This window comes from Diadema antillarum, unplaced genomic scaffold (assembly GCF_040938485.1).
Source record: "Diadema antillarum isolate AM-2024a unplaced genomic scaffold, OU_Dant_1.0 seq00001660_RagTag, whole genome shotgun sequence".
Lineage (NCBI taxonomy): Eukaryota > Metazoa > Echinodermata > Echinoidea > Diadematoida > Diadematidae > Diadema > Diadema antillarum.
The window spans coordinates 316732-384879 of NW_027272360.1; the positions used below are offsets into that span (position 1 = coordinate 316732).

Genomic DNA, 68148 nt, shown 5'->3' on the forward strand with positions numbered 1-68148 from the left:
AAAAAAAAAAGAAGTAAGATGCAAAGATTGATTAAAAACAGAACAAAACAGCACAGAAGGTTTGACAGCCCCCTGAGAGACAGAAAAATAGTTACACACAAAACAACAACAAACAAACTCATGAACATGAAACAAGACTGGGACAGCAACAGGACTACTTGTTGGGATAAATCTGGCTTGGCGACACGAATTCTCTATCATTTTGACTGAATAACATTTTTCAACAACACGCAAGTCAGTATTTAGATATGTTTGGATCCACCTGCGACCTGGGCCCCATTTCATAAAACTTGTTATCAGCGACAAGTTGTCATAGTTGTTAAGCTACTGAAATCCTTGCATCTGATTGGTTAAGAGCAAATTTGTCATAGAAATGTGGCAGTTGTCACTGATAACAATTTTTATGAAACGGGGCCCAGGTCAGCAAACGTTCATGACATTTTCTTACCCCTGTCAGATGCACTTTTTTTCGTTCGAAAATGTATCCCTGCCATATTTAATTAAAAGGAACCGTATACGACTTAAAGGACAAGTTCACCTTCATAAACATAAGGATTGAGAGAATGTAGCAATATTAGCAGAACACATCATTGAAAGTTTGAGGAAAATCAGACAATCCGTTCAAAAGTTATGAATTTTTGAAGGTTTTGTGCAGTACCCGCTGGATGAGAAGACTACTGCAGTGTATGAATAACTTAGATGTCATATGCGTACAACAATATAAGGAAAATATAAAGAGAATTTCACAAAATTCCATCTTTTGAAAAAAGTACACATTCCCCTGACTCGTTACCGACAAATGTTATGGGTAATATTATTCCCCCTGCCTTTAGAAAGAGGCAAGTCAAGTGCTCTTTTATTATGCGAAAAAAGTTGAAATATGTTGAATTTTCTTTTACATTTTCTTTATACTGTTGTACGCATATGACTCACAAGCTGTAGTAGTCTCCTCATCCAGCGGTTCCAACACAAAAATTTGAAAAATTCATAACTTCTGCATCGATTGTCCAATTTTCCTCAAAACTTTCACTGATGTGTTCTACTAATATTGTTGCATTTTCTCAATCCTTATGTTTATGAAGGTGAACTTGTCCTTTAAGTCTGAGAGCTTGGAAACTTCGCGTGGTCGTGGTATACAACAAGAGGTTGCCCAGTAACCACCAAATGTTTTCTTTGGGTAGGCCTAATAGCCATGCAATGAGAAGAGTTCTGCCAGGTGTAACCTTCTTTTATCCACTGTCGATTATTCCTACCTGTAGAATTAAGCCTTACTTGACAATGCTGGGTAATAAAGGAGTGATACCCACGAATCTGTAGGTCATCACCACCATTCAGACATAATAGAGCATAAAGAGATCACGTTTTAATAGTGGTATGACTACGTGTCCGTTGATTGGATCCGGGTTTATTGTGTTTATATTACAATGGGATTCCCTGGGACAGGATTGTGGTCATGTCCCAAACAACTGACAGTTTAAGGAACATTATGAGGTAATTAATCGTGTCTGAAAAAGGGTAATCAGCAGCAATATAAAGCCAGCCATCGTCTATAGAATCTCCCAGGCATCTTATACCTGTATACAATTAAATAGTTTCGTACGTATAACGTGTATTGCAAATTAATCATTAAAGACAAACAAGTGAACTATCAAAGCAACGTTAACATTTTTCGATGTTTGATGTTATAAGTTCCTCCACTTTTCTTGCAAGAATCTGCAAACTACCCTTACAACCACTGGATGCACAGCACATCATTAACATTCACAGACTTTGCACGCTTGATTCCCTTTCTCTGTGTTAATCGTGCATGTGCACAATGTATACTAACCGGTGTTAACGATATTAAAGTCATTTGTATTATTGTAACACGATCTTAGTCCGGGAGAAAACGGATTTTTCAAGAAATTCTCCCGTCGAGATATTTTCATTGCAACTGATTGACAAATTGCCCTATATCGACGTGAATAAGCAAATAAATTTATTTACGTCGATGTAGGACAATTTGTCAATCAGTTGCAATGAAAACATATCGACGGAAGAATTTCATGAATTGAATAATTACGCAGTACCCGCTGCATGCCACAAGGATTAGAACCAACACTATACTGTCGGACGAAAGCTCGGTGGTCTTGTGGAGATAACGCATGTCCGGTGATCAGGTCGTAGGTTCGAATCCTGGTCGAGTATGTACGCCCATGACTTTTCATCATGGCTACTAAAACACTGATCAATTCAGTGCTTATTTACGTCGATGTAGGGCAATTTGTCGATCAGTTGCAAAAAAAAAAACCCCCAAAACAAACACGGATTTTAATGGTCAAAAAGTCATAAGTTCCATTGCTTGATTTTTTTTTTAACGAGATACAAAATGCATCAACATTAGCCACAAGAAAAATCAGTAAAGATTTGTACTCAATCAAAATAAAAGAAAACTTGTCAGTAGAGCATCTTTATAATCATCTGCAACATCTCTACAAGATGATGATGTGGCGGTGGCGAACAATTATGTTTCGTGACATAAAAGATAGAATTGCACAATTTCACGTAAAGTTTCTGATGACTTGTATTTCTTTTAATTATAACTTAACATTTTCTTTTTTGGTAGGTTGATTTCTTTCTTTCTTTCTTTCTTTCTTCTTCTTTTTTTTTTTTGCTATTGAGGCTCAACATTAAAAGTTAATTTATGATGAAGTAAACAGAGTTCAACTTAAATCCAACGCGACAAACAAAAACTCTTGTACATATTCTGGACCAGGCAAGTCTGACGCTGAGTGGTTAACCAACGCAGAGGCTGTCCACGTCAGGCATAATGAATATCATAATCGCAAACGAATGTAGTATCCTATATACTATATCATTAGCGCATAATATACAACCAAATTGATAAAGACAAGATTAATTACATGAGAAAGGCAGGAAACCAAAGCACAGAAGCTCAGAAAAAGAATGAAAAATATGTATACTCATGTCAACAAAATTCAGAGCGTAAAAACATTCAGCCTAAAATTACACTTTCACTATATAAAGGCCCTGATATAGGCCTACATGTATTACATAGTTTTCCTCTATTGACAAGACCTAAATTTTTATATCTTGTCTGCGGCTTAGCTTCTTCTTCTTCTTTTTTTTTTGGGGGGGGGGGGATAGTTCTTAGGAGAAAATTTAATGACTTTTAATGAAATCACAGTTGACGCACTTATCTCTTTTTTATATTTTCTTTCAGCATGTATTGTAAACCTCGGACTTTTATCTTCTTTCTGCACGTTTTTACCAAAAGGAGATCTTAAAATAAAACCATTCCAAAAGGTTCTATTTTCACTTAGATTTTGATTTAGGCTCTTGTGTTCTCTTTTTTGTTTTGATCTTTAAATGGCAGCTGTTAAATTGGTAGTGATCTACAGATTTGTTCTTAAAGAATTAGATAACAGGCATGGTTACTTTAGTTGTTGATTAACTTTGTAATAGATAAGTATAATCATGTGATCCTGTGACACATTATCTAGGGAGCCTACTCCCCCCACCCGAAACATCTTAATGTGATCACATCAGTTCTACAACAAGAATAACAAACAAACCGACAATCTACATCAGACAATGCAAAAGCGTCACCAGCGTTGAACATGTACAAACGCAATCTTCAAAGATAACATTTATCTAGTCTAAATTCCATGCTGATGTATTAAATATTTCATTAAAAAATGATCATGTATAGGATGAGGATCACTGAATCCCAGGATACCATTTCTGCAACGCATATCAAAACCTTATGATGCTACCCGGAGATCACAGCAGGCCCGATTTTTCCGGCTACCTGGATAGATTGACGTCATAGCAATTCATTACCTTACCGAAATACTAGTAGCGGAAAAGACTTGCACAGAGCCTACACACCAAGAATCCCTGACGCGGGGATTTCCCGCACCAAGCGCTAGGCGCATAGCTAGCTGCGAAGGTACCCAAGAAGCGGTAGCAGGGGGATAGTGGGTACAAACCACACGTACACTGGGCCAGCTAGGTTCACCATCCATAACCCACTGTCGTATCTCTCCCCAAATCTGCCGACTCTCCAGCTACACCCGCCGTGAAAATAACGTCGTCGATTGTGTGACTGTGACTAGTGGCACGACATATGATGAACAAGTTGTGAATTACCTGCGTGAGATAGTTCAATTTAGTGCAGTTGCGTTACGTCGCTCAAAAATAGATCGACCATCAATGATCAAAATCAAAAGCCCGCAGAACCAGGCTTGGTGAGTTGACTATAATAATACATGTGGTATTTTACTGTGCCTGTGGGAAGTATGGTTACCAGATCAGCGCATAATCTTGTTTAGTTGTATAGCGCAAGCAATAGCTAGATGCATCCATAGCCTTTAAATACTGAACCCAGGGGTGGGTATGAGTGGGGAGGTGGGGAAAAGACCTCCATACCCTTGTATAGTTGTAAATGATCGAGTGATATGTGTGTCGGGAACAAGCCCAGTAAAGTATTGCAGTAAAACGTAGAGAAGAAAGAGTTTGTTTTGACCAGTTGTGTATTGGTTAGTTATGTATAAAAGCACTGTCAATTCTGAGCAACATTTGCTAGCTGACACACATCATTAGTGACAGTGATTTACAACTGCACTAAATGCAGAACTTGAATGTTACCGAATAACCTAGTGACCTGTATGGAGTTGAGCCATTTTCTTACCTCTGCCAAGGGAGGGGGTTATGTTTTCATCGGCATTGGTTTGTTGGCTGTTTTGTTTTTTTTTTTTGGGGGGGGGCAGGTTTGTTTGTTTCTTTGTTTTTCTGTACATGTGCAAAATAACTCAAAAAAATTGTGAATGGATTTGGATGAAACTTACAGGAAAGGTTAAGAATGACCCAAGGAACAGATAATTGAATTTTGGTAGTGATTCGGAAACTTTTATGGATTTTATGAAGGATTTTCATTATTTTGGCAGGTAGGGTCAATAAACATGGGAGTTCAGGCTGTGCATTTTTTGATTTGAGGTTTGCATAAATGCACACAAAAGTGCATGCTTTGTTTCTGCTATCTGCAAGGCATGCTGTGCAGATGGAAGTTGATGACATAACAAAAGGCTTGCATTGGAAAATCGGGGAGATTTTCAGAGTGCATACATATTTATGAGTGGAAATCACTGATCTCTATGAAACAACAAGATCAGTGGTGGAGATGAGCTGCTTGCCGGAGGTCTGCGCTGTCAGAGTGCTTCTCTAGTTTCTTTTTCTTTTCTTTTCTTTTTTTTTCTTTTCTTCTTCTTTTTCTCCTTTTTCTTATTGTTCTCCTCCTCTCTTCTTCTTTTTTCCTTTATCCTTCCTGTTCTTCCTCGTCTTCTTCTGGAGTACATGCCTGTCACAAGAGAAGAGTACTGTCTTCTTCATCTTCACTACATGTACAGACCACTGTTGGGTGTATTCTAACACCAGGCTGCTCTAACCAGAAACATAATGTGTTGGGGTGGCCGATGCAGTTAGGTGTATTCTTGTACTGTTGTGCTGTGTAGGCGTACGTGCATTGTCTTGGTTTGAAATAAAAATGTGTACAAAGAGCAATGTGTGTCTTTAAAAAAAAAAAAATCATCTGTATCTGAAGGACCTCAATGTAGGCCTACATGGCCAACAGTATATGCAGCTGCAGTAATTAGAGCTGACTGAAGGTGAAGGTAGACAACAAGTACTGGGAAGGTAGCTATGATGGAAAGTGAACATTTGGTATTTTTGCCGAAGTTGTAGGACTGCATCCTCTGCAAGGCTGGCCCTGATGCTGTATATAGCACCAGCCCCAACTATGGATAACTCTAATAAAGAGTAAAGTGAAGCAAAAGATATGCCATGCCATATGAATTCAAATGGATGTATTGGGTCTGCTCTGCATTGTTAAAGCAAAAACAAACAAACAAACAAACAAAAAATAATTCTGTGTTCCCTTTCCAGCCTCTGTGTTGAAATCAATTATCGTAATACTACCCCCCCCCAAAGAAAAAAGTTCATGTTAGTCATAACTGGAGAGATGGAATGAGAAAGAAGTTGATTCATGATGATAAGCATGCTTATTCAATCAATCTGAACAATATTGTTCCTGAATCAAGATGAAAATTTTTAATGCTGAAACATCTTTGACACTCTCTCTTCATGATCGGAGACAAAATGAAAGTAATCTTCCCCTGCCATCAGTGAAACATTTAACTCTCTGTTTCAACCTCTTTGTATGCCAACAATGTGTCAGCCAAAACAGGCTTTACAAATCACACACTTTTTTGTGTAGATCAGGATTTTAGTATGGAGACCAGACACAGGCAGCTTGGCTCTGGCCAGCCCACTGAGGAGTGCTCCCCAGCCCATCATGCAGTTCTTCAGAGGGACATAGAGGCCATCAGAGACCCAGCAGTACGAAGGTATTTCTGCCATTAAGGTTGGATCATGATAACTGATATTAGTGTTTGTTTGTTTTTTCTTCTTGCAAACTTTCTTTCTGAAGTCATCAAAAACAAAACAAAACAAAACAAAACACACAAAAAAAAGTGGTGAAAGCTGTTGTTTCTAGGGAAGGTTATCTAATGCAAATTATCATGTAATTGTGGTTAGGTGTACTATCTGCTGCTTGTAACAATTTACATGGTAATCCTGCAAAGCTCTCAACCCCAGTTTCAATTTCTACTCTGATAGCTGTTACATTATGACCGACATGTTTTTGGTGGGCAAGCTATCGCCTATCAGACTCAGTGGACCTTCAAGAGGTTTTTTCTTGCGTTTTCAAAAAATAAGATACCAATATTACTTAATTTTAGGTATATTTTTGTTTTAAAGTGATAAATTGCTATTTAATATGTTGAGATGGTGATTAATGATTGAAAACAAAGTGAAGGAGGTTGTATGGTGTTTGAATTTGGAAAGAGATCTAATGAGGACTGGTTTCATTTGCAAGATAGTTGTGCTATGCTTCACATGAATGTCAATGTCAAATGTCAATCAGGATGTTACACAGAATTAACTTGCTGGTTCTTTTTTTTAATATTTTTATTTTATTATAATTTTTTATTTTTACAGCAAACCAGTCTATGAAGAAATCTTTAACCCATTGAGGACAGTTTGATTTTGCTATGACACTCATTTCCCATCAGACATCTGCCCAAGTATACTGGTGACTCGTCCTCAACGAGCTCATGTAACGTGTGTCCAGGGTGGTGGTTACTTCTAGACTGATCAAGATTTTTAGACCTGGAATCAAATTAGTAAACTTACACTCTATGTTTGTTGAATCATTTCAGCTATATCAACAGTCAGAACTATTCTGGAGCAAAAACCCCACTGCTGTTGGCCATTGAATGCATCTCGAAGTCAAGGACAGTGAAAAGCAGTGACAAAGATTTCATTCAACATCTTCTCAACTTTGGTGCATCTCCAGACATTGGGGATGGAAATGGAGAAACTGTTTACCATTATGCTGCCCGTATACCAAGATATGGGGACCACATTGCCAAGGTAAAAACATGAATACATAAACGAAAAAAATATTGCGTCGGAACATAATGACTTCATGCAAGTTTCATTGAAAGAACCCCAAAAGGTCAAATGAAATTTGTATACGGGGAGCACAAAGTTTATAGTCATGAGAATATTCATGGGCAACTTGACTTTTGACGAAACTGAATTTGGAGCTTGCATAAAGCATAAGTTAGGAAATCATATCTATGCATCAGTGTGTAATGAAGACTTCTGAACATCCATTGATACTTACTGCTGTAAATCATGGGAAAAGGGCAAGATGATGGCACAGTTCTATGAAATCGCTATGCTTGTCATTTCAATCATTTTGTTCTACTTAGGCATGCTGTATGAGAAATAGACCTGTCTGGACAGTATCAGAAAGTGCGAGGTGAAGTACTGTAAAACCAGAAATGTTTGCATGCGTGTTATCTTTGCGAATTTCAAGAGAGCCAAGATTTGTGAAATGATTATGCATGCAAAAGTTCTTGCCTACATTATATCCATTGAATGCCAGTGGCAATTTGCAAAACTTTCATGTTGAGAAAAAGGCCATCGGCTCCAATTCATTTAAATCTCATGCTGCAAAAATATCGTGCCTTACAGCACATATCATAAAGATGAAAGTCAAGCTCTTTTAGGGTTTACAAAAAAGAAAATGGTGTGACAATTAAAGGCAAATGGCAGACAACAAATGTGTACTACTATCTTAAAAAATGCTACCTTGTGTCCAGCTCTTGCCCCCAGACAGGGCACTGCTGGACAGACCCAACCAGTCTGGACTAACAGCCCTGCTACTGGCCTGTCAGCTGGGGAAGTTTGGCACGGCACTCGTCATGGCCAAAGCAGGAGCTGCGGTGGACGTTACGGATCACATCGGCTATCCTATTCATTACGCCATGAAACACAGTCATATGGAGTGAGTATAGCCATGTGGACATTAGAGTCTGACTGATTGCAGATGCTATCTGGTCTTTGAAAGCATAAATATCTTCATTGATTCAAGATGTTGTGATTGGTGAAGCTGAAAAAACAAAAAACAAAAATGTGATATCAATACTTTTCAGTATATTGATGGGAATGAAATAAAGATGGTTTATGATGTTTGTAAATGCCTATGAAATGGAGGATAAAACAGGGGGTGGGGTGGGGGGGGGGGAACCACTTCACTGGATTTGCACCCTGGCTTTTGCAAGGAATGAAGCACAATGTTTTACGTGCCTTGGTTATGGCACCCCTACACCTGGGACCTTCAATTTTATATCCTACCGGAGGGACAAAATGTTTTGCCTCTTAATAGATGTTGTCATACACTGTGCAGTGTGTAAAAAAACAGATTTTTGGAGTCATATCTTTGATTTGACATCTGAAGTGGGGGGCATTTCAGGCAAGACACGATACAAATATACCTGGTTCAAATTATTAGCAAGAATGTCAGGGTAAACTTCAGTTAGAAATCCTTATCTTATTAGTGTATTATCAACACCTTATGTAGAAAACATACAGATATGCTGAAATGAAGTGTGAAAATGATAACTTTGAAAATAAATGTTGAAAATTAGTTGTCAGTAGATAATGCAGTGGTTTTTTTATGAAGAAAGCATGTGCAGTACAAACTCTGTTTTAATAGTACCTGGATTTTTTTTTTTTTCAGACAACAGACACTAAAATAACCAATTGCCAATTTCCATCTCACAGTTTGGCAACAGTCATCTTTGATCGTCACCGCGAGCACGGCAAGAAGGCATGTTCCAAACATGGCGGTACTCCCTTACACTGGGCCAAGGACTCCAACTTCGTCAAGCTAGTCCTCCGACAGGACTACGACATCAACGCCATGAGCAAAACTGGCGACACCGCCCTCCTTGTCATGATGAAGCGCAACCGACCCATAGAGTGCCTCCGTGACCTTCTGAAAGCAGGGGCCGATCCAAACTTTTCGGACAGAGATGGAAATTCCCCCCTCCACTATGCTGTTAAGGTGAAGCAAGGGTTACACCTGTCTTTCAGTTTCTCCCCCATTACAGATTACTGACCATCTCATCTCATTCATGTGGTATTCACTCTTCATTCCCACACTAACCATAGACAGTAGTGGTTTTAGAATGTAGCCCAGTGGGTAGTGAATTGGGCCAGCAAAATCTCCCCCACGCTTCTGGGTCTATAATCTTCTTCATATAGACATGCAGAGTGTAGATGGTGAATATTAAAACTCTCTCTTCTTTTCGTCTAAAACGTGATTTTTATGATGGTAATGTTTGCTTCTTTTTGTCAGAAAAGGGATCGGGATATCATTCGACTTCTTGTTTCCTGTGATGCTGACGTTAACAGGCTGAATCATGACAAGGAATCCCCTACACACCTTGCTGCCGAGAACGTCGAAAGAGACGGTAATATATGACAGTCAATGGATATGAGGATTTACTGTCAAACCTGTCCTAGAGACCGCTTGTGTATAGTGGCCACCTGTGCCAGCACATTAAGTTTCCTTGGTGAAATATTTCATGTCAAAGACCTGAGCTTGCATGATTTGTCTCCTGCATGGTGTATAGCAAACAAAAACTTGGGGCTGAGACATGTCAATATTCAAGTTTGAAAGTTTGTTTGTTTGTTGTTATTTAAGCTCACTAAGCAAAGGACTTGATCAAGCTATTGCAATCACTTTCAATCTGTGGTCTGTCATTTGTCTTCTGTAAACCTTGTACATACATCCCTCTTAAAACACACAAACAAATTTCTACTGTACTTGTAAGGAATCATTCTTTTTGAGAAGAGGATAATAAAAGTCTTTCAAATGGTTCAAGAGGCCTCCATTGGTACCCTGCAACAGATTTAAAAACCCCTAAATGTGTAAATTCTAGAGATCTGTTTGTGCAGATCTAGTTGCACAACAAAGTGTGATTGCATTTATATGCTCCTAGAGGTAAAATATATTCAGTCATTTATGACAGTGACAATATCCATAGTGTTCTGGTTGGGGACATATACATGTATGTGTATGTATAATATGTACCTTTCTATCTATCTTTCTTTCTTTCTTCTTTATTTTTTTCTTTCTTTGTTTCTTTTTCTTTCTTTCTTTCTTTTTAAATGCCAGTGATTCTGGATCACCCCTCATTGCCATTATGGGAAAAATGCCTATAAATATTAAAGAAGATTGAAATAAAGAATACTGTATATTCAGAATAATTCGCAGTGTTTTTATTTACACAAATTTTGAGAGTCAGGTGCTATTCACATTAAAGACACATGAAAAAGTTGATGTATACATCGTCAGGAAGTCCAGATTCGTGAAAATGTAAACTCGCTAAATATATGGCATATACAAAAGAGCTTCACATTTTAGCAGGAAGTACATGTAACTGTCCCAAAATACTTCCATGAATATATTTTGTTCCATGCCCTGCCCTTAATCCCAGAGCCACCACTGCAACTTAAAATCATTGCATGAACTATTTTTATCACAGATGTGCAGTCTGAGATAATAGAGCTTCTGCATGGCGTTGGTGCCAGTCACTGCAAACCAGGCATGAGGGGATGCCAAGAGGGTGGCAGGCATGATGTCACCGACAGGAAAGATGTTAATCAACAAAACCATGGTGAGCATTAATGTTGAGCTTAATATTTTCCAGTCTTCATTTCATCATTTATCATTTATCCATATCCCTCTATTGTCTATTTACCTCCATGTTTCTATATACATGGCCTCATCTTTGCAGAAGTATTTCTTAAACTGAATCTGTGTATGTTTAACTGCTTAAAGAGGTTTCACCACCTTTCTTCTATTGTTAATATTTTATGCAATATTGAGTGCCACCTGGTTACCAGATTTATGATTTTGCCATGCATGACTGCCTGGCTCAAAACCCACAAAAAGTTGTAGATTAGGATTCTCTGTAATGGACCAGAATATGAAGTATAGAGTGACAATTTTTTTTAAAATTTTATCTAACCTGGGAGAATGATCTTTTTTCTACTTGCTGTCAAATTTTGGTGGCTTAAAACAGAACTGAAATTGAGTTATGAACAGTTTTTCTGGACCATATTATTTCAGGCAGGTGCTGCTTTCACTCTATTGAAATAGAACATGTTCTCATTGATACTGCTGCACAGCATGTCTGAGTGACCATTTTTCTCCCTTTCCTATGGAATGAAAGAATTAAATCTCTCTAATTTTAATCACTTTTTGAATGGGTTAGGATTGTTCAATTCTAACAAGTTATATATATCATTTAAAAGCTTAGAACGTACTCTATTAACCTAAAGAGGTGGAAATTCATTTTGGCCTCTTTTTGTTGGTTTTGGTTTGGCAATATCATATACTGTAAGTGTGCTCAACAGCATAAAATTTAATATTTTGCAGTGTAGTACCGAGGGCTTTGAGGGGCATAGATTCCTAGACTGTCATATTTGACTATAGGAGCATTTTATGTACACAAGACCAATATCAAAGTAATTTACTGGAGGGCAGGTGCCTTCTTGTTATGCAGTGCCTCACCCCTGTCTTATATCTTTGCCCTTTGAAAAAATATTGGTTTAACTTTTTGACCCCTCATTTGCTGATTTCCTCCTTTCAGTTTTAGACAGACTCTGCCGAGTGAACATCAGCAGTCCACTGGGACGTGGTGAGGATGCAGTTGATGGTGTTGCCATAGCAACAAATGAGAGGGGGACACCGCCGAAGCCTCGCTCCAAAGATGCTGTCCTCTGCCTGGATGGGGGAGGGATCAAGGGACTTGTCCTGATAAAGCTCCTGGCCGCCATCGAGAAATCCTCCGGAAGAAGAATCACAGAGCTGTTTGACTGGATCGTCGGCACCAGCACGGGGGGCATTCTGGCCATTGCGCTGTCACAAGGTAGGCCTAATGATGACAGTGTTGGAAGTATGCTAGTTGAAACATGTACATTCCCTCTCTTATATGATGTTACTGTATTTAGAAGATATCAATAATAACAAGCTGTATCTGCAATGATAAATGTTTTGAAAAAATGGTGATTTAAAAATCTTTCTTTACAGAAGTAAGTATGTAAATACGTAAGTAAGTAAGTGAGTAAGTAAGTAGGTAAGTAAGTAAGTACATACGTAAGTAAGTAAGTAAGTAAGTAAGTAAGTAAGTAAGTAAGTAAGTAAGTAAACAAGTAAGTTGTTGCAAATCTTTGGCAGATCCTTTAGCTGAAGTAGACTGCATGTACCTTTGAGGCTGCCCTCAAATTAATGAACCACATTTTGAATTTTGACATTCATACTAAGTTTATTGACCATGGCTAGGAAATTTTCAAGTCCAGTTGTCTATCATTATTTGCTTTATGTTTTATCATTTGAAAGAACCAAATGTGTTGCCCTTGTCAGTGTCCTGGCATCAGTTTGGAAGATAGATAGAAAAGAGGACGGTAATCACGGACTGACATTCTTCCATTTTTATCAGGGTATTCGGTGGAAAAGTGCCGGAAGCTTTACTTGGATCTCAAGGACAAAGTTTTCGATGGCCCAAGACCTTATGATGCAGGCAAACTTGAACAGTGCCTCAAGGATTATCTTGGAGAGGAGACACGTTTGGATCAGATCAAGTATCCAAGGTAAGTGGAAAAATTTAGATGAATAATGATACAATTGCTTACCAGTAAGTAATTCTCTGACTCTGAGCTACTACTGACATTACATTTAGGCAATTTCATTTTCTTTTACAAATTCATAGAAAATCGGAGAAAACTTTAATGAAGTGACAATTTAACAATTATGGATTTCATCATGATCGAAATTTATCTTATGTATTGTTCCTAGTTTTATGTGATCTAGCTGAAAGCTGATAAAAGTTCTCCATCAATATTTTCATCAGTAAAACATTGTATGATTTATGTGTGCAAACTCTCTCTTTACATTTATTTGTTAAATATATGTCTGTATTTTTTGTTCTGTTGATTTATCATTAATAATAAATGTGCACAAATTAAATAGATTGTTGAAAAGTTTTGATATGCTTGTAATGTAATTTTTTTTTTTTCTCTAGGGTGTAAAACAGGCTTGGCCGTTGAGCTAAGAAGACAACACTATTACGCATAATTATGACTGTCTTCAAAGAGCTCATGTGATGTCATGGATTTGTTAGGAACCAATGTCCACCTGGATAATCTCGACCCATCATCCAATAGAACATCAAAAAATTGTATAGCTTGTAGCTACATTAGTTTGCAGACACCAGAAAATTAAGAATATGAATCATATTTTAGTGCAATTCTTATGTCAGTCTGAGAAAAATAATGAAGTTCTGCATTATATGTTTTGTACAAAGCACACAATGTTTCTGGTGAGATTTTGGCGATATACACAACCATGAGAATGCTTTCACCCCCTCCTCAGAATCCTGGTCTCAGGAACTCTGGCTGACAGGAATCCAGCTGCTCTCCACTTCTTCCGCAACTTCGAGGCCCCCGAGACGTCGTCTGCGAGGATAGGGGCCGATCGACCTGGGTTTGATCCCATACAGCCACAGGGCAAGTATCTATGAGTATAACGATGCTTATGCCATGCTATTGTGATCATGTCATCCCATATTTCTGTAAGTTGTGGGCTGTAATTGTAAAATATTTTAATATATGTATTTTTATGCGTTTGGCAGACAAAGAGACAGAGAGAAACACATATATTTAAATTAACGTAAGACAAAGAGACCTTTTGAAATTATCAACACTCCCAATGATGAGAGGTCAGAAGTTGAATTCTTCTCCAACTCCATCATGATCGATTTTTCAGTTAATTAATTAATAATTGATTGTCCTGGACATCACCCAGTGCCCCAATATAATATTTCTCTTGTAAGTAGTGGAAATCATATGTTGCAAATTTGTAATATGTTAGTTAAATTGGCCAACAAAAGAATCATGTTTTGGGGACCCCATCCCTATAAGTAACTAATTTCACAAAATCGAGGCTTCTGCCCCTAGCAATTTGCTGTATAGATGATTTTTCAGGACATGCAGTATGTTGTATTGAAGGGAAAAGTGAATATAATCCTTGAGACACACCCACATCCCATCTGTGTTTTGAATTATCCCCTCTGCCGGGGGCAGACTCCAGGATGGAGTTGCAGGTTCAGTCTGCTCTCTCCTGGTAGGTGCAGTAGGATTAACACAGCACATGTAAAGCGCCATGGTTACAGGTTTTTAGGACATCGTTGACCAAGCTTTAACCATGATGCTTTATGCTATGGAGAGAAATATATTACAAAAAAATGTATCAATTTGCACCATACAACAATTGAATGCAGGCATCTCTCTTCTACTACTTACATTTTCATGGAATTCGATAACCCCCCTCCCCTTCCTTTTCTTTCCTTCAATGATGTACATTGTAGAGGGCTTAGCATGGTATGCGGCCCGCTGCACGGGGGCAGCCCCGACGTTCTTCCCTCCAATGGGTCGCTTCCTGGATGGGGGTCTCATCTGCAACAATCCCACCCTGGATGCCTTGACAGAGATTCATGAGTTCTACAAGTCACAGGTTAATTCATAACCCAGCCCAGTTCGGGTTTAGATTACTCACAGGAGATCTGGTAACAAAAACTACAGGAATAAAACAGTCTTCACACAATTATCTTTGGTGTTAGATTCTTCTGCAAAGATATTAATTTATGTTATCTCACTCTTGACCGTTGTGTCGAGTTGAGTAAAAGATAATGACACCTTGATATGTGACTGAAGGTGTGGCTTAATGTACACAACTGAGTTCACACAATATTATCTACTGTTACTTGAATTTAACACAGCTATTAACAATTGACGTTCACAACTGAGGGTGGTTAACAATATAAACTTCTCTTCGGACGAGTCAGCTCAGTCGACCAGGGTGGAGAGCGTTGCCTTGGCGACGAGACAGAATAGTGGAGACCCACAGTGCTACACTCAAAACCAGTCAGAAATCAGGGGAATGGCTGTTTCGGGAAGATAATACACCAGCTATGAGAGCTATTCACTGTTCAAAAATTAGGGATCTTTGACAGCATGTGAAAAGGCGTCTACACCCACTGGTGTCAGAATGTGCTCTCAGTGAAAGAGAGGAATCTCCTCCCCCCCAAAAAAAACAAGCAAAACCACTGGTATATAGAAACAGCTGCTAGGCTGAGCCTCACCCTCACATTCCAATATTAAGGTTGGAGGTCATTCTTGGTAATGTTGCAACCTACTTGATGAGAGTGGAAAGCTTTATGCTTATATGGATTGGGGGGGGAGGGTACCGTATGCTCCCCCCCCCCCCCCAAAAAAAAAAAAAAATTACAACGGAACCCTCCGCAATGATAACTGTAAAAGTAGTGAATCAATCCAAATACAATTTCAGGGTACAAAACTATAACTCATTGCCCACATTTTACAGAAATCAGAGAATCAGACTCATGACATGCTTTATAACAGTCCACATTTCTCTGTGACTGCTGAACCAAATTGAACTGGGTTCTCTGCAAAATAGAGCTAAGATGTTTTATTTTAAGACCCTGAAGTAGCATGTAGACAATTTAATCATATTGGGTGTGATCAATGTGAAAATCTGATTGTAATTTTTTTTGACATACACGTGCACTCTCGTTATAACGAACATGGTTATAACGAAATTCCGGTTACAAGGAAGTAAAAATTCAGGCCGCAAGATTATCCACTCTATGTATTTTTATTGTTTATTTGTTCGGTTATAACAAAATTTCGATGTAACGAAAGAAAACCGCCGGTCCCAAGGACTTCGTTATAACGGGAGTCCACTGTACTGTATAATTGTTATTTTCATATTTGGGCATGCTTCACTATGTGTGTTTGTTTATATGTGTGAGAGTGAATGTGTGTGTGTAAAATAAAAATGTGTGTGTACCTATGTATGTTGATTAATTCTTTTCATTGCCTTCAATAGCTTTTTGAAATAATTTATTATTATCATTATCAGGGTGAGCCTGTGCGTAAGATTGGTGCTGTCATCTCTCTGGGTACCGGATGGAGACCGCCCTCGCCTGTGGGGAAACTTGAGATCTTCTATCCCACAGAACCAGCTCACTTTTTGCAGAATCTACAAGGAGGTATGAAACTGCTGGATCTCATGATTAAGCAGGTGAGTGCATTCTATTCATGGTATTTCTGATAATCTCCTTACTTTAGAATATACAAATGAGATAATAGGTTTGTGTGTGGGGGGGGGGGGGGGGCAGTTATTGGGGTAGGGGTTTGGAGGACAATTTGGAATGATTTGATGAATACTGCATGATATTGCATGATTAAGAAATATTGATTATCAACTCCAGGAGGTTTGTCCATGATGACCTCATGATACTGCACTCTCTGTTGGGTACATTCAAGAGGTCTGAGGTTGAACAATAATTGTCCCCGCCGAACGAGTTCGAGCAGGGGACTATGAAACGGGCTCCGTACGTGTGTGTGTCTGTGTGTCCGTCCGTCTGTCCGTCTGTGCGTCCGTGTGTGATCAAAATGTTCAATGTGCTACTCCTTCGCCATTTCTAACCCGATTTTGATTCTGTTTGCTTTATATGATAGCACTACATGGGAGCTTTGAAACTTCTACACAGAATTTCAGTTGTGACCTTTGACCTTGACCTTTGACCTATATTGTACATTTTGCTTCAAAATGCTACTCCTTCGCCATTTCTAACCCGATTTTGATTCCGTTTGCTTTATGTGATGGCACTAGGTGAGGGCTTCAAAACTTCTACACAGAATTTTGACCTTTGACTTCTTTGACCTTTGACCTTGATTTTTGACCTATATTGTACATTGGCTACAAAATACTACTCCTTCGCCATTTCTTACCCGATTTTGATTCCGTTTGCTTTATGTGATGGCACTAGGTGAGGGCTTCAAAACGTCTACACAGAATTTTGACCTTTGACTTCTTTGACCTTTGACCTTGATTTTTGACCTATATTGTACATTTTGCTACAAAATGCTACTCCTTCGCCATTTGTAACCCGATTTCAATTCTGTTTGCTCTAAGTGATGGCACTAGGTGAGGGCTTCAAAACTTCTTCACAGAATTTTGACCTTTGACTTCTTTGACCTTTGACCTTGATTTTTGACCTGTATTGTACATTTTGCTACCAAATGCTACTCCTTCGCCATTTCTAACCCGATTTCGATTCCGTTTGCTTTATGTGATGGCACTAGGTGAGGGCTTCAAAACTTCTACACAGAATTTTGACCTTTGACCTTGATCTTTTTACCTATATTGTACATTTTGCTACTGAATGCTACTTTCGGCGGGGACATATATTACGCACCGCGTAATTTCTACTTTTCCTTGTTACCAGTAATTTAGAGAGTAAACATATCACCCCAAACCAATGGGTTGTATGGTTTCCCCAAACTTTTTGTGACCCCCAGCTCAGGAATGTGTATTCCCTCAGTGAGCAGGTCCTGTTTGTCGCCCCCACAGGTGTGCGACTCCGATCTGCGAGCTGTGGACAGGGCAAAAACCTGGTGCCATACAATTGGGGTGCCTTTCTTCCGCCTCAGCCCCGAGCTCAGCAGCCATGTCGCCCTTGATGAGAAGGATGACGCAAAGCTGGAGCAGATGATGTGTGACACCATGAGATACATCACTAAGAAAGCAGATGAGATTGGGACCCTTACCAACAGGATCAACTCTCTCTGAGTTGTCCCCGGCAACTTTCTGTCCATCTCCCTCTTCGATCATTTCACCGCTTTCCAACATAAGAGAAAGATAGCTAGTTGGGGAACATGAGTGGGTGCCTGTGATGCTGTTATCTAACCTTGTTAGTACCACTGGCAACTTTTTGCGTACAGTTACAATGGTATTTTGAAATAGTGGTCCTATGTTGGTGAGTATAGCCAATGTCGGGGGTGGGGGGGGGGATTATCTCCATTGGGTTTGGTTACTTAGGGCCAGGGAGAGTGGTACTCAAAGGAATAATCTATAGAGAACTGACATGCATTTTGGTGCTCCACTCAAATCTAGTCAAGCCTCAATGACAGTGCCCCAAGGTGACCTCTTAGACAGTTATGGTCTCAATTGGCATTTACAGAAGGGCATAGAATGCAGCCATTCAGGAGACGATGAGATCCAGCTCCCCACATTCCTCCATTAGTTCCTTAAATGCCTCTGCACCTGAAGATACACCTTTGCAGCAGACTTCTAACTTCAAGACGAGGTCCCATATCCTGCCACCAGTGTGCCCCACCCGTATCCGGGCAATTACCCCCAGAGGGCAATTGGCCCCCAGCTAAATACTGGTCAGTGGCAAGGTTAGAGTAAAAATTAGGGTGAGGATTTTGGGTTAGGGTTAGGATTACGTTCAGGATTAGGATTGGGGCCAGGGGAAGGGGAAGGGTCCTGGGTAATTGCCCAGGGGATGATTGCCCTAGACCCGCCCCACCACCTCCTGTTGCAAAACTGTAGGAGCAGCTGGTCCCTTCACCTTGAGGAGGTACGTAGGCCTACCTCATGTCCCTCACCCAATCTTTGATTTGGGGGCCTGCTTGTCCCAACCATGAAAATGGGTATATTCTTTTAGTTGGTATGATGCAATACATTAGGTGGTGGTTAGGGAGTGTCCTTTGGAGGTTGGGTTGAACCCAGCCATCTGTAAAGGGGTCATCATGGGTCATCACTGGCGGAACAGGAGTAGATGCTGCCATGGGTGTAAGGGCTCGCCTGTGGAGTTCTGCTTCTCTTGTCAGCAGGTCATTCAGGGTACTAGGTCGTCCATTTTGGATACATCCATTGTTGGGTGCTGTGTTGGTTTGGTCTATAAATCTTCCCTTATATTACTGTACCGAACTTAATGTTGTATTTATCTTTTATACAATAATCAACATTTTATATCCAATCTGTGTGTTGTGCATGTGCTCCTTATTGGACAGTAACCAGCAGTGCTCATATTTGTACTCGGAATCATTATCTGATTAAACAGGTGAATATAGATCAGAGTAGCGGCAACCAGCAACCCAATCCCATACAGTTGGAAACAGATGCAGGCATAATTGCCTCCTTATCTGATTGGTGTAAAATGTTGAACGACTTTTGTACTCCTTCAATATGTGAAGGAGTGGTCAATTGCTTCAATGCTACATATCTTGAGTGAAACCATGCACAGTTGTTTAGATATGTTGTGGGGAAAGTTGGATGTGGAATTTTCCAGACCTATAATTTTGGTCATGCTGACTTTGCTGTTATCTCCCCTTCTCAGTAGTTACTTTAGTTTGTTTTATCTGTCTCTGTTACAGGGATTGCCACATACTTTCATAGTCCCCAATGCAATGAAAAATGCTGTATGGTATGCATTACAAAAAGAGAGATGGCGAGGAGAAGAGAGAAAAGGATACATTGAAATAAACATACAAAAAGGTAAACGACTTAGAAAGTAATGCTAGTGTTCATTTTATAGCCTCGCAAATATGAGACTGGAGGACCTTTTCTTCTCATGGATTTTATGTGTGTTGGCATGGGCAATCCAGAGTGAGAGGTACAAAATGGCTGATGCACAAAACTAACACTTGATACTCCATCCAAATTTGAATGCCAAGGTGCTGCTGCCACCATGTCAAGATGTGCAGTTCTTGTGAGATAAAGGAAATGACTTGGTTTTCAACATCTTGGTTTAGGTAACAAGTTTTAGAGAACTTATCACGGAGCAGATTTGGTGTCTGCCTGAATGTCTAGCAGGGATAATGGACACCTGTACTCCTGTGTCCACAGTGCAGCCAACCTCTACCTGTCCAATCAATACGGTGACAGAGGGGCTCTTTGCAACTAGGAGATTGGTTCTTTCATGCCACCACACCTTTTGTTGGCTTCTTGACGAGCTGGTGAAATGGGTGTACCACAGCTGGTTTCTGTTTTCTTCTTTGGACAGTTTCTGCTGGCATATTCCTTGCAGGAGTAGCAGACTATCTCCTTGGTACATGTCAGTCTCGTATGGCTCTCCTTGTAGAAATCTTGCCTCCCACTGGCAGATTAAACATGTATCAGGTCGTAGACACTTTTTTTTTTTTTTGCCAGATGAGTCATGACCTTCTTCAGATTTGACAGTTCCATATGAAGGTCTTAATGATTTCTCTCCTGTCGGTGAGGAAAAGTCATAATGTCAACTCGCTCAGCCAAAACTTCCCGTACTTCAGGTTTTCAGTCTTGTTCCTCATCTTGGAAATAGTTTGATACCTTCTTTCTCATTACCAGGAACGATTTGCTCCTGAGACTCATATTGATCCTCTCCAATTTTTGAACCCATTTCTCTTGGGCGCCTCATACAAATCTTTCTTTTAGGGAATCATCCTTCAGATGCTCCATTGCCTAGTTATTGTCATCATGTGGGCCTACTGCTGCTCATTCCATTTGAGCATACAGTAGTTCTAGTGTTCTGCTATAATGAGTAAGTTTTTCTGGACATTGCCCAGAATTTTTTTCGCTGTTTACCACTTCAAACAAACCTGAGGGATAACAATTAATGTGTGCTACCCTCAGTGCATATAGGGTATGCACTGGTTAGTGGCAAAAACTGGGGTCATATTTTACAGGCATTAACATTATACATTAATACACGAAAGTCTATCCCCTGACAGTCAGGAATGCAGTGGTAATGATTGCAAACTGAACTTTGTACCAACAAGCAACTGTGAGGTGTTTCATGGAAGTCGTGCTGACATTACAGAATGTGATGATCCCAAGTTCAGATAGTGAATTAATGTGTTTTATTAATGAAAATTCACTTTGTCATCATGTTAGCACAAATATTTTGTAATTGTAAACACATACATAACATCTGTGCATATGTGATGCTAATTTCATAGAATTTGTGGCATTTTTCTGTATGAATAAATGCAATTTTTAATTTTTTTTTTTGCTTCTGAGATATGATAATTTGGTAGTGCTTGGACATGGTAGACCAAGTAAACATATGCAATGGGTGAAGCTGTTGTGATATCGTCAGTTGTGAATGATACTAAACTGATAGTGATCAAGACAACTTAATGCCCTTCTCATTCTCAACAGACGATATGTTGTACATCAGTCTTTCATGATACAAATGTATTTGCAAAAGTTGATTTGATATGTTGAATTCTCTTTATGGTTGCAGCTCAAGCCAAATCAGTAATTTTTACTCATTTCATGCAATACGGAATTCACTTGTGCAAATGCTGACATAATTTATTTGTGTGTGGTGTTCATATTCACTGTAAATGTGACTCTATCACATACTGCCAGATAGATGTACGTGCATATATATTCATGGAGTCCTTGATGGATCTTGAGATGCCCTCATCTTCTAGAGTAATTCACAAATTTTACAAGCTATGCTTTTCTTGTGAATGCCTCGATTCCATGTAGAGTTACAAAATAAAGTTGTATTGCTTACTTGTCTATTTATCTAAAAACTAAGTTGATATTATTATCATTGTGTCCATGGTTTGTTGAAACTTAAGTGATTCAAAGTTCCTTAGAATATTATGTAGTCATGTTAGCGTTATGTATATTGCTTTGTGTTACTTTATGTGGAAATGAAATCACTTGAATTGAATATGAGCAAATAGCTTTATGTAGGCAGATATTACATGCACAGTCAATCTGGCCTAGGTTAACCTTGCACAAATTTGAATCGTTGGCTAAGTTGAAGGAAAATTCTGCATGGGAGGGATATAAGCATTTGTGAATTCTGTTGTGTAAGTCGAAATTTATGGAAGTCAAAGGATATTCCCTTGCATGCAGGAATGATGTATTGCTTGCAGTATCTATTGCACCTTCCTCTTTAATGCTGGATCATGATAACATTTTGAGGATTTATGAATATATCTGTCACATGCAATCATTTTTGAGTTTGTAAGTGCACTTGAATGTGGAACTAGCTCTAGTAGAGAGACATTCATGGTACTGGCCGAACATCTCCTTGAACTCAATACATTATAGGATTAAAGAGTGGTTTATGTATAAAACTTGACTATTTAATATATATAATCATTCACTTTGCCTATTTTATCACAGTACTAAATTTTTGTAGTGAAATTCTCTACTTAATAAAATATTTCCATTTTATTATAACATATCGGTCATGTGCAGAACATGATGAGTAAATCGAGTAAGTTTTAAAGATCACACACACAGACAACTCCTCTATTATAAACAGAGAAGGACATAGAGCTCATAAAGGAAAGGAGGGAAGGGATGGAGAAGAAAAAAGATGAAAATGAAGGAGAAACTGAAGAAGATGATAAAGATGGGAAAAGAAGAAGAAGAAGAAGAAGAAGGTAAAGATAAGGAGAAAAGAGATTGGAGGCCACACCACGATGAGTTTGGTGTGGACAAAACCTTTTGCGGGAATTTTACTTTGGCGAATCTTGGCTCCTCACGAAATTCACGAAAGTTCACACGATAATTTTTGGTTTTACAGAACATTGTAGCAAGCACTTTGACATCTGCATGCTTTGAGACCCGTTTCTGTCGTCTGGGCCTAGACAATGGAATGCTATTGTCTGGTCTGGATTTTTGCTGAAGTATTTTAAGATTTTCTGTCTCTCATGATGTGTATGTAGTAGCTGTAAAGCTCAAGATCATGCTAACAAATTCTCGTAGAACTTTTTATGTCATTGAGTGCGACGAGTGTATATGACACCGAAGTTGGCTCAGAGATGATAGGATGTAGTATGGTATGCAAATCATTGTGTATGATTATCAGGGAAATGGAAACGATGTGTGATAATGGTGACATTGCAATGACAAATTGTCATTCAAGCAAGGGGCTTCAAATACCAATTTAACCCACAAGGAGATCTAGAATCTTTGCCCTCGTAAGCAAAATGTCAATATTTTTTTTTTGGTTAATTTCATGGAGAGATTTAGAAAGGCTGAATAGCTCGAGCGTGCTCGGTATTTTACTGCATGCTTCACATTTGAGAAAGTAATAATTCAATGTGATTAACTTTTTAAATTATTTTCTTCTATTTTCTTATGAGAAAAATAATGCCCAACTCTTTCACTTTTGCAACAGATAATAAATACGATATATAAACTTTTGTTGTTGATTTTGTTTTATTGTGTCCTTGTGTAGTTCTTTTTTTAAAATTTTAATGCACCTGTTGATATGGGTGCTTTTCAGAGGGAGGAAAATGTGTTCTCATAGTGGTATATGTATATCATAGGAGTATATGAATCGTCTGATAAAGGAGGTATAAAGGGTGCCTCCTTGGTTTGATGGTACCTCTTTGATGGTATATACACCTTACTGACAAAACACTATATACGGACCAGTACCAAATGGCATTGTAACTACATGTAGGTAAATGGGGACAGGATTAATGGAGAAATGTAGTGTGTGTGTGTGTGTGTGTGTGTGTGTATGTTTGTGTGTATATGTGTGTGTTTGTGTGTGTCTCTCTCTGTGCCTGTGTCCATGTATAGGTGAGAGGGTGTGTGGGTGTTTGATTTGCAACGGTCAATATTATTATTGATTTAACATTTTAAGGTGGTCAGATATCCTGTATTAAAACGAAAATATGGAACAACAGAAGAGAAATTATGACACCACATAACATCAGGTACTACTTTTTTTCGAAACACACCAAAGCAAAATGTGAAGATGAAGGCACCCGAACGATGATACATTATATCAGTAGCTATGAAAACATTCAACTATTCGAGTGGTGGTGGTGGTAATTTATTTCCGTAAATATAAAAATCAACATTACAAATCATGTGATACAAAAACTCATAAATAATACGGCTGGATAGCCTCGCTCAGCGAAGAGGACCATTATGGTCCCGCTGTTTTACAGGAGGGTCCAGTATAGATTAAAGTAATACAGTTTCTTCAATTAAACAGCAAATCAAATTATATACAATGAGAAGAAAAAAAAACACAAGAAAAAAGGAAAAAGAAAGAAATTGAAAAATATACATTTCCCATTAATTTATGTATTAGTAATCTGTCATGTACTGATTTATATCAAACATAAGAAGAGATGTGCTCTTGCAGTGATCGCTTGAAAATATCTATACTGGTTGCCTTTTTTATTGACAAAGGGAGTGAATTGAACTCCCTACTACCTCTGTATGAAACCATTCTCTTACAATAATTTGTTCTTGGAATATTAAGGTGTAAATTGAAATTAGACCGCAATGAATACGAATTTTCTTTGGGTTCAAATTTATCGGTCAAATAAGACGGTGTCATATTATGTAATGCCTTGTAAACTAATTGCAGTAGATGCTGTTTACGTCGAGAGACAAGATAATCCCATTGGAGAGTTTGGTGCACTTGACGGGTAGACGTGTGAGAATATGGATTTATGTTCAAAATAATTCTTCCAGCTCTATTCTGAAGTTTTTGAATCATATTTACATGATTACGTTTTCCAGAATCCCAAACAATGTCGGCATAATCAAACTGTGGCAAAATGAAAGACTTGTATATTAAATTCATACTTTGTTCATTGATTATATGCCTAAGTCTGCCCATGAAGCTCACCATTTTACTCACTTTTTTACAAACTCTTTCAACTTGTGTATTCCAATTTAATTCCGAATCTACTGATACCCCTAAATATTTCACATGGTTTACCTGTTCCATTTTTTTCCCATTTACATTCAAATTTAATTTATTACATTTGTTCAGTGACTTTCTATTTCCAATAAACATACATACTGTTTTATCACAGTTTAAACTCAATCTGTTTTTACACATCCAGTCAGAGATCGTATTTAATTCCTGTTGCAATTTCTGTTGAACAGTATAAGGATTTTTACTTGAAAAATACAAAACAGTGTCATCAGCGTATAGGTGGATTTTACAATTTTCAACAGCTTTAACCATGTCATTTATATAGAGGGCAAACAATAAAGGTCCTAGTATTGATCCTTGCGGTACGCCATATGAAATGCATTGTTCGCGTGATAATGTGTTTCCTACTTGAGTTACAATTCGTCGATTTTGTAAATATTCCCTAAACCATATTATACTGGAGTCACTCATTCCTATGCGCTTTAATTTATCTAGTAACACTGCATGGTCAACAGTGTCGAACGCTTTTCTCAGGTCGACAAATACTACTCCCGTGTAACATTGCTTATCCATGGCATAAAGCCATTCATCTGTAACGTTTACGAGGGCTGTAAGTGTGGAGTGTAATAGTCTGAATCCAGACTGTTCCATCGCTAATAAACTATTAACTCGAATATGATTAAACAATTGCTTGTGCACAACACGTTCTAACACTTTAGATACTACTGGCAATAAAGATATTGGCCTGTAATTATCTGGGCTACTTTTATCCCCTTTCTTAAACAAAGGAATAATTTTGGCTAATTTCCATCGGGATGGAACATTTTTTTCAACAATTGACTTATTTATTAAATATGTTAAAGTAGGTGCGATTACTCCAGCTGACATTTTTAGAATGGCAGATGAGATTCCGTCAATACCAGTGGATTTCTTATTTTTGAGTTTCCAAAGTTCTGTTAATACTTCATTTTCAGAAACGGGGGCCAACTCAAACTTATTTTCATTTGACAAATCCCCTGCTGAGACTAGATTTGAGCTATCAATGTCACACCTAGGTATTAATTCAGACAAATTCTGACCTACATTAGAGAAGAATGAATTAAACAAATTTGCTATCTGTTCATTATCCTTATCTAAATTTAAATTAAAAAATTTCTTTTTTGGTAATAAATTGTTTAATGTTTTCCACACCTGGTCTGGTTTATTATCATTACTGGTTAATTTATTAACAAAATAATTTTTCTTTAATTTTCTTACTTCTGCTGTAACCTTATTCCTCAGTTGCTTATATTGACCCATCAAATTAGGGTCTTTCTTTTTCCAAGCCCTTTTCTTTAATTTATCCCGCTCTTTCATGAGTTTATGTATGTTTGAGTTCATCCAGGGGCATACTTGATTCCTAACTCGTTTTTTCTTTATAGGTATATGTTTATTTACTACTTGCAATAACAGTTCTTCCCACTTACAAACAGCATCATCTAAGTTTGAACAGTCCTTAACACTTTGCCATGGTTGATCCCTTAAATCTTGTTTAAAATCATCCTTATCAATCTTATTCATATTTCTATATTGAATAAAACGAGGTTCAGATTTAGAGGATTTCCCTTTCCACACCACGTAACTCATTGAGTGATCACTCATACCTATATGTATTACACCAAATGAATTTACATGCAAAGGGTTATTGGTCACCATATGATCAATCAAAGTTGCTGACTTATGGGTAGTTCTTGTGGGCTCACACGTATTAATTTGCTCCATTATATACATATCATTTATATTTTCATATCTAACACGTACAGAATTATGTTTTCTACTCATAAGATCACAGTTGACGTCACCAACGATTATAATATCAGCATGAAAACTATCAACAAACTGAAGCAAGTTTTCATATAAACTCATTACTTCTAATTTGGAATTTGGTGGTCTGTACCAGTTAATAAAATATATTGGCTTTACTTTCTTGGGACACATCTTAATACATACAGCTTCTAAACGAGATAATGTATCATGTTCAATGATGTCAAAATCAATACAATCTTTAACATAGATAGCTACACCTCCTCCCTTTCGGTCTCTGTCTTTGCGCACAATATTATACATGGGAACAGATACTAAGTACTTCATTTTCGGCAACAGTATCATCCAATCGGGTTTCATTTAAGGCAAATACATCTACATCATTCTCACTTAAGAATAACCGGACTTCATCAATGTTTTTCAATAAACTTGTAATATTCAAATGGGTGAATTTAAAACCTTTTTTAGACAATTGATCAAATTTATGCAGGTGGGTGTTATTGATGGCATTACTTTTTCTTGAAACTTGCACATGTTTGTCATCTGAGCCGTTGTATTCAAGTTCATTATTCTCAACACTGTTAAAAGGAAGCAAGGTAAAAATACATTTTGGACAGCGCCATTCTACAAAATGTTGCGAAGGATCGTTATACAGCGTGTCAGAGACACCGGCACATGCGATATGAATCCAGTTTTTACAAACTGTACAGAGAAGAGCCTTTTGGTTTGATTTGACAGATTTTTCACAACAGTTACATGGGTAAGTTAACATATAGGGATTGAGACAGTTCTGAGAATCAACAGTCAATAAAAACAACAACAACAAAATAAATCAGACGAGAAAAAAAAAAAGCTATACAAACACACAGTTTGGAAAATTTCTACGAAGAGTGAAAAGTCAAATTTGAATATCAAAAGTTTATAGAGATGGCAGACCTCCCAGGGGTTATGATTAGATTTCATTTATAATACTGTTACATTATCACCTCAGTTTACGTGCTTCGTCCACAGTACTGATGAGTTTTCTGATGGACTTCCCGTTTGTTGCTGGTAGTGCTACGAAGATGCGTCCATCTTGCGACCACGCTGCTGATACTTTCGATGACAATCTCGCTTCCTTGAGTATCTCGTGGTTTGATGATGTTAGGTCTTCCGCAATGGATACTCTCTTAATTTCTAGGACTTAAATTTTAAATCTTTCTTACGACTTAAAATATTTTAAGTCTTTAAGACTTATTTTAGGTGGCTTCGATTAAAAGTTGAGTGTCGAAGCTGTTCGCAATCTAAATCTAACAAGGACTTAAACTTTCAGCCAATCAGATGACTTGTAAATGACGTCATGCGCTATCTTGAACCGCCTAAAACCGGAATTGGCGCTGGCCGTCACTTTGCTTCATGCGATGCCAGATAGCGTAGTCATACACACACATTCAGTGCACAATATGTACATTGTACATGTACAATAGTACTAAGTCTTGTACCTACCATCGACCATTTGCAAACAAACGCTATTGACTCGAACAGTTGAGTTGGTCTTGAAGGCAGAAGTCATGCAGGCCGGAGTTTTTTGAGGGCATGATCTGACGGAAGCTTGACCAAGTTGCTTAAAGGTGAGCATATTACTGTATGAGTGCTTAAGAATGTGTTTGATAACTCTGGGACTCAGTAACCAAAGATAAAAGATGTTAAGATGTGCACTAGCCGCCCTACATTTTTGGCGAGTTTAAGCCTTGCCGCTGTATACAGCGCTGTCCATCCCTGAAGCGCCAGTGCTAACGTTAGCTGTTCATGGCTAATGTGTCTATCCAAACATTGTAACAAGTTACATGTAGGCTAACGTTATACTAGTATTGTGGGGGCTCTATTTCGGTGAAACTGCAAGTACAAGTGTAATAATACAGGGACTCTTATAAAGCGCCCATTCTACCCAATGATTTACGATGTTGGTGTCTTGACTGAAAGGTAAAGCTATGGGCATAACAGGCTACTGTAGCGTAGGCCTAACTGTCGTCTAACACTGAGTAACAGTAACAAGTTAGTGTCAGTTCACCCCTTCTTACACTCTTGTAAGGTTTAATTTATCAATTTCTACGTAGAAAGGCACAGTTCTAGGCCTTATCATGCCCCACTATGCTGTGATAAAATGTAGGGCATATGCTGTTAGATGGGTTTTATTTTTAACGTTGTGTTTAGGCCACCAATAGTACGTAGACCCTATGGGCGCTACAATAGAACTGCGACCAGCCCAAACACGAAGCCCCCTGTGTGATGAGCGCCCCAGGGTTTAGGGCGCCAATGTTGCAATGCCAGTGCAGTGGCGTCAAGCTCTGAACTGTAAAAACTTCTATCGCATGGGCCATATTGGCTGACATCACCAATTTCCATTGACTCCCATATTAAAATAGGGGGTCTACAATTAATAAACAGTTTCTGTTCCATTGCATGACTAGGTCTACTGAGTCTGATGTCACAATAAACAATTACCTTTGGCGTGTGCACTCAACACTCTTACTATCAAGCGTGCATCATGTCACTCACTTTACTGGAATAATCAACTTCAATGCTACTTGCACTCGGCTGCGTACATGTGTATGTAATGTGAATGTGCTACTGATTTGCATTCCATGAAAATACTTCTACTATTATTACTACCACTCAGTAGTAGGCCTGGACACCTAGGCCTTATGGTTGCCATTTCTGCACTGAATTCAAGACTCTTTCTTGAACTAGTAAGTCTGTTAGTGTTATTGTTGAAGGCGTTGTGTGAAACAAATAATGTATGGGATTAACTCGTGCAATGGAACAAGATTTCGCACCTGGATAAAGGTATTCTACTCCAGTCTTTCTCTTTGTAGCATAATCAATGTGGTGATCTGTGTTTGAGTAGAAGGATCTAGACTTAAAAATTCTACAGATCTACACTTCTGGCTGAGATGTATGCATTAAGCATCACATACATCAGTGAGAGAATGTAGTGAAGTTTTACAATATATGAGGCCTTTTTTTATTTTTTACTTTTAATATTTTTTAAGATAAAGGGAATGCAAATTACCTGTTTATTTGTATAATTTGTACTCCAAGGAGTACTCTGTCAGGACTATCCCTTCTTGGTGTTTAGATATGCAAGACATCCCTGGTATTTCTCAAAAAATTGATTTTAACGATAACATCTAAAACAAAAATCAGAGATATCGGTCTCATTTTTTCCTCCAGCATGAAATACAACCCTTGAGACCAATAAGAAATAATTAATTACATAAAAATCTAGAAATGCGGCAATGGCGACCGTTTATACCCCCGAAGCATATTTGTTTTCTTCCTTTTTTTTTTGTCAAGCGTTTCTGTTTTTCATTTTCCACTTCCTGATCACTGATATTTCACAGTTTTTGTGTTTATTTTCACATCAATGCGGACTTTGCCCAGTTGTACCGAGAAAAGTGCAGGAGATGGTGAACAGATGGGGGCCATTTTACGTCAATAGAATCTTGCACTTGCCAAGAGAAACCACCCTTAGTTGCAAGACATCGTAAGAAGATGTGAAGACATGGATGGAGACAGTAAGTCCTTCCGCAAATCCTCATAGATCTTGTGGCATTGATTATAATTACTGGAACAATTTCTGTCCAAAGTGTGAGAGTAAAACTTACTCATTTGTTTATGCTTCATTGCTATTACACCTTTCAGGAAAGTGAATGTGTACGAGTTTGCTCTTCATAGACTGATATTGATAATAAGTCGAAAACTGAATGTTAGGGATTGTCAGAGCTGATACAATACGTCATATCTAATATGTTAAAGAGAATGGGTGAAATACTTAAAGTTGAAAAAAAAAATTGTATTGTGTTCCATTCTATAGGACTTTTGTGGAATGTCACTACTTGCAGCGATGCTTCACAGACCCAACATCCCCATGTAGAAGAAAGGGAGAGGACCTCTCATGCTCCCGAGGGATGCCCAGCAGTACCTGGTGCAGAATGACTATGTGCCTGTAAGTACAGTATATGCTTAATGTTTATAGACTTGAAATCAGTTTATGATCAAATCATTGAGCTTCCAATTTTGAGAATTATCAATATACATGTTTCATTGGGCTTTTAAGTACCAGCTCATGTTTAGAGAAGAATATTTGAGCTTCGTATCTTACAAAGCAAGACTCGTGTAGAATCTGCATGTACTCAGTAACAGGTGGAATTTAAAAATCTGAATTTCTCATGCTGTCGTGAGAAATACAAAGTTTTCTTCCCTGATATATCAGCGTTTTTGAAGCGATTCTTCTCAAACAAACTTTAGAACATTCAGCAATGAGTATTGTGTAGGGGTATCTACCGTGTTTTGACAGTTTTCTTTTAAATTCATTAAATTACGGATTAAAAATGCATGCTGACTTCTATTGATTTGTAATAATATGTACATCAAATATCTTATGAGTCTGGAACATGTAAATATCAAGTAGGCCCCACCCCAATGATGGCAAAAAGTAATCTGATTTCTGGGAACTTTTTTCAAGGCTTTGAGGTTTACCAGATGAGACAAAATGTTTTAAAATAATATGTTCCGAAATATATCAGAAATATTTACTTGTACATCACAAACTAAAAGTTATGTGATGAATATGTTATTAGTACATTGTATTTAAGATCAATATGTAAAATTATATTTTAATATTTTTTCCCTCCAGATTGCCCTCTCACTGAGAACTTAACTTCCCTCTATGTGATGCAAAGTTTATTTGATAATAATTGTAGCCTTTGTCATTTGCTCAAACGATTCAAGTGAAATTTAGTTCGAAATATCAGTAGTGCTATACATGTTTCATCTCTTTTCAGGTAGGAACCAATGTTCATGGCATTGCTGATGCAGAGACTCCAACCCCAGCCCAAAGCATCTTCTGATCTGGAGATTCTCCCACCTGAAAGCCCTAGCAAACGGGAAACGCCAAGTTGATCCGCGCGAAACGTATACATCACGAGCGAGAAGCGCGAAGTTCAGTGATGCTAAAGATGCCACCTTCAGCCAGCCCTGCTTAGTCAGATAAGGGAGTGACTAGACGTACATCCAGTATTTTCTCATCCTGGACAAGACTATACTAAGTCCAGGCTGGAGATGACCGGAAGCAAGAATTTGACAGACTCTTTAAAGCCCACTGTGTCTTCATCGTCAAATATGCTTGGGTGCTTGAAGCATTCTTTGATTTTGTGGCGGCATATTCATGTACTGCTACAATCCCAAGTGAGGGCTTCGTTCTGGGCATTAGCCACGAACTTCAAGAACACGTCAGTGTATGATGCTAGTAAGATTTTTCGACATTGTGCCACAAACCCATGCACACAAGAAGCATATCTGACTTGCCCTGATGTGCAGCAAAGTTTTCTTAATTTTCGATGAATTCTTAAATCAAAGTAACACAGGTAAAATGCTGCAATGTTTCCTTTGAAGATACTATCATGCATAATGTTTGACTCATGGATATTGAGTTATGTTATGTGTGCCTCACTTTTCCATTTATATTGAGCTACAAATCCATGCACACAAGAAGCATGTCTGTCATGCCGTGGTTGTAGTAAAGTTTCCTTGTAATTTTTTTGTGTGCATTTTTAAATGAAAATAACACAATAAGGGAAGTTAATGCCGCAATGTTTCCTTTAGAGGTGCTATCATGTATGTGTGTGCCTCACTTTTGCAATATTTCAAGTTTTTATACATGTCCAGTTTCAATTTATTTACTGTTCATCTTTGGCTTGTTTTCTGTATATTATGTCTGGTTGATGATGAAAAAAAAAAGTAATGCCAGATCCGCATTGATTTAAATTGAAAGAAGAAAGTTTAAGTTCCCCTGAACACTTTTGTAATTATTCAACGATTACCTAATTTTCATCACTCCCACAGTGTTGTTGAGCCATTGTCCATCACATTTATTGAGCGCTGATTTGTTGCTATTTTCATTATGACGTTGTGGCTAAACACTTTAATATGAAACTCTCTATTTATAAAGAAATAAACTTTGGTTTTCCAGCCAAAATATGTGCTTGAACCCATGAGGAAGGATAGATTCAGCGCAGATGGGCACCTTAAACAAATTTAGAGCATTTGACTTGAAATTTGGCACACATGACCACTATGGTATATAGATATGGAAACAATGTGGTGAGCAATGCGTTGCCATGGTAACAGCTTTTTTAAAACCAAAAAACATACAAAAATATTGTGGATTCAGCTAACTTCCTTTAGTCTTCGAGCATTTAGCTAGAAATTTGGCACAAAAGACCACTGTGGTATGTAGATGTGTAAACGTATTCTTTCGTAAGTGTCGATCAATGTGTTGCCATGGTAACGGCATATTTTGAATGAAAATCATACAAAAATATTGTGGATTCAGTTAACTCCCTCACTCTTTGAGTAATTGGCTTGACATTTGGCACATGCAACAACTTTAGCATATAGATGTGCAAACTTAATCTTTCATCAATGGTGAACAATGCGTTGCCATGGTAACAGCATCTTTTCACTAAAATGCATACAAAGATATTGTGGATTCATGTAACAACCTCAGTCTTTGAGCATTTAGCTTGAAATTTGGCACACCTGACCACTATGGTACGTACATGTGCAAACTTAACCTTTCGTCATTGTTGATCATTGTGTTGCCATGGTAACAACATAGTTTGAATGAAAATCATACAAAAATATTTTGGATTCAGGTAACTCCCTCAGTCTTTGAGCATTTGGCTTGAAATTTGGCACATGCAACCATTGTAGTTCAGAAATATGCAAACTTCATATTTCATCATTGTTAAACAATGTGTTGCCATGGTAACGGTGCATTTTCAATGAAAATCATACAAACATTTCGATTCTCCTGTCTCTGTTTAGAGCATTTTGGCTTCAAATTTGGCACATATTACCTCTACATTACCTAGATGTGCAAAAAATCTTTTGCCAGTGTGGAAAATGTGTTGCCATGGTAACAGTATATTTTGCATGAAAATGATACACTAATGTGAATTCAACTAAACCCCTCACCCTTTTAGCATTTAGCTTGAAATTTGGCACATATGACGGCTATGATATAGGGCCTATAGTTGTGCAAACTTCATTTTTTTCTTAATGTCCAACATTGTGTTGCCATGGTTACACAATTTTTAGTAAAAACCATAGAAATCGTCAGTTTATTTATCTTGCTCACTCATTTTTTGAGCACTTGATTTGAGAGGTGGAACAGTGCATTGCCATGGTAATTTTTTTCTTTATTAAAAAGTAAGAAAAAATAATCCTGGTTGAGCTAATTCCCTCAGTTGTGGGTGGGGGTATATTAATCACAATGAGTGATAATTCTAGTTAAAAATCCAGATTGCATCACTTCAACATAGTGCTTTGTTACGAGATATGACATCAAAGTAATTAAGAAACTAGTGGTCCATCTCACTTGAACAGTCTCGTGAGATGGTTCCCTGTCATCAGTTGAGATGGATTCTTAAATATCAATAGATTAAGCAGGAATTTGTATATTCTTTTGTCAAACATTTTATCTACCAAAATGCAGTATGGAAATGTACTTATGTAAATCCATTTCAGACAATCGATATTCATGGAATTTTAGAAGTAAGTTTAGAATGTTAATTGTTATTTGAGCTTCTTAATGTTTTAAGGTGAATTTACTTCAGAGTTTACATAGATCTTGCTCCCTACTGTTGTATGTAATACAGTTTGGATTCAATTGTAAATTTTCCCTACGGAATAGTGGAAAAATTAGGGAAGTCTGGTAAGAAATAAGGAAATGTAACACGTTTTCAGAAAACATTTCTTGACTAGTCCGTACGAATATGCAAATACATGCAGGTGAAAAGTGTAAAAATATTTTGAAGGAATGACATCATCAATTCCCTCATTTGGACGTTCATAAAGACTGGACAAGATCTGTTTTCTGGAAATGTGTGAAATTGAAAAGAGGCATATCTTCCTTATTTCGTAGCTGATTTTCATAGTCTTTACACCATTCTGTGTAGGGAAATTTCTTCTCTTTTCTAATGTGATTACACTAATTTTGGCCTTTACTTCCCTCTTGATTAAATTTATACTATGCATCATTCCAAAAAATCAAATAATTCTTTAAATTGCATGCATGGGACGTACAAAGCGTGTAAATCTAAACGTTAACTTAATGGAGGCTGTATTATTTATTACACGGCATCATTTCTAAAATTTAAGTTATTAGAATTCATATATAATCTTATATTTGTTCATAGTTTCCATCTTACGACTTAACGATGCTCACCAGGGAAAGAAATACATAAAATGAAAGTGAATCGAGTCGTATGGAGTCATCTTGCAAGATTTAAAAAAAAAGTGAAAAAAAGTAATCTATTTGGCAATGAAGGTTCCAGTCGTCTAGTAACTTGTTTACAGAACACAGTGAAAGAAGCATCAGTAACATGAATGTGAAGATGTGACCATCTGAGACTATTGCAAAATATGCTCTGTTTTCATCATGTGGTAATTCATTTTTTCTGGAGCCTACATGTGTATGACAATCATCTGTATATTTTGTAACTTATCGTTGTTTGTGAAAAATGCATCAGTTTGATTTTGTTAAAATAAATAGACCTTTACATGTGAAGAAAGTGCATCAATTGGCTGTCATTTTCAGTAGTCTGAGTTTAAATCCATGATGGATTTATTTGAAATAAATCCAAGGAAGGCTTAAAATAAGTCTTTCGTCGTTTAAATCCAAGCTGGATTTATTCTAAAAACAAGTCTAAGAAAGATTTAAATGTAATCTAATAAGACTTAAAAAATAAATCCTATAGACTTGAAATTTAAGTCGAACATAGACTTAAATTTTTAAATCCTAGCTAAGACTTACTTTTAAGTCCTAAGGTTTTGTCTGTATTTACAGTCCGCTAGGACTTAAAGCAATAAATCCTTAGGACTTAAAAATAAATCCTAGAAATTAAGAGAGTATACCGGAGTTTTTTAGTCGGCGCCTCACTGCCATGACGGATTGTCGAGCTCGGTACGTCGAAAATTTCACAATGATAGGACGGTGACGCGCGTTTTTCCGCTTAGCTTCCGTAGCGACAGCGGCCCACGATGTCGGTGTTGACGAAGTCGACTGTGAGGATGCTTGTCTTGGTCTTCCGTCCACCGAGACTGAAGTAGACTGAGACACTCCACTCGCTGGTTCTGTCCTCTGGATCGCTCCGACGCGGTGGCTGCGGTCGATATCGTCGATACGAAGGTCGATGCCGAGCTTGTCTTTGGCGACTTGGATCACGATCGAATCCGTATTTTCACCTTTGATTTCTGGTATCCCAAAAACTCTCACACAGTTTCTCCTTGAGTATTGCTCAGCCTCTTTGGTTTTATTTTGAAGTCTATTCATTGCTTCCTCTTGACTTTCGAGACGTTTCAAAAGATTTGTGATTTGTTTATCTTTGTTTCCATTCTCGACCTCGAGTGCAACAATCTTTGATTCGTTTACCTCTGCTTGTCTAGTAAACATACAATCAGCCGCTATGTTTTCATACCCGTCGCCAGTCTTTGAATTAATGATTGAATTTATCTGTTTTGTAAGAAAGCATGAAATACTCTCTAAAAACACATAAGCATGGACTCAAAAGAAGGAAAAACAGTGATGATAAAGTAGCTTGCCGAGGGCATAAACGCTGCAGCGATACAGGGGAATCCAACCAGGAACATTGAAATTCAAATAGTCTGCGGTCTTATCCACTTTGTCACAGTATCTCCTGGCAAGCGTATAAATAAAAATAATAAACATGTTTGTTTCTCATATCATGAGAATGGTCTACTGCAAAAAAAAAAAAAATGTACATTTGCAAATTTTGTCAATCAATATGATTATCTCTTCAAAATGTACAGGAGACTAATCCCGATGTATACGTATTTCGTTAGTAGTTCCGTTATCACAAAATTATATTTTTGTTGTTTTTCACAATAGTTAAATGACTGTAGTACATGTAAGCTCAAACTGGGTGTTGTGTTTAAGACATATACACATTGTAATGTTTATTACTATAGAGGGCGCTTACCCCTATATGTAAAAGTGTGTGACACCGGAGCCATGTTTACCCAGAATAAACCTCAAACTATCCTCTCAGAAAAGGCCTGATGTTTTGTTTATTTGAGTGACTCCACACTGGGTAATTCTATTCAGATAATAATTCATGGCTATGACCCGTGTATCATGTTCCAGTCTGCTCAAACTGTCAAGCATGCGGGCGCAGTACACGGCCTAAATGTGGCCATGACGTCACCAACAACAGCAGGGGCGGCGGAATGGAACGCGGATTCAAGGAGCAACATTGCAAGTCCTCCCCGGAAAATCGTGTAATACATTACTTTGGGTATATTTGTTGGGATTTTGTAGATACGATTCTAACGTATTTCTTTTCTAGTTTGTAACCACTTTGACACTTATCGTGGCTTTTTTTTTTTAGTTTATCTTTTTGAAAGTCCAAAGTTTGTGTTTCTTTGCGACCCCTCCTCCAGTGTCCCGCTGCTCACAAATCGCGCGTGTGTGTTTACGATAGTCCTCAATGTCATTGTTGAAGCTGCACGTTTCTGTTCTCCGAGAAGTTTTGGCATTGAACTCTATCGCTTAATTATGTGAGCGCTTTTATCTCTTTCTATTTGCCATAGTGGTCAATAATATGGCGAGTAGTCCTTGATCTGATTGCTACAAGTTAGTGTTGTTGTTCTGATCCACTGGGGAATTTTGACACAGAACGTTCACGATGACGTTAAGTTTTATCGACCTTGACGTCACACAGGACATCGAAAATTAAACGATCATGACCCTTCGGTGGGTGGTTTGAGATAGATCGATTTTAATCGGTAATTGCCTGATGAAATACCTATAGTGTGGATACAAAATGCAATTTGCCCCAAACATTTATGTGGTTCCCGTGAATGCGAAAAAAAAATATAGAAGAACACGTCATGAAGTTAAAGACAATCAGACAATAATTCATACAAATACATGTATTACCTTTTTTTATGAGCCATATACCGTAATAAATTCTATTGCTGATTAAAAGCCTGCATAATTCGCGATTGTCACAGTTTTAGAAAACGGTATAACTGTATGAAGAGAACTCCACAATATTCAACTTTTTTTAAAAACTTGACATTCCCTCGTCTTATTACTCACATCATATTATGGCAGGGATGTGTTAAAGAAGGAGAAGAAACAAGAGTGTCTCCTTTGTACCCATGCTCCGTGCCGCTGAGAAGTTATGCGCTTTATATAGCAGGTGTTAACAATGTTTTGACAGAAACAGTATTTCTGTTTTACGTACACTGCAAAAACAGCGGTGTTAGATTTAACACCACTGGTGTTGAATCTAACACCGGCCGAACTTCAATAAAGGACCACACCATCTGGTGTTGAAGTAACACCGTCTCTGGTGTTAAAATATCTAACACCCATGGGTGTTAAAGGGTGTAAAAATATACCAACACCAGCCTCGGTGTTTTTTCAACACTTAAGAGAGTGTTAAGAAGTTGACACCATAATGGTGTTCATTTGACATCCCAACACCAGTTATGGTGTAAGTTCAACACCCGTGGTGTTAAAATATACCAACACCAGCTTTGGTGTTGCTTAGATTATTGATAAGTTGACACCATTTTGGTGTTCTTTTGACACCCTTTAACACCAATGACGGTGTAACTTCAACACTATTTGTTGTTAGAATCTATACCCCAACACCTGTCATGGTGTTATTCTAACACTTCAAAGTGTTATAAGTTTGCATTATTTGGTGTTTATTTGACACCACAGAAGTGTTGATTCAACGCTTCAGAGTGAGAAATAAATTCCAAGTGATGCCAACTTATTAACAATTTGAAGTGTCGATACCTCGACATCATTTCACACTCTCCACATTCAATCGCACAAAATAACACAGTAATGTAAGTAGGTGAAAGACAGTCACGTGCTACTAGGTTGATCAAAATATTTAATAAATTCTGTCTGTCACAACAAAACACAATAATTCTATTACATGTAATGAAAGCCTCATCTCTACAATATAAGTATCAAAATGGAATACCTTTGACCCTTTCAGTTGGTTCTTTGATTATCTATGCAAATGAGATACATTATGGCTATTGTAGGCTAAAATATCAAATTTAAATACTCACTCTGAATACCTTTGGCCTTCTTGGCACTATCAAGTTGAATTTTCAAATGAAATTGATACTAGTATTATATCTTCTTGGCTCTATCATTCAAATGTTCAAATTGAATTGCCTACTCAGCTGTATAATTCAAATATTCAACATAGATCATCCAGTCTGGTTGTAAAATGTTAACATAAAAAAAAATTATACTCTTTCTTTTGATCAATGCTATTGCAAGTGACGATACAAGCATGTGAAATTCGGATCATTTAAATATTCAAATGACACACAGAAGGCCTTCTTGGGCCAATATTTTCAACTCGAACTGGATGTAATTGATATAAGGTATACCCCCACCTAAAACTTAGAGAGTTAGCTCAATTCACAATATTCTTGTATGCCTTTTGTTGAAAAAAAGTACAATGTAACAAAAGTTGTTACCATAGCAAGATTACTCAACAGTGAGATCAGTGTGCGACTCATTTTAAGATTACACTGGTTACATGAGCGAAACCTCAAGTCAAATGCTAGAAAAATGAGGGAGCTCACCCAATTCACAGTATTTTTTGTTTGATTTTCATTTTAAAAGATGGTTGCCATTACATTAGCACTCTGTGCAATATTTCAGGCCAGATGCTCAGAAACTGAGGGAGATTGCATAATCAACTGTTGTGTAAGTTTTAATTTGAAAATGTCACTGCCATGATAACACTTTCTTTGACCGATACAAAAGATGACATTTGCACATTAGCACACTACAGTGGTCACGTGCCAAATTTCAAGTCAAATGCCTAAAACATGAGGGAGTTACGAGTCAATCACAATATCTTCGATTGCTTTGTATTAAAAAAAAAATAAGTTAGCATGGCAACGCATTGTTTAACATTGACGAGAAAAGTGTTTTGCACATCTAGAATTTATCTTGTCACAATATATAGGTGTCATATCTCAAGGTTATTGCTAAAAATTGAGAGAGTAAGCTCAATCCACTTGTAGTTTATACGATTCTCATTACAAAATACCATTAACTTGACAACATACTATTTGACAGTGACGAAAAATAAAATTTGCACAGGTACATAATACAGTGATCACATGTGCCAAATTTAAAGTCAAATGCTCAAAATCTGAGGAAGTTAGCTGAATCCACATCGTACTTGTGGATGATTTGTATGAAGGTGCTGTTGCCATGGAAATGGATTTATGACCCCCACAAAAAGTGTCTTGCACGATAACATATTATCATAGTGACCATATGTATCAAATTCAAATTTAAATGCTAAAAAAAAAGAAACTAAGAGAGCAGCGTGATCCACACAATTTTGTATGATTTGTTTAAAAACTGCAATTGCCATGGCAACAGATTTCTGGACAATCGAATTTCAACAGAATTGATTTAAAACTGAGTAGCTTGATCCACATTCTGTATTTGTAATCTTTATGAAAATTTGATGTTACCATGGTAATGCATTACTCCATACTGACACATGTAAACTAGGACATGTAAAAATTACAAGGTCGTTGTTCAATGTCCCCTGGACTAAAGGTAATCACCTCCTCATCAAAAACTGTCATCGACTAATGAAGAGTACTGCTTCATCAACTGTATATCATCAGTCTCTATCTCGGTTCCTCCATAGAACTGGACTTGGAGTATCTTCGCAGTTTCATTGTCACAATGATGATTCTTCAAGTGTCTTCTAAAACCATTGAACGAATCAAATTATGTCTGTACACAGGCCCCCTGGGTGCAATTTATTGTTTGTCCATCACTCAGTCCATGTTCGTATGGCAAACAGTGAAAAAAAAAGCAGTTTCAGTGGGAACTCCTAAAGAATGCATCACTTCATTATCTATTTGAAAGTTTAGATCTCGGTTCACGAACTCGGGGTAATTCCAAATGTTCAAAGGTTGATGAGAGGTTTTGCATACTGTAGACAAAACACATATTTAATGTGCTTTGAACAATGTGTCGAAGGCACTCTGAATGATATCACCAGGGCAGGGTAGTACCAAGTGGTCAAAATGAAGTAATATTGGTACACATGTATGTTATCCTTCTGACGTCCTCTGTCAAGCAAGCTGCATCTTCTGATCTTCAAGCAAGCAAGCTGCATCAAGAGCTGCATCTTCTTCTGCTTCCCTCTTCAAGTGGTGATCAAAACTAGCATCAGGCTGAAAATGTAAGGAAACAATGAAAAACAAACAGACATTGTATGAATCTATTACAAATAAAAACTAGACAAATTTAACTGTAACCTTTATTTCGATCCCATAATGCAATTTGATAGACTCAGTCATACAAAGGCTTAACACATTTTATTCACATTTATGATTATTTTAACAGATTTCAACTATCACACACACGGAGGGATGGACTACTCAAAACCATAACAATTCAGGCACCACTTCTTGGCATAGGATAATAAATGGATCTTATTCCATTTTACTTAAAGATCACTATGATTTCACAATTAAAACTCACTTATACCTATTTTTTCTTAAAGAAGCTTTGAAATTTATCACTTTTCTCTTATTCGTGACTGATCAAAAAGCAACTTCAAAATTTTAGCCTACATATGGGGAAGACAATCTTTAAAGTTCAAGGATCGACTTTGAAGCATTCACGAGTAAAGTTCTCGTCGACATCAGGACATAACCCTGACAAAGGTAAATGCGCAAAAATATTCACAACATCCAAAAAAAAAGTTAACCTGTGAAACATTGAAAAGCAAGTGATCTTAATAAATTGCATAGTCCAACAACACAAAAAAAAAAACCCAGAAAATTTCCCTTGACCTCTAATTTCTTTTCTAATACAAAAACAGATCATAGAAAGTAGAAAATGCAAAATCAATTAAACTCGTAAAAATCAATTTCATTTTCAGAATACCAAAGTACTGTGAGTTCTAATTGCCTGTCCAAAATGACTCATAAAGGCTTGTTCAGATATGATGAGACAAACTCCGGCAACATTTTAGTGCACAAATCAATGCGATATGAGATGGTAAAAAACAAACAAATAAACAGATCAAAATGCAACAAAACAAAACAAAAACACTGAGGCAAGAGGAATATATTTTGCCACACAGTGGCAAGAAGTTATGGTGCAATCAAGCTCAAAAGTAAGTGAAGATACAATGTCATGAGTTTATCTTTATCTTATTTTTTTTTTTAGTCATGTGCATTCATTAACATAATGAAAGTGGCGTGGTTCGGCGCACCATATCTGAACACTAAAAATGTCAGGGGGTTTGTCGCATCATATTTGAACAAACCTTATAGTCATGTAGACTTACCTTTTGAAATCGGATAAGGTAGTCTATAGCCAAAGCCACAGAAATCTTGCACAATCCTTGCGCCCTGGTTCACAGGTGGAAGCAGATAGAGTACAAGAAGGATTTGCAGGTTACTTACATTCTATGCTGTGTTGTAAGAAATGCATATTATATACAATATATTCTACGACTCATTAACAAAGTATCCAGGTATCAACAGAAATTATCAGTGAATTGCACTGCATAATCAGGGAGCATTAAGTAAAACATATGATCCTTCATGTAGGATGAACCCATGGGTTGTTGTGTGGCTTCTATAAAAAGAAAAAAAGAAAAAAAAAACTCTTCTTTATTTCATCAGCATCTCCAAAATAACAAAATTACATTACATATTGATTTGTGACTGTGAACTTTTATATTACAATTGAGTTTGGTGAAATCCATTCATCTGCCTTTGAAAAATCAAAGTCACAAGATATTTCCTGCATTTTTTTTTTCATAATGAAGGGCTCCTGACCCTTGATTATTGACCTCATGACCCTCATCGACTCCAGGGAAACGTTTGATAAAATGTATTGTCAGATGCAAAGATTTCAGCTACTTATAACTAGTTGTCACCAATGACAAGTTTTGTGGAACGCCCCCTGGATTTACATAGCCTTACCAAGTTTCATTCACAGATGATTGTTTTCAACTTGCGGCATGATACACAAGAAACGATATTGGATGGATAGACATCTAGAACATAAAAAAGGGGCTTTCAAAACCTATGGTATTGTGCATACCCTGACTGCTACCAGGTCTGGTGGTACACTATTTGATGATTGCTCCAAGTCTCATGAATCCACATCAGTTTTCCGCATTCAACAGCTTGACTGTGGTTTCTGAAGGCTTTCCTCTTGCTAGCTTGACAAGACCTTCCACCAAAAACTGGCCACTGCTCAAAAAAGCTTGGCATCGTTGCCTGGGAGAAGGAGTGAGAAGTACTGTTCAACCTGCAAGTGTAAGGACCATGAACATACATAATTATCAAGTGGCTACAAGTCCGCAAACTGTCAAACTGGTGCGCAAGGTGTGATGCACTGGCTTAGGATTCAAAGTACTGAACATCCACATAACTGCACTAGTGTATTTACTGTATACAAGTGCATGAAACAGATTTATCTTGTGTGCATGAAAGATTTGATCAGAACTGCAGAAAACAAAGGGTTTTGTTCAGGTGGCTTCAGATTAATTCAGTCGGTGATTCTATTATATATACCTACTTGAGATATGCTCATAATTTCAAGTTCGTTTTAATTAGCCACCAGGGGGGGGGGGGGGGGGCAATAATATCCTGCTTCCAGGTATTCATCATCTTTATGCAGTGTACATTTATGCAAATATTATTTGAGGAGAAATGGAAAAATCAAATGCCATTTTGCAATTGATCTACTCTCATTTTCAAGGTTTTTTAGATAGATAATAAAAGGTCTTTTTGCAATTCTGTCATTTTCAAGATTCTCAAGTGCACTATTGCCAATATCATTAAGTGTGGCAATAACATAAGTATGGGGAAGAGGCATATTCCAGAAGGGATTTTTCTTTTCAAGAGATTATTTCAACAAATACTACCATCAAAGTACAGCTAGACGTATATTCCCTCACCTGAATCATGAAAAAAGCGATGATACATGTATTCCATTTTGACTCATTTGTGAAATTTAGGATCAGTTCTCAGACAGAGAACAACTGCCAGTTATTAATAGGGGCTGTGATTCTGTTTCTCGCTACCCTTGAACTCGCACCTTACAATTAGATCTAGTGCACTGTCTTAACATGGACTCGGTGGAAATACCGGTTTTACATGCATGTGACGCCATCAACTTTATAAGAGCATATTCTTATATAATGTAAATTTGTAAGCAGTTAGCAAACTCATAAATAGTAGTACTCATATTAGAAACTAGTAATAGTAGATTCTAACGTAAGATCCACGCGCAAACACTAGCGTCCTATATAGGCCCCTACGTTCCTACGTGTAGCTACTGAAAACATCACGTAACCTGTTGTTGTGATAAACAAAAATCGGGTCGGGAGAATCCCCCACCCAGCCCCTTTAATCGGGTATTTACGCTCTTTTTAGAGCGATATTTGCTACTAGTACCTAGTACTAATTTAAACCTAACAGTTTGGACCTAGAATAGTTACAGTAGGCCCTACAAAAAATATAGTAGGCCTAGGGGCCTACCATTATACCTGCGAACAAGTACACACAAACATTGTTCGAACTTCGTCTTCGTGCACGTCAGTAGCGGGTCGGGTTCATTGGTGACAAATGATTTGCGCGCTAACAAAGATCCGCACCAGAGCCTCAGAGGTAAGAAAACTACATCAATAACAATACAAAATGCCACGGAACCTTTCATATTTAAAATTTGATGATATTTTTAAAATGCAATTATTGGACAAAGGAACCCTCAGCGAAATTCGCACTCAATTCACCGCTGTGCACAGCGCGTTGGTGTTATGGCCTATTATGTATGGCAAACACTATAGGCTACTTAGTATGCTGCGCTACATAGTATACTATAGTATTATGTGCGTGCAAAGACAAAGTTGTCTAGGCCTATGTATGCGATGAAATCCGTGAAAATCATGCACATCGTTTATGATAGAAAATAACTGGTACAGGAAATAATTACCTTAAAAGATACTTATCCCTGCTGACAGACTTAGCAAAGTCACCATCATAGATTCAATGTCATTTTTAGCCCCAGACGACATCGAAAACCTGACTATCGCGATGACAGACGTTGACGACTCCGCGCCACAGCAACAAATTTCAGGCATTGGCATGTGTAACCAATGAGATCATCAGACTGCGAACACGTGATCTTCTCTGATGGACAACTAACACCGATACGGTGTTATTAGTGAAAACCCCCTTTTCATGACAAAACTATAACACCACTTGGGTGTCATTTTAACACCGAGAATCTAACACCCAATGAATGAGAGAATGTTGGTGTTAAATTAACACCGAAGGGTGTCAAATTGTGTCAATTTAACACCAAATTTAACACCCACAGTTTGACACCCGGTTGGTGTTACACTTTTAACACCGCATTTTTTGCAGTGTATATGCGTCATTCCTCAATCACAACCCCCGGGCGAGCAGCAGTTCGCTGTCCCTTTTAACTTTTTGTTTTTTTTTTTTGCAGCAATTTGTTAAGTGTGTAGAGAGTATAGGACACGCGAACGAAAATCATTAAAATTGTAGTTCTTTAACTGTAAAATGCTATTAAACACGCATTAGCCAATGACATATTCCAAAAGATTTCACATTCAGGTATATTATGCACAAAATGTGCGCAAGATAGTAAAATGGTAACTTTTTATTTTTTTAAAGCTTTTCACAAGACACACTAATATTCCTTTTTTTCAGTCCTGCATAGGGTATAGATAACCAGCTGGAATTGAAGAAAAACTGAAAGGAATTTTCCGTTACCTCCTAAAATCGTAAAGGATTTCAACGATAATTCATCGGCAATACCGCTTTAATTGTTAAAATCAACAACCTCTTCTTTGATCTCCATGTCAAAGCTATAAGAAGAGCGGCTTGGAGCATGGAACACCAAAGCCAGTGGAATGCTAGGCAGTCAATGTCATAATAATTGTAGAACCTATAATATACTCATAAATTTGCACTAAATTGGAAAGAGATTCTATATACTCCTCAATCACTATACCTTCTGAAGGTGGTAGGCCCTTCATGTCAAGTGCTCTTTCATACTATGCTATATTAGGAAAACAAAATCTGAGGAATTTTATTCGTATCCTTCCACTACTATAATGATGACATCACGAACTATTATGTCATACGTAGCCTCTTCATCCAGTGATGGTGGCACCAATATCTACAACATTCATAAAATATACCTTTTGAACGGCTAATGCTATTTTCCTCAAACTTCACAGATGCAGTACACTATCCATGATAGGCCTATATATTGCTATACAGTGCCTAAATGCACATTATGTTTGGGGTAAAATTCCCCTCTTTACGTCGAAGGCACATTTCAAGTTATTCTCAACACTGAAAAGCGCTATTGCCAGTTCGACGTACAGAATAACATTATACAAATCCTGTGGTAAATCTAGCCTAAACTTGTTACTTTCTGGGGACCACGAGTACCACAAAGTATACATGGCAACGAAGAAACGAGCTCTCAGTATTGATTCATATATTGATCCAACCTCGGTGATAATCCTCCCATTAACTGGTACATGTATAGTCAATGCAGCATTCCACACTCTAGCCATTATGGATATCTCCATACATGAACGACTTAAAACTGAACCTAAATTTATCAGACAAAACAACACAATGATTAATAGACTATTCGAGATCATGGGCATCTACGGACAGACACGGGTCCGAATAATGTCTGCACTATAGAATCAAACACCCAAATATTGTAGTCTGTAACACTGCATGGTAGTCGAACAATTTCCCCTTTAAAAGTTTAAAAAGTGGTCTTCTTTTCTCTTTCACACAAGAAGAGACAGTTCATAAAAGGTTGGCAATACATCGTGAAAGTATTGATAAATCTTTTCGAAATTAAGCTAGTGTCATGGGACCAATGTCATGTTTGTCAATAAAATTGTAATGCCTATACTCCGTGACACAGGCCGTATAACAGAATCAATGCATCGCTATACCGTAGAAAATAGATGATTACTAGTATTGTTGTATGCCATTAAAGCGAGTTTCTACATGTGAAACGCCTTTTGAGATGCATTTTTTTCCTCAATCACAGACCAATTACGATCGTATGAGCAGATGACAAGGAGTGCTAATACTCGAACCAGATAGCTCAATCTCTGCACGAACGTTTTTCTTTGGTATCTGCACACAAACTGATTTCTTAATGCGATTTTGTTCTCCTGAATTCCATCTTAAAAGGAATATAAATTATGATTGCATATTTATTGCGTGCCTACGTGAGCGAAGGCACGCCATGATGTTTTATGATGCGTAGTTAAAAACATGGCTTTATGATAACACACATCACTGTTGTAATGATACACGTTATTTTATTGTGCCATTAATGATTGCCAGCTGATGGATTTCGTAATACGTTGCCCTTTTGCTAGTACAATTGTATTCTGGGGTTTTCACGTGGAACTTATGCCGCATATAAATGCAGGAATGTACATTCATTGTTTATCGACACATTATCGCTTTTCTCAAATTGGAACATCGTTAGGCCTACATAGTTATAGCAGTACATTATTTTGACGAGTTTGAAAGCAAAATTAGATAAGCGTCATTTCCAAAGTGTTTTAAAAGTAAGGTCATAATCAAAATGAAAAGAAAAAGAAAGGTCTTTAAGGTCTTCAATAATGTTCTGCAATCTATATACGATATAAGATATATTTTCGAAGATGCATTGTTCATTAAAATGATCACATACCCACATACCTTGCAACTTTAATTGTATCGTTTGTGTATATACCTTGTAGTTTATTTCTCCGAAGACCTCCGGGAAAGTTTACTCAGTGAGGGCTGGACGAGAGTGGGGAGTCACTTTGCCATTGAATAAATACAGTGTGAGTTATTTGCGCCATTAATTTGGTTTTGAATACGTCTAAACTGTTAGAAGTTACAGTTTCTTTTGGAAGGTTGTTCCTGTGGAAGATTGCGTCTGGAAAGTCCGCTTGCCAGCTGGCTTGTAGAGATGAAATTTGATACGACTTTTTTTTTTAGACATATTTATCTATATATGTCTATAAGTTGAGTACTTCATGGATGAGACATGATGAGGTGTAGGACAATGTTGTATTCTCTTCTATATATTTTGATTATATTCTTTGTTTCCAACAGGTTTAATCTCAAATATTTCTAGTTGATATCGTTGTAGATATCTGTTGATTTTGCATTTAAGCATTTAATTTGCACTTGTCATGTTCATGTCAATTTCAACAGGCAGAAGAAAAATCCAGCAAAATGAACAATAGAAGTTTCATTCAAATACATAGAACGTTCAGTGAGAAAGGTATAGCACAGTAATTTTCCATTTTTAAGAAACAGTGACAGTGGGTCGCAATCATGATATCAAATGAGATTATATTGATTATGAGAATGGTTATAATGATTGGGTATCTGTCTGTGTGAAATGTAATGTATAAGAGTAGGCCATATCTATATCGTAGCGATTTGTCGTGGAAAAGAAAAAGAGCGCAACAAACTGATGACTGAGATATATCATAGAGGTGTGCACAGATCCTGATTGACATATAAACGATTTAAAGGGAACCCAAACCAAAAGAACAATGTGGATTGAGTGAAAGTATAGCAACAGAACACATCAGTGAAAGTTTGTGGAAAATCGGACAATCGATGCAAAAGTTATCAATTTTTAAAGTTTTGGTGTTGGGACCGTTGGAGACTACTAATGGTTATGACGTTTGTGTGGACAACGATCGGCACCCCTCTGCTTAATTAATCTCTTGCTTTTGTTGTTCAAGATTTTGATATTTCTTTCTTCAGTGATATCATGTGCTGTATTTGTTTGTATTCGTGACATATCAATGAGAAATAAAATCGCATCAACAAATTCACAAATCCACAGTGTGCGGGACTGTGTCTGGATCAGTTCACCTCGTTCAATACAGAGTAAAAGTGGCAACACTATTATGCTCATAAGAGTCTAATGACAAGAGCAGAAAGCGATATCTGCAGTGTGATAATGCTTCATCAAAATATCAACAGACACACATAATTATAGAAAATTATACACTTGTGGAATATCAAAGATTTACAGATAATTGAATACATGCACACCAATTGGAAGAGGTGATGTCACCACCTTTAAGTACAACACTATGGATTGAATCTAAAAAAAAAAATGGTTAGACTCATGTGTTTGGTCCTTAATTTAGCAACTGCAATTAGACAATAAATACCTCTTCCCCACCCCTATATAAATTCCCGAATGCTCCCCTTTCTAGTGTGATGTGAAGGATAGTCTTTTTTCTTTTACGATTGATACATAATAATGTGAGTCGAAAAATAGAAATCATTATTCAGTGAAGATTTCTTTGTGCCATTCAATTCCGATGAAGCCTCTATCATTCTGTTTCTATGATTATAGTCTCGTCATTAAACGAACATGATGTTGAAATTAACAATCCACTTTCAAGTATTATTTGAATGAACGATCGATCTTTTTTTTAATCGTACTAGATATCAAATTTGGGTGCGGATCAAAGGACCATACAGGCGGGTGTATAGGTACTTTCCGGGGCAGGCGATACGTTTTTATAAGTGAAAGGGCCCGGTTTATGGATTTATGGTGTCACTTCCGGGGCTCATCGGCTGACAGAAAAAAAAAGAGGGCCTAACATATTTCTGGTGCCAATTTGTTGCCACTTCGCCTCTGACAACTTTGGCTGTTCATGAGAAGCAAAGATAAACAACAAAAAGTCAAACCCTACTTTTTGCATTTTTTTTTTCAAAGTCGGGGGAGGGGGGGGGGGGGTGGCCGGTGGGGACAAGTCACCATAAGACCCTATGTATTATGTAAAGGAAAGAAAAAAGGAAAAATGAAAGGGGAAGACCCCCACCCGGTTGTGCTGGCTCTGCTTCTGACAGACAGATCACATGGCCGGCGGAACCGGGGGCAGGGGGCAGGGGGAAGTGGAAAGGGAGAGATGAGCTGAGGACATTTTTTTTTTTTACTTGTTAGCTCATGAAACCCGGAAGTGCCCCCCCCCACTTTTGAAAACGCCCCTGGATCAGATGGACAGACAGACAGACAGACAGACAGACACGCCATAGGTCCTTAAAACAGAGAGGGGAGGGGAACCTTTGAGAAAAAAAAAATGAGTCGCAGCAAGTATTTGCATGATATAGGGCCTGTATATTATATATGTGCTCATGTCATCAATTCTGTCACAATCAATAATTTAATATGTGGGTGTGTGTTAGGGGAGGGGGTGGGGTCGGAGAGAAGACAGTGAAAGTGCAGAGTTTCAGCTAAGTCTGAGGGAGAGAGGATTGCGCAACAGAGGAGGTGAGTAACTTCTGACATGCCAGTTTGTCATACTGTTGTGTGTTTTATTCTGTGTAGGCCTACTCAAGTATAATTCACAGATTATCGCCTAATATCGGTACCATACATCCCCCGAACATTTTTTTTTTCAATTATTATTTTAATTATGAAATAATTTGTTCGAAAACAACATTAAAGTGACGCATATTAAGCCCTGACTAATTTGGTCAGGATTTCAGCTTATCATCCTACAAAGGATATTCATACTCACATGGAAGGTTCGAGAAAATTCATCACCACTTCTTTTTTTTTCATTAGAGTTTCCAAATTTTGCGAATTATCGTTTAGGTCTAGTCGTATCATTACAGGTACACAGGCCGGCCGGTCGATCGTGTAAAGAGCTGTGTCGGCGGTGATGACCACAGATTTACTAACTGTTGCAACTTGTGATGACGAATGTATGCACGTGAAATAGTGCGCCCTCTAAGTTGACCTTCAAGCAGGCGTTGTCCACCATGCTATGCAGAACCAATGTACATACATAGGGCTAGAGGACAGCGGGCGGCGGCGGCGTCGGCGGTGAAACGATTACGTTACAACAAGCAGGAGCAGCACGGACGGGCGGCGGCGCGGACGCGACATCACCAGAGATCTCGAGAGACGTGCAATTTGTACAGTAAATGATTGTGTGTGTATACCAAAGGTTGTGAGCATCGCGTTGTACCTGCCCATCCGGAAGCCCAAATACCTATGTAAAACATTGGCGTTTGCCGGTTTTGTCGTACACAGAAAGGTATGTTTTGCAGTTCCCTGTGGTGTGTGAATACTAATTTTTGTGTAGAATGGGATATTGATGAACTAATGTGGTATCTGCCTGTAAGAGATCAAATTAGTTTTGGACACATCCGGTGTACCGTTCAGTGAAGTCATGTTTAGAAACCATTTGCCGGTCAGCAGAGAGTGGTGTGTGGTAATACTATATCGTACGACCTTACCCCCTTGCTTGCTTGGTACTCTCTAACGTTTTAGAGTGTCTACTTGTCATACTAGCAAATAGAGAAGTACTCAGTAGATTGGATTACTCGATATGCTTCCCCAATTTTTGGCAATGCGAGTGGTCGTTGTCACCATGTCGCGCGTGTAGCTGTATCACTGCACTGTCTATCGCCTATGCTAATTGACTGAAAGATCGGTCTGTATCTGGTCGTCGGGGATATGATCCGCGGAGACTGCGTCTCACGCCGTCTGATTCTGGCTTCACGGGTCCCCTCCTATCAAAAATAAAAGACTCCTCCGAGCTCCGGACAGACGGATCTTTCTGTCTACTATGCTAACTAGTATTTATTTGACTCTTCGTTTGATCTGACGTGATGGCTGAGGAGAGAGGAACATTGTCATACACTTTCTATTCACACAAAATTGCAATCCTGGACATGTGATGGTGATGTGATAACTACTTGTATAGAATATTCGTTGGCTGTTGTTCAGACACAATAGTATACTGACAGTAGACACAACATTTGTAAACCTACTACTTTCTAGACTCTGACATTAATTCTCTCTCTCTCTTATCTTGATAAATCTGGCAGTTCAAACTTTTGGACAGCATGTAATGATGTAACACGTTAGATGAGATGTGTACACAAAGTATAAACACAACTCTCTTTCAGAAGTCAGTTTTTGGGTGGGATTAGGTGTGGAAATTATGGTTGCTTGTATTAAATGTGCAGAATGACTCGGCAGAAAAATCCCTCTGTCCGAAGGATTTTTTTAAAATCATTTTTTTGGGGGTAAATCTAGACTTCTATTATTATTATTTTTTTCACTCTCACGGCTTGCCTCCATACATGAAGCCAGACGTAGTCTTGTTGAACATGTCCCCAACGACAAGATACAGACCGATCTTCCGGTCCAAAGAATGACATCCTAACGTACAGCTGTAGATCTAGAATTGTCTAATATGTTTTTTTTTTTAAAGGATATGCATCATTTTATAGATGTTTGATTGCTGTGACACAAAGCATTCTCATTCTCTTGGTCTGGGGGATGTTTCATCAAGTCAGTCAGCGCTGACAAGTTGTCAGTCCCTGACAATAACCATAGTAACAGTCAGTGACCAGAGCATCTCAGCCAATCAAAACCAAGGATTTTGCTGAAATTGTCAGCGACTGACAACATGTCAGCACTGACTAAATTGATGAAACACCCCCTACATAGATCCATTTACTACAGTAGTCCCTTGAGAAGCAGAATTGGCCAGATAGAGTCTACAATCTACACAATATAAATGTTGTACCTTTCCAGTAGGGTCAGCCAGGCCATGTGCAGTTCTTTATAATAAATTACATTTACATTGTATGTTTATTTGCAGTGATTGCACATAATTTTCTAACCCACAGAAGATTTTTTTTTTTTTTTGGCACACACATTTTAACAAGGAACCTAGGCAAATTAATCTCATTCCTTTGACTGTAAAGTGAAAATACTTTTGTGTTTGTGATATGCAGTGTGTACACAACAAACTTTATTTTGAATACAGGGGTTTTTCTTTTTTAGTACAGTTCCTTTCAAACTTGATTTTTTTTCTTTCATGTCAGGGACACACAAATAATTGCATGACCCTGTTATTGCTGTCTGTTTTGTATATCAGTGATAGTAACTCATCCTGTGATGTGGCTAGCTGTTTGAATACAGTTTACATTGCTGAGGAAGGTCTACTTTTATTACAGATGACATGCATGCATGTACACAGATTTGGACATGTTGGGGACAGCTAGGCTAGTGTTATGTATATAAATGCAGGATGAAGGAGTGGAAAACAAAGAGTTGTTATGGTCTAAAGTGTACAAAGCATAAGCCATTATGATTTGACTTTACAACAGTCATATTATCAATAAAGGTCAGCGATATTAATGAAAGTGACGTGAATATACACTTGTAGATGACTGTATGAGCAAAGGAATGTTCCACATCACAAGGATATGATGCTTACTGCATGTATGCACATGCCATTTACTTTTCCAAATTGGTAATTGAACTGCATGACTGCACATTCACTGGCTTTTATTTGGACAGTGAGGTGATATGATTAAATGTAATCGCTTGAATGTTAATTTTTTCTTCCAATACAGGAAGATATGTCAGCATTGATGAGGTGATTTAAGGTCATCAGGGATTTTTGGTTTCAACAAAACAGCTTAACATCAATTCTCACTTGCTTGGGACAGCTATAGTTGGTGTCTGGTCACAAGGTTCAGAAATTTGAATCACATTTTTTTGTGGTGGACTGCATGTAGCACTCGCATCTAGTCGCTATGGCAACAAGGCGCACCATCAAAAACATCGTGCACAACTACACAGACGCCCAAGTCAAGGTTCGGGATGCCACCTCCAACGATCCATGGGGGCCGTCAAGTTCACTGATGTCAGAGATTGCACACCAGACATACAATGTGATGGCATTTTCAGAGATCATGAGCATGATATGGAAGCGGCTCAATGACCACGGGAAAAACTGGCGGCACGTCTACAAGGCACTTGTTCTCCTGGAGTACATCATCAAGACAGGGTCAGAACGGGTGGCGCAGCAGTGCCGCGAGAACATCTTTGCCATCCAGACGCTGAAAGACTTTGAGTTTATCGACAAGGACGGCAAGGACGTTGGCATGAACGTGCGCGAGAAGTCCAAGTCCCTGGTGGCGCTGCTGAAGGATGAGGACCGGCTGAAGCAGGAGCGTGTGCGCGCCCTGAAGGCACAGGAGCGGTTCGCACAGGCCTCGCAGGGTATTGGCAGCAACTCCAGCCATGGTAGCCCCAGGGAGTTTGAGTCCAGCCAAGATAGTAGCCAGTCTGAACGTAAGCAAACCAATCTCCTGATATCGTGCTACTTGAACTACCATGGGAAATTGCATTCAGTAATCTGGCATGTGATATATCTAATTTTGTTTACAGATGTATTTACTGTAAAGCCAGAAATATTTGAAGCATCATTTTGGGGGAATTGGAACTGACAAGCCTTCTTCATGTGATGAAATTTTTATGAATTGGTTTATGAACTGGTTTTACCGTTTGTGGTGTTACTGTCATTTTTTTACTGAGCATAGATAACCCGTAGCAGTGCGGTATATGAAGAGAGTCTGGCCAACTCGGTTTTCAGCTTGTGAGTTTTGAAGCCTGCGATTGGTCAATAGCTGGTCCCGTGATCTACAGGCGCCATGTCGTTACCAAATTCAATAATGCCCTCGCAAGCAGAGCTCACATGCAGTGCCCATTGTTAATTACTGCAAACTTCACATGTCGGTGTTGAAGTTGCCAATCCTATGTCAAAAGAGCAACACTATCCTTGGCAAAAATGTTCACAGTGCACATCTGAAGATAACCTTTTAATGTTGCCAATGTTTGGCGATGTCCTTACAATGTAATGCAGTACTAGAGCAATATCCTAATGTATGTGCACATCTTACAATTGGATGTGCATTATACTGTATGCAAGTTGTCCATTTACAGTAGGTATTACTGTATGACATAGATACATGTTTAAAGTGATTGTCAATCTGTATTCCTTGCTTGGAGTCATTTGTTTTTCTTTAAATGTAGAATCTTTCAAGCACTTGGTTGTAGTTACTCAGTAGACATCAACCCTTGCACACTTTTGACAGGGAAGGGGCAAAGTCCATTTTGATGTCATTTGTAGCTTACATTTGACCCAGATGTAAGTGATGGAAACATGCATATCCCTGATACTTGTCTGTGCAGCAGCAAACACTACATCGCGGACACCACCACGGTCGCTGTCCACGGATATAGAGCAGGCTCGTCCACAGACGTCAGGTGAAGAAGAGCTCCAACTCCAGCTGGCCTTGGCCATGAGTCGAGAGGAGGCGGAGCAGAAGGACAAGGAAGCCCGCAGCGATGACATCCGATTGCAGATGGCCATCGATCAAAGCAAGACAGAGGTAGGCAGTTTTGCCCTGTCCAGAAAATGTGTGGTATCCCACAGAATTTCAGTGTAACTCTTTTTGTTCAAAGGGGTCGTCACTCTTTGTGTTAAAGTTGGCTGCAATGATCAGAGTTGGGTCACAAACAGAACAGGGAAAGTTTCGTTGATATCAGACCAAAAGAAGCTGCCTGCTGCCTACCCAAGAACCTAGGATATTCATGGGAGAAAACTAAAATCATATCAGGATCTAGTCAAGTAGAAAGTGTGGAACTTTGAATGCTTCTAGGGAGTATAGTTTATGTTGATGTGCTTTTGTATGCTATCTACTTAACATTTGATCATCTGCTTGATATATTTGCCAAGATGTGCAATGTTCTAACTTTGACAAGGTCATCAGATTTTATCATTAGTACGATCAGTGTGATTTTTTTCCCCTGACTGCAGTCACATTTCAGATGATGCTAATGTCAATGTCATTTCGAGCAGGCACCAGAGGGAGGATCGACCACCTTACTGAATCTCGCCTCAGAACCAAAGTGGTCCTCGCCTCCGCCCCAGCAGGATCCGTGGGGTGGTGCACCTGCTGCAAACTCCTCTCCCGCTTTCAACAATGCTCCAGCATCATCCAACATCACCATCAACGATCCCTGGAGTGGTGGGTCACCGGCCCATAAAAATCCTCCACCAGCAGTGAGTGACCCCTGGGGAGGTTCACCTCCAGTGTCCAAGCCACCACCCGCTGATCCATGGGGGGCGTCAGAGCCAGCACCAGCCCCTGTTCCAGCGCCTGGCCCAGCACAGCCTGCCGCCGATCCCTGGGGTGGGCTTGGTGCGGCTCCAGCAGTCTCTGCGGCCCCTGCAGTGTCTTCAGCTCCCGCCAGTGATCCCTGGGGAGCTCTCGGGTCAGGAGCCGCTCCCATGCCGAGCGACCCTTGGGCCATCAATGGAGGTGGCGCTGCGCCCGACCCAGATGCAGAGTTCGATAGGCTCAGAGCGGACGGTGGCATTGTAGCGACAACAGTGGATGATGCCTTTGCCTCACCGCCAATGGCAATACCGCAGCCCAGCAACAATGCGTACGACATGTCTGGTATGAATGTAGCTCTGTCAGGCACTCCAGAGAAGAAGAAGCCCGAGGACTTCCTTGGCAAGAACTCCAAGCTCGTTAACCTTGAGTCACTAATTGGTCCGACGAGAGAAACAATCGGTCAGCCTTCAATGCAGGGCACCAACCCATTCATGATGGGTGTGACCGCACCAGCCCAGCCGCCGGTTAACAACCCTTTCCAGCAACAGCGGCAGCCGGCACCATCCATGAACCAGATGAGGGCGCAACCGGCCGTTGACATCAGCACTGGGATGGGAATGGGCGTGGGTGTCGGTGTGGGCATGGGCGGATCTCCTGGCTTGCCTCCACCGCTGTTACCCACCAGCGGGGGCGCCCCACCAGTGCAGCAGCAACAGACTAATCCGTTCCTGTTGTAGCAGAATGATGTAAGTGACAGTAAGTTTCAATGAAGACGGATATTCTGCTATTACTCTGTACACTGAAGATTATCTCCTGAAAGCTTGAGCCTAAATTTGACCTGATTAGGATGGGAAATTGATGTACTGTTTTATAAACATTCATATTGGCTTAAACCGTCAACTGTCTAAAGGTCTTAAATTTTGGTGACACATTTGAGACGAAACAAACATCCCAACTGAAAACAAAACAAAACTAGGAAAGCACTCTGAGAGCACATACCTCCACCAAGCAGCTAATTTCCACTACTTGATCTTTTCTCCTGTAGAGATTAGTGATTTCCACTGATACATGCACGCTGAAAATTGCCTAATTTCCCAATATAGAAGCCTTTTGTGACGTCATCAGCTTCCAGCTACATAGCGCCTCGCCCGAGCAGAGACCGCGTTTAGTTTGAACTCTCAGTTCATTGTCCCTATCTGCAAAAAAGATAAAAATTCTTCAAAGATCCATGAAAATTCCGAGATCACTACCAAAACTGAATCATCTGTTCCTTGTGTCATTATCAACATTTCCTGCAAGTTTCGTTAACAAAATCTGTCATTTTGCAAACAGACAAACCAAGGCCTTTGATCACTTAAGCTCCTTCTTCCTTGGCAGAGATAACAAAAACACAAATAGATGCATTGCTTTGACAGGAGAAGCAGGCCAGATTCACCAGGACCTACTCTGCAATGTGTACATACATGTATAAGGCTGGTGTTTTCCTTGCCTTTGGGCCAATCTGTCTTAAACCAATGGGAAAAGGGTGTTGCTGAAATCTGCTCTATAACTTTGACTGCCGTCCTATGGTCACACTCAGGAGGGCCAAGAATGGCCAGTTATGTGGACTGAGGCAGCACTTTATGGCTGTCTTTGGGTACTTGTGGAAACTGAATAGTAGTTTTGCTTTTCACGTGGCGCTCTCCGGATAGTACAGAGGAGCAAAAATTTGTGAAAATCCAACATTCTACAATCAGGTAACATCTTAACTTGACTTCCAAGCAGTTATGCCTAAATGCTGTACACAAACAAATATCTACATATTTTGTAGACCCCCCCCAAAAAAAAAAAAATAAAATAAAAAAAACACACAACAACAACAACACACAAACAAACAAACAAACAAACAAACAAACAAACAAACAAACAAACAAACAAACAAAAGAAACAACCAATAGCAACAGACAACAAAAAACCTGGATTATCATTTTATGTGTTCAGCAATTTCAGTCTCAATTTTGCACATTCTTGCTTTTATTGCAGAGATTCACAAGATGGAATACAATTGCATTTAAAGTTTCAGCATTCCTTGCTTAGCAAGCAGTCATCACCTGTTCCCCTGATTGTGGACATGTAGTATTGCAGTGAAAATTTTATGTCAAGAGTCGGAAGCAAAATGAAGAGTTTGCATTATTGCAGACTGCAATATCAATTGTGTGTCACTACAAGATATGGGATCCAATTATGTCAATAAATGTAGTCTTTATCGTATTATTTTCAATATCAATGATTAAAAAAATTTCTCGTGTAACACAGAATGCTGCTTCTGCAAATAACAAAGACCATTTTTTATATCTGAGGAATCTGCAAAGAACGAGAAAAAAAAAAACATGCTAGTTATTGATGCTGAACTGTATTAATGATGGAAAGACTGGAGTCAAGATTGAGAAAATGAGGAAACAAGCAACCCAGTCATAATGTGCTTTGATTAATAAGTTGTCAATGCCAATTGATATTGTCTTAATTAAAGATGTAAAGTCTGTCAATGGCAATTTAAATGTTTCCTTTTGTTACCTGTTCCTCCCTGTTCCTCCCTTTACCACAGTCGCCAGTCATGTGAAAGGATGTGAAGGGACACCAGTATCCAAGCTACTCTTTTTCTTCAGTTGCATCAGTGCGAAATGTAAATGCCAGATGCATCATCGTCTTCTGTTGGTAATGAGGAATATGTATCACCTATCTCATACTAGTACAGTTAAGTCATGGACCAGTTGAGCACACTTCTCGTTTCCTAAGCAGCAAGAAGTTGTCAATGCTAAAAGTGTGTATTCTGTTACTTTCATTTCCCCCGTTGAGACAAACATGCGTGCTTCTTAGTTATCTGTGTTTGAAAATGATAAATGAAAGAACTATTTTTTTTTTCTTAGTTGTAAACACTGCAAAGTGTTGGTGATGAGCTTGATACTAGATTATGACAGCTATGATGCTTTAATCACTTGATGGTATATCAAAATGACTTTCGCTGCTTCTATGCTTGTGTGCATCTGGTAGACGCTGAAATGCGTGTATACAGCTAATCCATTCAGTGAGGCATCGTGATGCAATGTTGTTCCACAGGTTGGAATGCAAGAAAAAGAAAAGAATTAACGGAAATCACTGTCTCCAGAGTCCTTATCTCTGTAGAAGCATTTTTAGAATGAATAGAATCTTCCTTTTTTCCCTTTTGTTTGTCCAATTCTTTTCAATCTCCAGAAGGTGTATCAGATTAGTTTATTCATTTGTATAATCATCCATTTCAAGACACTTGATTGTATGTGATGAAATTAAATGGTTACTTATTTGAGTAGCGATTTGTTGATGTCACTGTTAAGAGTCAGCATTTATTATATATTTCTGCACAAGTAGGGGCGAGTATTCCTATGGTTGTATATGTCATGGGTTTTATTTTAAGTCATATTATTTCTTTTCTCTCTCTCTCTCTCTCTCTCTCTCTCTCTCTCTCTCTCTCTCTCTCGAAGCCAGCTGTCTTTGTTAGTGACAGAAATGTGTAAACTTGAAATAGAAATGTTTGACTGTGAACAGGAAATGCACTGTCTGCATCAGAAATGAGATACCTGCAGAGGGTGTACGTAGGTATTGCCATTGTGATTTTATCTGGTCTCCAAATGTGTATAAAAATCTATATATGCAAATCTTTTTTTATTTTTGTGAATCGAATCTCCTTGTTCTATATGCTCTGAAAGAAGCACGCAGTGTAGACTTTTGTAGAGGAAGACATAGTAATGTAATCTTGATGTTTTTTTTTCTTTATAACAAAAAATATAAATTTTGTTCGGTCTGTAGCATACTGTTACTCAGTGGACATTATGTGTGAGAGCAAGTGCAGTAGATTGACTGGTAATTTTAATCTGTTGAAAAGTACATTCTTGAATTCATGAAATATCTATGCTGTTTTCATCTGCTTACTCAAACTGCCTGGCAAGTTTTTAGCCCAAAGTATGACAATTTCATCAAATCATCAACCCACCAGTGCATGCAGGACACATAGTTTGCTGATTTTTCCTTTTCATTATAGTTCTTCCACTGCAATGCATGGATTTATCTCAGTGGATATGAATTGTACATGCTATTCAGTTTAACAGTGTTTGTAGTTGTTTTTTTGCTCCACAACAACAACAACAACAAAAGGAGACAAACTGTGTTATGTGCTGCTCTATTCATAGAATTGTGGGTTGCAATGAGAAAAATACACCCTTCTGGATTACTGACCGTATTGATCTTCATGTACAAATGATTTCAAGTACTTTCTGCTTACAGTAGTTCTATGTTGAGGGTTGTTCAATGATATGAAAGGAAGAGCTTGGAATGTAAATTATTTGTGAATTTCAGTTAGTTAATTTTATGACGATGGACATTCATTGTATGGCAATGCGTACGGATATTTCATGTGATGCCAATATATTTCGAAAGGGTGTCTTTACCTTTGTCGCATCGACTTTGTTCTTGCAGAAGTAAGCTTCTGGTAATGTATAAATGTAGGATTGTAAGCTTAGTTGCTACTCTTACATACACTAAAATGTATGCGATGACTTACTTCGAGCCCACTATGTGTAAACAGGAATTCTAAGGCATAAGCAATGATAAATATATCCGGAATTTTCTCTTGCTACATTTTCTCTTTGCATGGAGCAAAACCAATAGCAGAGGTGTTAAAAAATGTCAATTTGTGAAAATCTGCCTCTGACAAAAGCATTTTTAAAGAGTGCTCAGTTTCTTCATTCTTGTGCTTCCCACATGGATGTTCATTTTTTGTCGCAGTTCCATCTCGTACCCCATTTATACTCACAGCTTGGCCCAGGAGTGCTCCTGATGCACCTCAACTGATGCCGCTCTCTGTCTGTTCATACAAACATGGACCTACTACACACGGACATTCGTTGTGCTTTAATTAATTCAAACACCTGTTTCCATCAAAAGCGTCACATTAACATTCTAAAGATGCTTTCCCGCTTCGACCTCATCGCGTATCACAGACAGTCAGCCTGGAGTAAAAACAAGATGGTGCTTTGAGATATCTAAAAACTACATGCGCAGAAGATAATAACTGTCTTAAATCAAGAAAAATGCATAGCAATTGTAGTATACATTGGGAAATCATCACTCAGTTAATTTCATTTGCGACATGTACTTTACAAGAGAAAGCAAGTATTTCGGCAGGTTGATTGTAATTTATAATCTAATTTTCCCATTTTTTGCACATTGTGTCAAAGTAAATATGGACAGTAATGGTAGACGACATGTATGTCTTACCATTAAGCAACGTTACATGCGCGTCCACAAGTGTCCATTTCAGTAATTACTAATTTTGTGACATGAAATTTGTCATGATTTGAGGTTTGCTGCTCCCCATTATTGTTGATTTTCCAAAGGCAGTTAAGTCTGAAAAGGCACCTCAGCAAAATAAAGCCGAAATGAGGGAAACGGTTCTTTTGTCAGGGATGATGCACGATTACACAATCGTCATTGTTCAAACATCTGAATGTACCAGGTACTCATCAAGATGCACATAATCAGGTGGCGATGATGGAGGTTGGATCAAAGAAAGAACTCTGTTCATAGTCCAGGTGTGTAGTAGGTCCATGATGCAAAGAATCACTGCTCCATGAGACCACATGGGAAGTGGCTGAGAGGAGCATAGAATGTCATGGTAACCTTTGGGTGCGCGAGAACTTCTAACATGCAAACTGTATGCGCAGCCCATGCCACGTACCACTTTTGGAGCGCTCAAAACGTTGGGGACCATTCACACAAAGTTTTGGGTGCTTCAGGAGCACTCCTGAGACTAGTCTCGAGAGGGGCATCACTTTAGAACGCTCCAGGTCCCAGCTGTCTGTTCATGTAGAGCTCAAAGGGTTTCAAGAGCTTAGAGGGGTTCAAAGGAGCACTCAAAATGCCCTGTGTAAATGGGATGTTACTCCCACTTTGGGTTTAGGTCCTTTTTTAAAACAAACAAACAAACAAACAAAAGCAACAACGACAACTCAATACATCTGTGGGCTTATGCTGCAGTATTTTTATTCATTTATTTTCATTATTATTATGGGTTTTTTTAGCACACCATAGTTTTCACCTCCAGTGTCCTAATAAAACAATACTGTTACTCCAAATAATTGATTAGATGTTGCTTGTAAACAGTTTGTGCATAGGGTAGTGAATACTGGTTTTGGTTTGTATCGATTTAGTTGCACAGCCAGACTTGTATTATGGTGAAGATGGAAGACAGTCCCTCTCTTCATTTTATGATTGATTTCTATGGACCAACAATATGAAACTGATACTCTGTACATGTAGACCCAGTCGTAATGAGATCAAGTGTATTAATATGTTTGTGTATGACTTGTTGATTTTATTCTTTCTTTCTTTTCTTTTTTTTTTTGGTATTGTAGCATTAGTTTTTTTTCCCCAACCATGACTGAGCCAAGTATGTGTAATTTGAGCTCAAATGTAACAAGTTAGTTTGTAACTCACAACCATATGCTTGACAGAAATCATCCATGTGCGGTCTGTGATTGTTTCTAAAACCACACTCTTCAGTGATTATGTGACGGCCATTCATTATTTTCGACATATCTGGTCCACCTGCAATACTAGACTTCTCCCATGCCTTCACCCTATCCTTCCAAAGGAAGCATACAAATAATGATAATGACAAAACAACAACAACAACAACAACTAACCAACCAGAAATGGTTAGAAGGAGGAATAAGCTTTACACTTGGTTCTATTGTCTTGAAAGGGTAGAATCAGACAAATCATTGGAGATTACAGTTGTCTAACTCTTTCTTTCTATTGATTTTTATAACTATTTGGGGGATTCTTTCATTTCCCAGAATGTGAGATTCTTATTAAGGGCAAAATTTATGATAAATTATGTAGCTGATGTAGATTTCTTGTGTATTTCTTTGCAGGGATAAAATGGCTGGTCTATATTGTGTCATATATTATATGCTGTATGGCATAAGTGTTGCTTGTGTATTTATTTAAAAGTATGCATTACTAATCTACGAAAACTATCTCTCTCGATCATTGTTTTTGATTGTTTTCTTTCATGCCTTGTCAACATTACATGCAAGGGATTCATAGTACATGTATTTGGATGTGTATTTTCATCAAACTCTTTAGTATTGGAACATAGTTTTGATGGACAGAATTGTGAATTCACAGATGAATTGACTTATTATTAGATTTCTAAAATTCCATTGCATTTTTACGTGTAAAGTTTAGTTATTGTAAAGTCAACCAGTTGAATGATGAGTATTAAGCAAAATCTGTTAAATATCAGATTCCAGCCAATAAGTTAAGATTGTGTACAATGAATGATGAATCTATTGAACGTGCGGAACCCTGTATATCCCGGCAGTTCAGTGAAATTTTAATGTATAAAAAGGCATAATCAAGAGTCAATTTCGCACAATGTCTCGATGCAAGTCACAAAAAAGAGGTGACGTGTGATGAGATATTGTAGCCCAATCACTCAGTATCTGTTCATATTGTCAGCAATTTCTCCATGTGTTATGTATGAAGCTAATGATATACCATTCTGATTTTAGACTACAGGTATTAGCTTAAAAACGAAAAATGTAAACAAACAAAATCAGGCTTTATCATTTTGTGTATGCAAAATATTATATAGATAACAACCGTTCAAAGTGAGGTGAATGTTATACCAGTAAATCTATGTATCAAATTTGCATCTTTGCCTTTTCAATCTTCCTCATTTTCCTTATGGTACATGTGTGGGAGAGATTGTGTGTGTTTGTGTGCACTTACCCATGGTGGAAAACGAGGACATACACATGAACTTTACATTTAAACCGAGGACACCAAGCAAACCGAGGACACCAAGCAAACGGAGGACGTCCTCAGTTCACAGACCATTCCAGATGGTCTGCTTTTGCATGTAGGGGTACATGTTTTGTAGTTCCTCGATTAACATTACTGTAATAAGTCCTCGGTTGTATGGTAATATACAAATGAGTCCTCGGTTGACAAGATTCCTACTTACACACAGGTCCTCTGTTATGCGGTAAAATTCTTGTGGGTAAAACAGGTCCTCGATTTCCACCATAGATGCGCGTGCTTGTGTGTGTGTGTGTGTGTGTGTGTGTGTGTTTTCTTCAAAGAGGGCATTTGCATTGCTGACAAAGGAGGATGTTATTTTCAGTTCAAAATAGTCGATTATGCCAAAAAGGAGAGAAATCCGTTCCTAGTTTATTGTGCAAAATTTGAAGGATAAATGGATTTTGGAATTTCAACACCTTTTTTTTTTTTTTTTTTTAACCACTTGGATTAGAACCTTAAAGGGAGTTGTTAACTTAAATGAATTTTAGAATCGTGACTGCATGTAATTTTACTTATCAAAGCATGCTTGTAATGTCATTTTCCAGCCATAATTCCAGTTGTATGATTTGGCAGGGAAGAAGAAATAATTTTCAGTGTAGATGAAATGGAATATTAAATGTCATTGTACAACATAAAACGTGGTCAGTGAATTGGCTGTGAGTGTCCATTTCCAGCCATTATAGCTTCATCTAGAAAGTGGTCATCCACATAAGGTCAGAGTCAAGACCATTGAACATCGGAAAGGTGGATGTAGTCCCAGTTAAGAGCACCTGGAGTTGAATTGCTCTAGTTCGGAATGGATGGATTGATTGCATTGGACCTCCAAGGACAACACAAGACAAGACACAAAAAAAAATACAACAACAACATACACTGCAAATATCTGGTGAAGAATGATTTAAACGGCTTATTACAGGCCTACTTGTGAGAGGACAACACGGGTTGCTTGTGTATCAAGGTCAAAATTATCTCAAAGCTCAGGCGAGCATGAACCCCTTCCCCTCCCGGGATCATGTTACAAAATCAATTCAAAGTGAAGTACTCGGTGCACTGTACTTGCATCATTCACAACTCACTATTTATTGATGGCAATGATTAATCAATGCGATTTTCAACAACAAAAAAGAGAAAAAAAGGAGGTTTTTATGTTCTAAAGTGTTGACCAAAGATCATTCATAGAATATAATTGTATACATGCAATAGCCATGAGAAAATGAAAAATAGGCTTACAAGACATATATGATTTGTTTTAAAACGCAGATTATGTTCACATCATTCTGTTTATAGCAGATCAAGTAAGAGAGTAAGAGAGTTCCATTCACATTGCGATTAAAATTATTTTGCACTTTCACACAAGATAAGCCGATCGTCCCACAGTTCAAAACAAGTGATTCGGAAAATTATTACTGATGGACTTCGGACTGATGAGGTTAGTGTCAGGGAGGTGGTCCCTGATCACCTCTCCGTTAGTGTAGAGTTTGTTAAAGAGGGAGTGTTTGCCAAATTTTTATATCTTTGGAAAGAATACAAAGTTTTTTGTAGAAATTTATCTCGGAGTCATGATAACGATTTGGCCAAATATACAGCTGTATTTCATTTTATGTGTTATTGACTTTTGTTCTCAATCTACTCCGTGAAGTATAAGTAGAAGTACATAATGCTGGGTTCCAGTGTTGCAGTACAATACGTCAACGTCGGCTGCAACAATGTTATGAAACGCAGTGTATGTGAATGAGAGGGTTTTTTTTTTTTCTATTTCCTGCTTCTCAAAATATAAACACCGAAAACGCCTATTCAGCAACAGAAAGAGCTACTACAGATAATTATCGCACGCATGTCGAGATCCCACCGTGCTTCCTTCGGATGTGCGGTGGAGAGCAAGTGAATTTCTGCATGCTTGAAGTGAACAGATTCGAACGGATTCCCTCCAGGAAATGGTGGTTTTCTACACCTGGAAGTGTGGGTCGATGTTTCCTTCAGTGTATCCCCTTCCTGTCTGTTTCCGCTTCTTCTAATTCTGTAACAAGTGCATGGGACTACAAATGTTTGATGCACTGTATATGTATAAATCAAAAGCCACGAATATTTATTGACCGGAAACTATAGTCTCCAGCTTAGCATGAGATCGATGGCGCGATCCAACCTGTTATAATTATAACCTGTATAATTTCCCTTAAAGACCAGCCATAATCTAATACCGGTTATACCTGTACCACACTTTCCTCAAAGAGACACCGCTCTGCATGAATATGTTAAACTCAAACAGACTGATGACGAACAGAGTAAAGTGACATGAAATGTAGACAAGAACCAGAGCGTTTTAAAATTTCCAAAATACGGTTGCTTTTTTTTTCTAACGAATTAGTGGTCTCGGACATAATCACAATTATTTGACCGAGGTGATGTCATCTTTGCACAAATCTTTTACAAGTTCTACTGGCTGGCGTACATAGGTAATGTTCCCTATTGTTTGCTCAAAATCTTAAAACACACACACACACATACATACATACACACACACGCACACACACACACACACACACACACACACACACACACACACACACACACACACACACACACACACACAGAGGACACACACGCTAGTTGGATACTGACCAAAATAATTAATGTCGATGTATTTAATAAACAAAGTAACTTGTGACGCCATGACGTCGTCGCGTCCAACTTATATACAATAAATGTGTGAGGAACATAGATACATGTATACAGCTGTCCTATGAAAACTACGTGTATAGGGCCTTCTGAAACGTGTTTATCACTTTCCTGTTTTGTTCCATTTCAAAGAAACTCTCATCGTTTTCTTGTTAAACATGACTCGTGTTTTTTATGTATACACAAAAAATACTCAGAGCTGACATGGAATGGAAATTCTATTTGACTGTGATCGGAAGCTGCCGGCCAGCCCAAGGTGTGCCCGACGTAGATAGTCCGCCTAGCCACTGGGACGTACATCTCCAAAAAGCTCAGAAACGATCTAATTGGCAGACGATTTTTTTTAATGCCCAGACAAAATCAGACGGGCATCCAATGCTGCTGATTTCCCGCGTGGCCCCATTACCCAGAGAAAAAGATGACACCAAGTCGGCTGGCGCTTGAGTCATAATCATTCTGCAGAAAATTCGATTGAGCAAAAGGTAGAACAGCGAGAGAGAGAGAGCGAAGGGGGAGGGAGGGGGAGGAAGAGAGGGAGAGGGGGATGGTGTGGGCGTGTGTGAGTGCGTGTGGATGCACAGGAGGAGGGGTAGCGACTGATAGTATACAGTGTAAGTGTCAGTCAGCGTGTTGGAGAGTGTGTAAATGAACTGCTCTTTGGGGCATTGTCGATATTTTGATTTGATTTTGATTTTATTTCTGAATTTCTTTTTCATATTGTACATAAATGAAATACAAAGTCAATTGAACGAACTAATTGAGCACAGTATAATTTGAATCTGACTGTTAAAACAAATTAATGATTAATTCAAATATCCAACATTTTTTTCTGACACAATGTAAAATAGGAAAATATGCATACATTTATGCAAACATAAGTTCCCGTATAGGCCCTATATCTATTGTTTAAAGACAAATTTTAAATTAGGCAACTCTTGATGTACAGAAATTCAGGAGACCATCATCATGAGCAAACGCTATGACGAGGACAATGGCCTCAGAAATGATTGAGTAAACAATGCGACATTGTAAGTATATAATATGCATGTCACCACTCACTGAGTGGCGATAAAGAAAGAGGGAGGGAAGAATCAAGGGAAAAATTAAAGTGTAGCGGCAAAATGTGAAGTGTTTGCGTGGAAATGATTTGTAAATATATGTGTTAATGTTCATGTTTGTTGTGTACGTTCAGTTTGGAGCCCTTACTTTAACTATAAAAGTGAAAAAATAAAACAGATAAAGAGCAACATGCTCAAATATTCAGATAAATATTGAGTTAACATCATATCTTCAAATTGTTTTTTAAAATAAATTAATAGATCTACATTGTTTAAGGTTATCGGTTAAAAAAAATCCAAACATCAGGGCCATGATGTTTTAAGTATTTTTTGCTAAAACATTTCTTGGGTTTTCAAGATGAACAGTGAGTTGGGTAGGAATGAATATTGAAATTAAGAATTAGGAAATCATTGAACACCGAGGGAAGTTGGTTGAACGTGTATTTGTGCATAAAAATTGCCGTTTGGAAAGTATGAATCTCATTAATCTTCAATGTTTTTAATTGAGAAAACAAGGGCTCAGAGGGAGATAAGTAGTGGGAGTTTGTAATCAACCGCATTGCTCGTTTTTGTAAAAGTAATATTGAGTTTGT

The 68148-nt window shown here is 38.3% G+C and overlaps 2 protein-coding genes across 3 annotated transcripts; both read left to right on the forward strand.

The window, feature by feature from the left end:
• The first annotated feature begins 4047 nt into the window (after positions 1–4047).
• LOC139711461 (85/88 kDa calcium-independent phospholipase A2-like) lies at positions 4048–18314 on the forward strand. The gene is made up of 13 exons (XM_071623339.1): positions 4048–4250; positions 6275–6404; positions 7278–7491; positions 8229–8413; positions 9193–9486; positions 9826–9884; positions 10962–11093; positions 12072–12350; positions 12921–13071; positions 13853–13986; positions 14847–14992; positions 16421–16582; positions 17918–18314. Exons 2-13 carry the CDS (start codon positions 6289–6291, stop codon positions 18134–18136), a joined length of 2091 nt encoding a protein of 696 aa, XP_071479440.1. The 5' UTR covers positions 4048–4250; positions 6275–6288; the 3' UTR covers positions 18137–18314.
• Positions 18315–50950: 32636 nt separating this feature from the next.
• LOC139711483 (epsin-2-like) lies at positions 50951–60610 on the forward strand. 2 transcript variants are annotated; one of them, XM_071623361.1, is made up of 5 exons: positions 50951–51046; positions 53385–54108; positions 55009–55208; positions 55679–56686; positions 58525–60610. In XM_071623361.1, the coding sequence occupies exons 2-4, from the start codon at positions 53568–53570 to the stop codon at positions 56675–56677; spliced, it is 1740 nt and encodes a 579-aa protein (XP_071479462.1). In that variant the 5' UTR covers positions 50951–51046; positions 53385–53567; the 3' UTR covers positions 56678–56686; positions 58525–60610. The 2 variants fall into 2 exon arrangements, with proteins under 2 accessions (XP_071479462.1, XP_071479463.1); XM_071623362.1 differs by having other exon boundaries at positions 55012–55208.
• Positions 60611–68148: the final 7538 nt, after the last annotated feature.

Bases quoted from the DNA above. Each gene is read 5' to 3' on its own strand.
- LOC139711483 (XM_071623361.1), top strand. From the start codon at position 53,568: ATGGCAACAAGGCGCACCATCAAAAACATCGTGCACAACTACACAGAC. The intron at 54,109-55,008 runs GTAAGCAAACCA...TTGTCTGTGCAG, and splicing joins AGATAGTAGCCAGTCTGAAC to CAGCAAACACTACATCGCGG. The intron at 55,209-55,678 runs GTAGGCAGTTTT...CATTTCGAGCAG, and splicing joins TCGATCAAAGCAAGACAGAG to GCACCAGAGGGAGGATCGAC.
- LOC139711461 (XM_071623339.1), top strand. From the start codon at position 6,289: ATGGAGACCAGACACAGGCAGCTTGGCTCTGGCCAGCCCACTGAGGAG. The intron at 8,414-9,192 runs GTGAGTATAGCC...TCCATCTCACAG, and splicing joins ATGAAACACAGTCATATGGA to TTTGGCAACAGTCATCTTTG. The intron at 13,987-14,846 runs GCAAGTATCTAT...TGTACATTGTAG, and splicing joins TGATCCCATACAGCCACAGG to AGGGCTTAGCATGGTATGCG.